Consider the following 72,089-nt stretch of genomic DNA (forward strand, 5'->3'; position numbering starts at 1 on the left):
CACGCTGGGACCCGCTGTGGGCCTCGTGGTGGTGCTGCATTTCGCGCCGTTTCCTTGCTGTGGTCGCCTTACGTATGCCACGGCTCTTGCCGTTTTGGTTCGTTGTCATGGCCCGCCTTCGGGCTTTTTGCACTTTACACTCTTGTACACATGGGTTATGGGCAGTCCGGGGGGGGGGGTTGCGGGTGGTTTTGGGGTGGGGGGGTTGTTTTGGGGGGTTGGGGGTTTTTTTTTATTTATTTATTTTTTTTATTAACACTACATTTGTCTTCCTCATTTGCTCTCGCATCCCCCTCTGGCCGGGGTACCACTGTTACGCTATACATTTTCTGCTGGTTGTGGGGCCGGCTTGTTGTAAGGCTGCTTTTCGTCTTACTGATAATTTGCTTACTGCCTTACTTCCCTGCCGGCGTACTTACGTTTTGTCACATGTCTACACACATTTTTATTATTTTCTTTTGCCCCACGCTGGCCTGTTCTGCCTTGCTGGCCCTACGTTTACGCACTTACATTTACACATTTTATTGGGGGGTTGGGAGGGGGTTGTTTTGGGGGGGGGTTTCTTTTCTTTTTTCACGTTCATGGGACCTTTGGTCGCCTTTGCTCCCGTTTTCTACACCACATGTGTGGTTGCCTCTTTCCTCCTGCGGAGAGAGGGACGGTGGAGAGTGCATTCAGTGATTATTGTCCCCCACACCCCCCTCCCCCTTTATTTTATTTTTATTTTTATTTTATTTTTTTGTTTGTTTGTTTGTTTGTTTGTTTGTTTTTTTTGTGTGTTTTTGCCACTGAGGCACTGGGTGAACTTTCAACTCAACAGCACTTACACTACAGTTGATGACAAATTAAATAAAAATTTAAATTAATCAAATTATTATTATTAAATATATTAATTAAGTAGAACTGAAGTGAGGATGAAGTACACTGTGAGAAATGGCAGGCTAAGGCTTACCAGTCTCACACAGAACAGAACAATCTCTCTGTAACGCTCGGATGCAGCACAGCAGTGTTGCCAAAGCAGTCACAGCGAAAAATGAATGGATCTCTCAGGCAAGCTCTGGTCTTATAAAGCCGCCTTCAGAATAAAAAAAACAGCAGCACAGGCATTGGACCAGACCCTTAGCGTCACGTCACAAGTCTTCGATTCTTCGTGGTTGTGAGTCTTCGTCTTCTCCTACGTTTTGCTGGCACTGTATTCTCTTCGGCATGTCTTCGGAACGAACAAAAAAACGGCCTCTTCGTGCTCGTTTTCATGTTCGCACGAAGACGAATGCGTAAGTCTAATAAATACCAGAGATAGGTTCAGTGCACACAGAGAGATAGCTATATGGAAAAGTACCTCATGTACACAGTTAAATATGGTGGTGGCTCTTCAATGTTTTGGGGCTGTTTGTCTGTCAGAGGACTTGTACATTTTATTAGGATAAATGGCATCATGGACTCTATCAAATATAAACAGATATCGAATGAACACCTGACTGCCTTTGCCAGAAAGGTTCAAATGGGCTGTGGTTGGATCTTCCAGCAGGACAATGATCCAAAACACACAACAAAATCAAAACAAAAATGGTTTATTGACCGCAAAATCAAAGTCCTACCTTGGCCCTCCCAGTCCCCTGACTTGATCTGTGGGGTGAACTGAAGAGGAGAGTCCACCAGCATTGACCTAAAAAACCTAAAAAACGGATCAGGAGAGACTCTTTATGGAGGAGTGGTCTCAGATCCCTTGGCATGTATACTACTACCTCATCAGGCATTAGAGGAGAAGACTCTGACCTGTTATCTTGGCAAAAAGGTGCCAATAAAATATACATTTATAAACCTGTGTTGCAATTGTTTGATATCCATGAGTATTTTTTGAAGAAGCCGCAGCAGGAAAAGTGACAGTGACAGAGAGAGTAGGAAAGCACTAGTAAGTGTGTGAGAGTGATGGGAGTTATGCTGTACAATTCTCATTGTCCAGTGTATAGTGTAGTTATGCTAAACCACCATCAGTGCCTGGCTCAGTATGTAGTGATGGGCATTATGCTCTAAAGTAGATCATAACTCCCATCACTATATACTGAACCAGGCATTACAGTATGTGAATGTATTTAGCACCAGCAGGTTTCATAGGACTGTTACAATCAGTCAGTAAAATTAAAAATCATATAACAAACTGACACAATAGGAGAAGAGGGCTCTGCTCTTGCAAGCTTACAATCTAGTTGACGGTGGTATGGCATAGCTCCTATCACTATATACAACTAGCAATGTCTGTCTCAGTATATAGTGATAGGAGTTATGCTACACCACCGTCAATGTCTGCCTAAGTATATAATGACAACAGTTATCCTGTAACACCACCAATGTCTGCCTTATTATATAGCGATAGCAGTTATGCTGTACCACCATCAATGTCTGCCTCAGTATATAATGATAGCAGTTATGCAGTTTTAAAGTAGGGGTGCCAGATGGGAGTGCAAGACCTCCGTCTCACTGCTCTGTCACAGTGTGCGCAGCTTCACTGCTGAATGCGGGATATGACGTCATATTCTGGTGCTCTGAATCTGTCGCTGGCACCATATGGGAGCAATGAGGCAGAGGCCTCGCACTCCCACCCCCACAGGCCTCCTTTGCGGCAGACTGGACTGCACACTGCTGTTTCTGCATCTCCAGTGCTGGCAGTCCAGTCTGCCACAGAGGAGACGCCCCATGTAGATCAGGGCTCCAGGCTGGCCCCTACCTTACCTATAGCAATCATAGCACTGGCCCTGGGCATGGAAAGTGGCACATGTAGAATCCCTCCATGCATTTGCAACAAAGACCACATGGAAATTTAAAGACACCACTCAGCTGTCATATGCGTTAAAGTCAATGTGATGCCTGGAGTATCCCTTTAATATATGAGTTACCAGATGGCTTTTAGATTTAAACTTAAGTACTTAGATTCATCCATTGCTTAAATTGATGGAATCATCAGCTGTGTGTTCAGAATATACTAAAATCTTTACCGACTATGTAAATATGTTCTGTGTTTTATCACACTAAATGCACCTGGAACGTGTATGTGCATAATATGAACAGTTAGTATGGTGATTTACAAATCCTTGTTGAAGTAGAGTTAAGCAAACAAAACAAACTGATTTACTATGACAGGATACTGTTCCAGTGAAACTGGATCTAGTGACATTCATTGTTTTCATGCCTATGTGCAACATTTGCAAACAAAATGGTGATAGTTCTACTAACTGGATGGGACATTAACAAATAATCCTGCCCCAGGGGAGAAATGCACAGTTAGGAAAGCATACATGGATAAATTCAGGTTGATTTTTTTTTACCGAAAGCTGGGAGGAAAAAAATATCATAAAACTTTGTTATACAAATCAGGATGTATGATTTAGATTAAAATATTGAATATGGTATCCTTATTTTTATCAGTGAGTAATTTACACAAATACAATGATACACAAAAATAAAGGCAAAAATAAACTATTATAGAATATTTTTCTACTTGTGGATGCATTGCTTGGTAGAACTGTAAGCATTTGTGGAATATTTGCTGTGACATGACTTTGAAGGAGCGCTACAGTTTTAACTTATTGACTATGCATTACAAAAGTTCCATCCCAGTGAGCTTCTCCTGTAAAAAGAGCTGAAATGGTCCTCCATATTGCTTTGTTAATATAGAGTGATTTCTTGAAAGCCACTTTACAGATTTGACTATGTATTAGGTAGGGTCAGCTCAGCCCTTCGAGCAAAAGAAGTGCACATAATTTGGTCTTTATGACAAAGCCAAGGCTAAAAAATACAACCAAAGAAAATAAATACATTTAGTACTTATAGTTTACTTTACTGAGTACCAACATTTCTATGTTACTACAACGTCTTATTCCACAAGGGATTCTGGGTAGGCAGATGCAAATAAGGTCAACAATGATCGCCTTTTGCCTCTATATACATGGATCCCTTGAAAGTAATTGCCCGTTGTACAAGACAGCCTTTAGACAAAACTCGGGAAAGAGGTGCAGTAGCCAGATCGCCACACATATTTTTTTGTGGCCATTGTTCCAATTTTAGCGATTTGCCCAAGAATCACAGCAATTTTGCCTTCACAGTTTAAGGCAAAAAAAAGGCATTATCATCTTAAAGAATTCCTTCCTAAACATTCTGCTTTCTCTTGCAATATAAACATGCTGTTTGGGTCGTATTGTTATGTTTTTTGCATCATATTCTAGCAGGTTTAGGTTACCATGGAATTACACACAATGTTGCTCTAGTTGTTACAGGATACAAAGAAACAAAGCAGGACAATGCCCTTCACAATGCAGTTATAATGCTTCTATTCCCCGAAACATAAACCTGTTCCCATTTCTCACACCTGCACTAGAGCATGACCTAATTGCAGTAAATACATAATTTTAAACAATAAAATTGCAGGTGCTTTAGGGAAATGGGAAATAACAAAATGGCATTAACATTAATAATAGGGTAACTACTGTTAGCACTGGTAACTACATAATAGTAGGTTAGTACAGTACTTTTATTTGGTTTAATACAGAGTCACAGAGCAAACTGTAAGATGTTTCCTAGGACTCAACAAAAAGCATATTCTTTCAGGGACTTTTATATTACACATTTTCAAGCTGTGCAAGATAAAATTATGATGATCAAATGTTCCATAAGTTGTGTTATCAGTCGTGTGTTTGGCTAATAAATGAAACATTTATATTTGATTTGGTGATTTAATGGAAAATTCACATATAAACATGTAACCAACTTTACTAGTAAACTAGTAAGCAGGATAAAGATAGAACCTCCATCAGAGGCTACATAGGACCAAGCAAGACACTAAATGATTTCCTTCACTCCATTTCCTGCTTCAAAGCCCAATATTACAGAAATAACTATTGTTTATATCTAGTTCTAGATATTGTTCTGTTCTAAGGGCAAGTGGATCGATTCCCAAGATTAGCATGGAAGTATGAGAATCTGGTCTATGTGCCCTAAAAACACTGCCATGATCTGCTCTAGGTAGAACTGATAACAGCTCACCATTAAATTTTTATCAATTAACATCCTGAAACATTAATATGTCTTCAAATGGGTTTTTCGTTATTAGCCACAAAGCAGACAAAGGTATAAATGGTTTAATCAGGGCTGTTATTTCAGTTGGAGAACTCCAGTGACTAGGCTTCTTTTAGAGACAGATACAGGCATGGGGCACCAAGGGCTATATGGATGATACACCCGAGAGGACCTGGTAGCTTATTTTTTTAAGAAAATCTTCTCTAGATTTAATCAACTTGTTTCTTGTGATCCAAGATAAATGTCCCTGTAACAGTTTTACCCTACAATATTTAACTTTTTAAAATTTAGGTGGCATGTTTTTACCCCATGTCCTCAATACATAGTCTCTGACAAGGACAGCTAACCTTGCAATTCTATTAGTATTTTTGTAGTTCTTGTATATCTCACACCATATCAATACTGTGGTTTTCTAGGATCCTAGCACAGCACTTCTATGCTTAATATATAGGCCCCCAATGATTAACCTAAAATTTGAAATGCTCAAAAACACCTTATTAAGGGAAAGAGAATCTATACATGTCATGTATAACACAGTTTTTATAGGACTACATATTTTTGTTTCTAAAGGGAAATGTCTTGGAACTTCACACAGAAAAAAACCAGTAATTTACTCTGAAACAACTATAAATTATTTAACTTTAAATAAAAACATGTGTTGTATATACAATTCATCTTCCCCATTACATCCCAATTCATAATAATATCATTGCACTGTGGGTTAGGTAAAGAAAGATAGATGACATATATTGCAAGCTTTGACCTAGGTATTAATAAATAATAATAAGGACTAGAGTGTGTTGGCTACTAGTGTCCTGCTCCTCAATGTTACACAAAACAACTGATAAATATAATAGTTCGCTTAATCAAATAATTATGTGCTATGTACTGTGTTTATTGCTATACTCTGGCTCTGGAAATACGGTCTTCCTTCACACTCACATTTTAATCGGGTATTTAACGTACATAAGAAAGCAATTAAAGATTGAGAATTCAATTCATAAATATATATTTTGGGCAGAGGTTCTTATCTGGTGACACATTCTATGTTTATAGAAAGATAAATAGACAGACAGACAGACAGACAGATAGATAGATAGATAGATAGATAGATAGATAGATAGATAGATAGATCTAGTTAAGCAAAGATATGAACCTGGCAATTATGACAGGAAGGAAGGATCAGAGAAGAGTTGGGCATATTGGTTCAACCTGGGCATGTTTGCTATTTAAATGCAACTTAACTGCCAACTTACATTTGGCAGACCCAGGAAAGTCAAACTGAACCAATGTTAGCAGTCAAATTAGAAAGGCTTGACAAAATCCTGTGTCCAGCTGACATAGACAACTTGACTGAAAGGTAAAATGACTAACTTTATAGAAACTCAAAAGCAACTAAACACAACTGAAGTTGAACTTTACACAACTTGATAAACTCATGTGAACCATTTAGTGGTTATTTTCAGTGTAATTTTTTCTACTGTAGAAACTCCAAACCATAATGTGTTCCTCGTCTGGTCTTATATTTGTAATACCCAAATTCCTATCCGATGTGACAACATTGTAATTTCATTTTTCATGAATTAGAAGAGTTACTAATTTAGTTGGCATAGTCAAGCGCCACTATGTGTTTTCAAATTACCTCTGTAACTTGACTGACAACATAAATATTACTGAAAGCTTTTAGAACATCCTAGGCAAAAAGCTTTGCATAGCAACTCGATGCCAGCTGGCAATCACGTTGACTTATGTTTGGTCAAATTTAACTGTGGCCTAAAATTATGATGTCAGTTTTATTTTCATAAATAGGCATCTAAGCGCAAATGCATACGTATATTAAAAAAAAAACAGATAAATCAGATTTAAATAGCTAATGCAAATAAACTCCATAATTCAGCATAGCTACACGACTTACTATAAGCCTATACAATATTTAAGGTCATGTCCACACTGAAAATCTACTCTTAAAAAGTTAATCCACGCATTTACAAACATATATTAACTTGGTTTTTGCAAAATCCTTCAATGCTCTGTCATAAATTACAAAATGTGCACATTATAGCTAAAGAATGCTTTATTCTGAAAAAGTGTGATTTATAAAATAGCTTCCAAGTCACCCAGGTGTTTCAGTCTCAGACACCCAAGTGTTTTAGTCTTAGAGTTATTTCCAATGAACACAATAATTCATAACAGAAGGTAATGCAATCTAGAAACTCTCTCGTGGTCCTTTAGTACACAGCAGTGTCACCACTGTAATTTGCGTGGGAAATTTCAAAGTTAAAGTCCTTTTTTTTTAGTCAGCTAGTAACTGATTGTCACATTTACCTTTTTTGTATCCGAAAATCATCTGGCTGCTGTTTGTTAGTGATCATTTCCATCATATAGTGTGGATATATATTTTCCTGTCGGTGTACTATACTGTAAAGTGATTTTTCGCCTTCTGATTTTGGAGAATTTATAGGATTTACACCTCATATGTTCTTCTTCTCGGAACATGTTTCAGAGTAAGTGGAACTCGCTGAGGAAAACATGTCACAAGGTAACGTTTGGCTGACCTTAAACACACAAACACCTGCATTTGTGTATGCATGAAATGGTTTGGAAATGTGAAATTGTATATAGGCCTCATAGAGGTATTGGCGGTACCAGAGTGCTAAAAGTGGGATATCTCCACCTGTGGTAGTGTTGTCCCAAATCTAAACCTACTACTGATATAGTAATACAATACACACACCTGGTGCAATTCATGTGCTTCTATATAATGCCACAATTGAAATACCAAAATACCAAAATATCCTTAAAATCCAGACACTAAAATGCTGCAAAATTGTAAACCACATGTATTGAGTTAATAAGGGCAGGAAAGAACCAATTGGCCCATCTAGTCATGGGCATCTGCAGAAGGAGGCAAGAGGCAACACTCCCTAGAAATTCCCTGAAAAAGCCACCCTATTTGCCTACGCACCCCCTGGATAGGATTAATAGAACATTCTGAGGAAGCCAATACTTCTTATCTGTGTTCCCTGAAGAGCTGCATGATTATTTCTTTCCTTTATGTTTTATTTCATCTGCTAAGTTGCTGTTTTGGTGATTGGTGTCATCTTGGAGGTGCCTTAATTCTCAGGACCCTGTTGGATTCAACCAGGCTATGAATACTAATTTGTTGCCGCCCCTACCAGTACTCCACCCATATTTACCCACTTGTTGGGTGAGAACAAGTCTACAATAAAAAGATTTTGCTTAAATAATGCTGCCCCTTTCACTCTGAGACACATATATTAGCTTCCACTGGTATATAATAAAAATAAAAAATAAAAAATAATAAAAAAAAATAATATATATATATATATATATATATATATACTTATTGCCAAACAAAATCACAAGCTATAGCTAATTTGAAGAATTTAGTTTTTTAGTTTCCCTTTAATACCAGTACATCTAAGGACACCTTATCCATCAATGGTAGTGGAGTGGGTGGTATAACTGGAGTTCCTTCAGTGGCATGGAGGACCTTGTTCACCTTGCTAAGGGTCGGGTCTATCAGACAGGGCTGAAATGGTTAAACTGGAGAGTTGTCTTTATTCCAAGGCAAAAGGTGCAGGCTTATTTTAGGACACCACAGCTACTAATCTGGAAATTAGATTTTTATCTAGCCACCTGTTCAATATATGAATGAATACTATTTTTTTTAAATTACTACATATTTAACTCCATATTTAATTAAAAGTATATCTATTAAAGTTTTATAGTTCAATCTGAATGTCTGATTGAATGAGTTTTACTTAAATGTTAAATGTGTATTTCAGTACATACAAACTCAATTCATCCTCAAAGTTGGTATGTTAGAAGCAGGAAAAACAGGCAAGCGTAAGGATCTGAGCGACTTTGACAAGTGCCAACTTATGATGGCTAGACGACTGGGTCAGAGCATCTCCAAAACTGCAGCTCTTGTGGGGTGTTCCTGGTCTGCAGTATATATATATATATATATATAGTATATATTCTTCTAGGTTCACTTACACAAAGTCAAGGACTTAGTCATAACCATTAACTAAAACAGAAACAGTAAAAGCATGGTCTCTCTGAGGCAGAACTTTCAAGGCAGACAGGGGTCTCCAAATATTCTGTCCTCATGAAGAAGCACAAAGAAATGGGCAATGTTGAGGACCGTAGACGCAGTGGTCAACCAAGGAAACAGTTCAGCAGATCAAAGACACATAACGCCATAATGTCCAGCAGTAGCATCAGCTATGCATTAGCAGGAAACAATGGGATCCTGGTTCACTCATATACTATCTACAGAAGTCTGGTCAGAAGTTGTCTTCTGGCAGCAGGTGCTCTGGACTGATGGGTCAAATTTTGAAATATTTGGCTGTAGCAAATGGGGTTGGGGATTCACTCAGAATTAACATTCTCCTCAATGCTGAGAACTGCAGGTAGATACTTATCCATCATGCAATACCATCAGGGAGGGCTCTGCCCCAAAAAGAAAGCAAAAGGCATTAGGAGGTATCTTCGATGTAAAGAAGAAAAAGAAGTCCTGGAAATTATGGCATGCTTGCCACAGAGCCCTGATCTCAACATCATTGAGTCTGTCTGGATTACATGAAGAGAAGCAACTGAGGCTGCCTTTATCCACAGAAGAACTGAGGTTAGTTCTCCAGGATCTTTGGAACAACCTACCTGCTGAGTAAAACACTGTGTGCAAGAATTGATGTTGTTTTGAAAGCAAAGGGTGATCAAATATTGATTTGACTTAGATTTTTCTTCTTTTTCACTCACTTTGCATTTTGTTAAATAATGAAACTATAAACTATTAACATGTCTATTTTTTTTAAAGCATTTTCACAGCTGCCTAAAACATTTGCACAGTGCAGTGTAACAATTGTTTAGCTCTCTAAGACACTGTCAAGATTGCAAAGGGTTAATATTTTTTCTTTCAAAAAATATTTTATGGGCAAACTTTCCATCTTATTCTTATATATAAAAGATATTTATATATATTACAAACTCTGATGTCTCTGAGTTCTTTACACAAAACAAGTTATAATCAAACGAATGAAAACCAGTGTGATGTCAGATTCATTGTAAGTACTTGGATGGATATTACACTGATGAGGTGCTTTTAAAAAACTTCTTGATGATGTAAATGGTGGTCTTGGCATGATTCCCAGAGAAATAAAGTTCCCAGCACAAAATAACTCAGATTGGGTCCAACTGGCAGCCTATATATTGTCGAAAGGGGCCTAAATGCAAAAAAAGGATATCAATTATGTTCAATGAGCAAATGGTAGTCTTTCTTTGTAAACGGAAAGATATATTAATCCATGCAATCATTTGTACAGTTTACGCTGCCCACCGGTTAAAAAAAAACTACAATCCATAGTATAATAATCTTTCTCGTCAGCTAGGATATTATTGCTTTAAAGTAGAAGGGAATTTGTTGAGAATCAGTGTTATTCACACTAAATGTCCCTTTTAATAAACAAAATATAAAGTTCTGGATATTATTTATAAATTAGTCCATTAATAAAGACTATATAACAGAAATTCTATTATCATTATTATTATTTTAATGTTCTCAACAACCATTTCATAACATCCGCATTCAGAGAAAAATTTTTCCTCTGTACGTCTACTTTAAAGGAGGATTTCGTTTCACATGTCATACGGGTAAAAAAAACCCACAACCAAAATAATCTTACCAGCAGATAAGAACAGCTCTAGTCTTACTTTTTTCTGCTATAAGGGATAACCTCTGTTCTGACAAGCTACTTAAGTTTAAAACAATATCATTTTGGAGGAAGCCAAATGAAAGACTAACATAAACGAAAACATTTGAACTGAGGGGAAAATGATTTAAAGAGAAGCAGCCACACAATAAAAAAAAGTGTGTGTGTGGCTCATATCAATATTTAAATTACTACGTAAATTACTTTTTTATAGCCAAATGCTAATTTTTTGTTAAAAAATGCAAATTATTATGTATCTTGCATAAATAATTTCATTTCACAAGGTAACTTCTGTCATAGTTTAGAGTCAGATATCTACCTTTTATTGTCTCTGAATTTCAACACAATAATGTATCTGCCAGCTTCATTAAGAATAAAACTTTTAAAAATAAGCTATAGATACCACAAGCTAGACTGGTAGTATAAAAGCTACAAGTCTTTCCAAAAGTGAACTTGAATACCAACTAATTATAGGAAAAGCACAGCAAATTATCTCTTCACTAGAATTAGCTTGAGATAGCTAATTTTAGAGAATAGATCGTTTGCTGTGCTTTTTCTTAGAATGAGCTGGTAGTCAAGTTCACTTTTGGAAAGACTTGTAGCTTTACCCCTAAATCATTGAGGGACCTAAAGCAGACTTGATCCCTTTATTGACATCAAGACAAGATTTTTAAAATCTCAATGAAAGTATGTACATTTCTCTTGCTCTATACCACTTCTGTAAATTGTTATTCGTAAACAGATAAATAATATATATTTTTTAATAATATCAGCATATAATGCTATGTTGATATCAGGTATACATAAAAATGAAATTAAGATAATGTGCTCAGATACCTGATTCCATAAAAAACACACCCCATAAAAATATGGGTCAAATTTAGTCAACGTCAATGCATACAGGGTTACAAAAGGTATTTACGGTATATTATAATTTATGATGTATTTTATTCAACCTTTAAATATTTAACCGGATTAAGGTGCGACGTAAGGAAATGCATGATATCCTTTTAAAATATGATTGTTTTATTTGCATAGCAAAGGCAAGAGCCAAAAATATCAACATACAAAGAACTATTAGATGCAGCAAGTATGTTTCTATGTTTAGACAGTATGTATCCCTGTATAATATAAATGCACTAATTTAAGACAAAACACAGTGCGATAGAGAAAACCAAAACAGAGCATTAAAGATGTGGATTTCCCAGTGTTAACTGATCCGCTATTGACTTTTTTCTGTTTTATGTGAACTTCACACTAGGAAGATATTGTCCTTCTGCGCGTATTATATTACATTGCCTTGCAAACTTTATGATACAATTTTCAAATTTAAAAATGTAAGTTTTCCAAACCACAGAGAACTGCTTCATTATTTTTAGATTATGCAATAAACAAATTTGCAGTTACTATTTCAAATGTTATCCGATTTTTTGGTGTTTTTGTAGGTACGTTATTCTCCAAATTTGGTGTAATTTAATAATGATGTTTTGTGCATGAATCGAACAAGAAAACTATAACTTATATAGGTCTGTTATTCATAAATTAACCTGTCAACTGCATATGGTAGATGCCAGACAACTGGCCAAGCCAATGTCTTGTGTTAGAAAAGGAAGGATTTCCTTGACGAAGAACAGGATATAATGTAATAGCGATCTACGTTTGATTGATCATCATTACAAAATGTTATAACCATATTCCCTTGACTGGATCTGTTATTTTTTATGTCAAGAATTCCATGCCAATGAAATTACATTTTGCAATGTATGAGGGTTTTCATTAACCATTTGAGTGAAGAGTAAGCAAAGAATCAGTTAGCAATAAATGCTTCAACCTGGTGAATAGTTTTCTCTGTAGGTACCTTAAACAACACTGGCTGGGGGAGAATATAGGCTTCCCCAGATGGATTCTTCCTCTCTCCACTGCTTTGTCCACTCTATCCATGCCTGGTTGATTTGATTCTTATTATTATCACATATTTGCGAAGTATATAGAGTACCTACAACACTCATGCTTCAATGAGACATACATCTAGACTCTGGAATTTCAAAGGGTCCACATAATGAAACAGTATACACAAACACAGATTACTTAAAAATTATTAATACTCATACATTTTTTTTTTAAATTCAGTGGGCATGCACTGTTAAAATATTAAATGTCATTTGTACGAAATGTTGGAGTCGCAAATTATTTACATTAGTAAAAAGCTCCATTAGGTCCAGTTCAAAGTTTTTCCTTTCATTTCAGTGTTTGTTCTCGGTACCAAAGTCCATACTGCATTTGTCCTTTCTGTACCTTTCTGTAACCTCACAGTCTGTTGTAACAACAGTTTCTTTAACAAATGCTCAGATTTTCTGGCAGATGTGCAGTCTAGATTTTGAAGAATATGTGGCATCTTTCCATACTTTGCAAGACAACCCTTTAGCGCAGTCACATCGCTGAAATATCTCCAAACCATGGGAGCCTTTCTTTCTTAATTTGGTACAAACTTCTCCTTGGTGTAATACAGGTTTACAAATTTTGGTCCAAAAATGACGTGCGCAGCAGAAGCCTTCGATACAGTCGGTTGATCGGAGGCAGGGGTCTCCTTCATGTCCTACAAGAAAGGTATTAAAGTGTCACATCAATCAGTCTAGTTGGGAGTTTTATATCACTCTACTGCCAAGTCAAGATTAACAGTATTCTTTCACATTATGGTTTAATGAAATGGAAGTAGATTTTATAAACTTGTATAATCAGTGCTGGTGAATGAAGACTCATGACAAATGGTTTTTGCCTTATGATTTTTAGTTTACCTAAAAAGTATAAGCCACCAAGAAGCAATATACAAACATACGCATATTTCTGTAGTATATTAAATTAAGGGGGTGGTAGAAGCATTATTAAACACTCATCTACAGACACCAGAGAAGCCAGAAGGCTTGTTTTTTCCTCAAAAATCACATGGTGCTGCCAACACCACAAGGGATTCCGGGTAGGCGCATGCAAATAAGGTAAACAATGATCACCTTTTGCCTCTATATCCACTTTATACATGGAGCCCTTGAAAGATCACCACCCATGGATGTTTCATCCTTAATGGGACTCGTCAGCATGAGGTTGTGATACTGGCTTAGTACTTGAGGTATATTAAATTAGAAATCATAATACCTAAAGTAGGTATAACAAGCAATTGAATAACAAGCAATTTGATTTATTTTTCTTATTTTTTAGCATATAGTTATAATAATAGCTCACATGAACACATGAAATTTCCCAATAATCTTATGTAAAGGTAAATTTATTCTTGTCTATTTTTGTAGTCTCTCCTAAACAAAACACATCTCATGAAAAATCCCTTATAAGTCCACTATATCTATATCTTGTAGTGTGTATTTCAAATTTATATCAGTGTTTTTACACTAAAACAAGTAAGCAGTTCTCTTTATGTAATTGCAGGTTCCCTACTTTCACCATGAAGTTATGTTGAGTAACATAACCAACATAATTTCATAATTCAAATAACCTGATTAAAAATAATGCTGTGTACATATTTGATGCATACAATGCATTAAATAGATTAGGTAGAATTACACTTTATGATAAGTCAAGTTAATAGATTGAAAAACAGACTAAATTAGTAGTAATAAAAAAGCGATACGCCTATTTTGTTTTATTTGTTAAATCTAAGAAAAAGTAAAACGTAGACAAGTGAATAGCGTACCACATAGGACATTTGGTCCTGTATGTTTAATTTATCATGAGATAATGCTGTTTTTAAGTATTCATATTTCATGTATACATATTTTTATGTATGAAAGTAAAAATAGTAAAAAATAATATCAAACAAATGATTTACCTTTTATATGGGGGAGTTTAGAATGATGCTTTCCGAGATTCTGCCATCCCATATCCTTGTTAGTGACGGGACCATTCTTTTTAGGATTTTTAGGACGTCCTTCTAGTTCTGGTATATGGGCAGTCAAGATTGTCTCAGCAACAGGAATACAAATACCTAGAAAAAAATAAGCAATGCAAACAATAATGTTTTTTGTCCATTGTTAAAATGCAAGTGTAAAAATATACCATCTAAAAATTGCATATCTAAAATCTAGTATCTTGTATCTATAATGTGAGTGTATACAGCATATAGTGTATGTATATATTAGTGTGTGTTAATGTAAGTTGTTAGTGTTTTTGAGCATATGATGTTAGCATGTTTGTCTGTTACTGTATGGCTTTAGAGTGTGTAAGCATATATGTTAGTTACAATCTATTCTAGATTGTAAGATCGTGGAATATGGAATATGATGGTGATATATAAAACAATAAATGATAATAATTCATCAATGTAATATTTATCAATTCATTACTAACTTGATTTACTAATAATTTTACATATTCATTTATCAGCGTATTAAATGGATTAAGGTTTCACTAATGTATCAGTTCTTTATTAAATGGATTATGAATAATAAATATTTTATTTGCTAAATATTTAATGTATTGATCATTACTTTATTAAAAATATTTTCTTTTATTTATTACATTTATTTTGTCAGATAACTTTATTATCTTTAGCTTACTTAAATATGATATATGTAATATTTTATATTAAATGGACTTATAATTTGAACAATTAGAATAGAGAAGGAAGGGGGGGGTATAACCAATACTTTAAATATATGAAGATAAAAATATGACTGAGGAACAACTGTCTCCTGCCTATTTTGGCTGGCTCCTAGATCCAAACTAAATTTGCTTAGTGGTTAAGGTTTAAATCATCAAACCTGGCTGTATGAGCTAGAACCTAGCAAGTTGAGTTAGTGTTGCAAGTTGAGTTAGTGCTGCAACAGGTTTTGAGTTAATACACATTCAGATTTGCATTAAACTTAAAGCAAAAAATAATAATAATAATAATAATGGGAATACTCAGTGCTGCACATGGACATGATTTAAACGAGCAGAATTTAGACAATCAACCCCATAAAGGAAAAAGTTGTAATCTCAACTAAATAAAGGTTATTTTTTATTATCACTGTGTCTTTTGTTTCGAAAAGTTCTACAATTGCTTCTAGGCTGATTTTAGAAGACTTTGCACAACCATTCTTATTAAACACACACACGTGCATTCCATTATTAGAAGCACATGTCAAACAGTAAAACAATTAAATGAAGTAAGACAATATACAATCATTGTTAATATACAAAGAATCTAGTTTAATATTTAAGATTGCAATTGTCATAACAAATATTGGAATGTTGGAATCATTGTGAAACTGATCATTGACTTTTTCTTTATTTCAGGTTTAAAGTGTCTTAACAGACACGATTCCTTTCTATCCAGGAGGGACAATGTTGGGTAGGAAAGCCTGGCAAAGAGGGCATGGGGATATTCCACAACCCCCATGTGCCACTATAATTTGACAATTTTGTGCCACTTTCACAACTTTTACTTGTTTGTTTTACAAGTAACAAATACTTTGGACAGCCTTTACATCATTACTGGATCAATGATGTGCTCCCGTAATGCTATTTGCAGTCAGATTCTGTGTTGAACAGGGCAGAATAGTCTTATCAGAACAATGCGAATGTTTTACATACATGATTGTAGTTCATATGAAAGCACTTTGGCAAAGAAATAAACAGAAGTAATGAGCATACATGTTGTGTCCTTTATCATAAAAATTAAGTAAGCTTGACAAAAACACCTGGATAACGAAACCATACATTAGGCATTTATTATTTTTCAATCGCATTTAGTAACATAACACTTTAACTTTTCTATATATATATATAACTTATATGTGATCATGTCACGTAAAAGTGCAAAAATAAAAAAGGTTGAATCAATGGTTGATTGGGAAAAGATGCTTTGAATCAGTGGTGGGCAAGCCAGTTTCTGTGTAGGAAAAGCCACGACTGGGTTTTTTGTTGAGTTGTGTACAAGCCAGGCAAAACATGACTTGGAATGTCAACTGCATAACACAGCATTTGAATTACAATAAATGAGGAAGTGCTGATGGCTGCACCAAAACTAGATACCAATCACTGTGTTTTTATACAATTCCAGGCGCATTTTTGTCTCTTCGCTTTTTATAGAAGTTATACGTCCTCTCATTATATGAGATTCTGAGAGAGCCAGAGATGAACATAAAGAAGACCTATAAAGAAGACAAATATTCCATTTGTTCTCCATTTAAATCAAATTAACCGATCCTACTTATTTGCCTCTGATGTGAGAAAAGGCAAAATTTTGCATCTCATATAGGAGGACAGTAATCACCACCAGGGAAATGGATAAGACTGAACACATTTGTCCTGTTGAAAAACATTGAATAGCGTTTTGAAATTGTTCCATCGGAAAAACATGTGGAGATGCTTTAGAATGCATGAATTTAATTTTTTAGACTGCATCATATTTTACTTTGTCTATTTAGATTCATAAAGTGTCACTGGAGTCAACTACAGCTATAAACACTTGGTTGTTTACGTCTATAGAAGGAACCTTAGATCCTTGTAATTTAGCATTCTCTCCTTGAACCTCTTGTCTTCCAGTTATACCCAAGCCCCCCCATTTTTTATATTAAGTCAGCTTTGACAATAAGATCTGTATACATATCAGTTATTAATTTATAATTCAATTAATATCTACATGTATGTTAAATTGTGTGTTGAGCTACAAGGAAACAATATATGCATTCACTCCATGAGCCCATGACCGTTTCTATGGGTATACTGTGGGCTTTCCCACATATTTTATTTCTCCCATAATAATGTTTTCCCAGACTGGGTAATTCAAAATTGACTTGGGACTTTAGCCCATTCAGCCACCTTGAAGCATCACTCCTGATGATGACCTAAGGTGGCTGGGCTATGCATTTTAGGACAATCTAGGCTAAAAGAAAGAGATGGAATACAGCTACTGGAAAGGCTTGCATGTTCCTCTAACCAATACTGTCTTGTTCTTCAATCTATCAAAGCTTTCTTTTTGGTAATACCTCCCCTAAAAGACCCAAAGCTTTTTGTGATGCGTGGGGTAGTCTAGTTGGCCCTTTTTGGTTAATGAACTACATAGAGTATGTGTTTGTTTTTTGAGATGGACAATACACTTTACAACACTGGTATTATTATTTTATTGGCGAGGTCCAGCACTATCCATGAGGCCCACACCCCACCAACTAGGAAGTAACACACACTCGCACTCAGTTTTTTAAAATCACTCTGCACGCAGACTGTTTGTATCCCTGCTTGCACGTGGTATGAGATTTTTGTCGTGTCACATAACCCATTATGCTCCTGACTTTGCTCCCAATTTAGACCGGCCCTGTTTAACCACTTCGTGACAAAGGCTGATTTTACTTTTTGTACCCTTCGTGACAATGGCCGTTTTAACATTTCTGCGCTACTCGTGTTTAGTTGTAATTTTCTTCTTTCCCGTTTACTGAACCCACACACATTAGATATTGTTTTTTTCAGGACAAGAAGGGCTTTCTTTAGATGACATTGTTTTGATTGTATCATATTATTTACTATTAAAAAAAGTATAAAATTATGAAAATTTAGAAAAAAATGACTGTTTCTAACTTTTAGTTGAAAAATCTTTTACTCATCTATAAAAGGTAATGAAAAAACCTGCTAAATAGATTCTACTATTTGTCCTGAGTTTAGAAATACCCAATGTTTTTATGTTTTTTTGCTTTTTTCTGCACGTTATGGAGCATTAAGTACAGGTAGCGTTTTGCTATTTCAAAGCCATTTTTTCCAAATCTGGTAATTCTTCCCCCCATGTGCCATTTCGGGTATCTTTGAAGCCGGCCAATACAATTTACCCCATCAAGTCATATATTTTTAAAAACTAGACAGCCCAGGGTATTCCAAATGCTAGTATTTTAACCCTTTCCAAGCACTAATTCTACTGAATTTTGGGGGATCCACTGCCCATGCCCTATTTGGTACATCTTTGAGCCGGGCCATTTCAGTATGCCCAATAAAGCCATATATTTTTGAAAACTAGACACCCCAGGGTATTTCAAATGCTAGTATTTTAACTCTTTCCATGCACCATATCTACCACCAGTCTTTGTCAAACTTTGTGGTAGTCATTTTTTTGCATTTGTTTTTTCACACACATTTTACTTCAGGTATCAATTAAAAAGTTCTCGTATATGTCACTATCACAAAACACCCCAATATGTGTTCAGCAACATCTCATGAGCGCAGTGATACCCCACATGAATGATTTTGCCTGGCTGTTTGGGGGCAAAAGGGCCACATTTGGGGCATGCGCATTTTCAATGTTGAACTTTGGCATTTGGGGATCCACTGCCCATGCCCTATTTGGTACATCTTTGAGCCGGGCCATTTCAGTGTGCCCAACAAAACCATATATTTTTGAAAACTAGACACCATAGGGTATTTTAAATGCTGGTATTTTAACTCTTTGCATGCACACATTTTACCACCAGCATTTTTTCAAAGTTTGCAGTAGTATTTTTGTGTGTGTATTTTTCCCACACACACCTACTTTATGTATGAATTTACAGCTCCTGGTATATGCCGCTGTCACACGACACCCCAATATGTGTTTAGCAACATCTCCTGAGTACAGTGATACCCCACATTCATGGGTTTGTCATTTTGGGGGGAACTAAAAGGCCACATTTGGTACGTGTGCATTTTTTTAATTGGAAATTAGATGTGTGGCCATCCTTCCCCCCGTGTTAATTGGGACATTGTTGAATCCGGCCAATTCAATTTACCCCATCAAATCATACATTTTTTAAAAGTAGACACCCCATGGGCATTTAATATGCCAGTATTTTAACTCTTTCCATGCGAGAATTGTTTTAAACTAATGTGCTAATTTTAGGACTTGCTCACAAAAATATATTTTTTATATATATATTTTAATTTTTTTTTTGCCTTTTTTAAAACATTTTTAACATTTTTTTTCAACTTGAAGGTTCCCCTGATAGTGACATCAGAGGGAAATAATTTTTACATTTTACTGGTTTTTTACTATTTTTTTTTACTATATTTTTAATTTATTTTTTCTAATCACACTGTGATTAGAAAGCTGGGCGCCATTGACTTGCATGGTTGAATGCAGTACCTGTATTCAACCTGCAAGTGGAGCCAGAGTTCTCTAGAGGGTCTGGAGACCGTCTAGCGAACCTTTTCATCTTTATTATTTTTTTTCCCGGGCCGCCGTCATCTTGCTGATGGCGAAGATCACCGGCAGCTGCGGCTGTGACCGCTCTCCGGAGCGGTCACAGTCCATCAAGAGGTAAGTGTTTGGTGTCGCTGGATGCCTCCTGATCGAGGCATTCCAGCGACACCATTTAAGTTTAGGAGGTGATCATTGATCGCCACCTAAACGCTTTTAAAACGAGCGTCCGCCGCCATACATTGTATGGCGGATGTTGACGCCCCGGGGAGGGGCCAGACATGGCCCCTGATTCCGATCATGGCGTTGCTGAATGCCTCGAGGTCGAGGCATTACAGCAACGCCGTTTGGGTAAAAAAATCGATCACGGATCGATTTTTTTTACCCGTTTTATCATTTGTCGTTAACGACATGTTTTTCCGTGACGTGCCCGGACCGGCAATTGTCATCAAGGGGTTAAAGAATTAGCCCCAGTCCCTGAGTCCTCCCCACCCCTGCTTTTCCTTCAACCATCACTACCTAGCCTTTTGCTTCTTCTGTGGATTATGTTACTGGATCTAGCTGTCTAGACTCTTGGGGACGAATAAACAGAGTTAAGGTGCAAGAATGCAAAGGGACTAGAAATCACTTAACTATGTACATAATTGTGAACTAGGAAAAGGGTGCGATCAGGAAAGGGGGGGTTAATGATTATTTTTCAGAAGTGTAAGTAAGCCAATAAGTAACATATTCATATTCAGAACTGTAACATTGCTTTGTAATTTATGATAAACCTGTATACCATGACTGTTATTTTCACTAAAATTTCAAAATAAATCCCAAAGTCTCACCATTGTTACAGTGATTCCCAGGACAACACATTCCATCTCTGTGACAACGTTTCTTCTTTCTTCTACAAAGCACACAGGAAGAAGGAGCCTGGTGAGGACTGTAGCAGTACCTTCCAACTTCACATTCTTTGTCACTAACACAAGGATATGCCTAAAGGAAATTAAAAAAAATAATAATTGTAAAGAAATCAGAAAACATGACTTAGCATATTACACTGCAAACTGCGTCTGTAGAAGAATGATCAAGTTTTTATGTACTCTTATTCCTGTACATGCTAATTCTGGTTAAAAAATAAACAGAAATCGTAACATCCCAGTTTACCGGTATTATTATTAGTATATTATTTATATAGCCTCAATAGTATTTATAGTATTATCAAATCATATAAATCAATCTGTAATTTGTGTACAGGATGAGGTCATTTAGCAACACTGCAATCCTTCTAGCATTTGCAATTGCTTGAAAATATTGATTTTCTGAGGCCTGAAGCTGAATATCTTCATCACATCCAAAAATTAGAGACTGACTTACATGATTGGGTAATTAATCCTTACAAAGTACTCACAAGTTGCAAATGTATTAATTCAGTTTGCTACATTCTGAAGTGACTATGGAATGCTTCACTTGCTCTGTTTTATTTTATGTACAAAGACACACAAATGACACCTGCTTGAAACCAGGTTAAGTTTCATATGTCAAGTGTCATATAGCGTAAACATATGATGCATAAAAACATATTAAATATTTACTTATCAACTGCATTATTGGCCTGTGCTATGTAGAGATGCATCTAATGGCACTGGAAGTTATATTACATTTACTAGACCTGGAATCTGTTTTTGAGCGTATTTGCAAAAAAAAAAAAATATCCCAAAATAATCTTTAAATCTTAAAGTAAATGTCATTAGCGATTTACACACAGTATTTACTGTAATTTCATAACCAGACACCAGATGGTGGCAAATACAAACAAATGAAAAACAGTTTTAGAAGTAGCAAGACATTATTTTAATGTTAATAAACTCAGTGTTCATACCGGTATTTTGTTTGTATTCATGTTTATGTATTTTAAGTACTATATCATGCTCTTACATTAACTTGGCTGGCAATGTTAGGTCTCAGAACTTGGGTACGGCTAGTGTGACAAGTGGGTTCTGCCATTAAACATCCGCGTTTAGTAATCATGTTTTTTCCATTACTTTCTTCTATGATAATGCGATAATACAAATCCTTGATCCTTGAACCAAGCATCGAGTAGATAAATCCTACTAGGCAGCTTGATTTAGAAACAACAACAACACCATATGGTACAGCATTATAAGTCTTAAACCCAAGGAATTGCTTTGTAAATCTCATGCCTTTTTACTGTAATAATTTTACATAAACAATACCAAATTAAAAACAGCAGAATCTTCTTGAAGATGAGCTTTGCCCTAAAACCAAATACCATGAAATTCTATCTTCTGTGAATAGAAAAAAGAAAAAAATAACACAATCTGGGATGTTGCATGTTGATTTTGTATCCCATTTCTAATCTAAAGCAAACGGAGGAAAAAAGGACTGGGATTTCTCCTCCTTGTTTCTCTTTCCTATTACTATCTTAATTGCAAAAATGTTCTGATCTAATTGGAAATACCCTGTCTTGGGTTTTTGGCACAAGTATATAGATCCAGAGGCCTGGAAGCAATAGTATTAAGCTATGAATAATCTAAGCCTTTAAAAAAAGATACTCTAATATGGAAAACAGAATTGCTTTATGTTACATAAATACATTGCATATTGCAACGTACAACCCAAAATGTCACTGAGAGCAATAATTCAAAATGATATGCTTTATTGGGGAGAAGCACAACTGCTGGTATAGAAAAGACACCTTTGCGGAAGTTCTAATACCATGTTATATTTAACTATGAACACAAACTCACATATAGTTACTGTACTACTATGTTTTCCTTTTTAATCCATTTTCTCTGCTTCTATAATAAGGATAGAACACATTTGTATATAGTTGAACAATACTGTGAAAAAATAAATAAGGAAAAAAGGCACCAGGGCCTGCACGGCTCCAAAGGGGCCCCTTTCACAGGCCCCACTTGCATGATGGAGACTCTTGTCAAGTTGTGACCCCCTAGCACCACAAACCCCCTCCCAGGTCGGCCATACCACTAGGCCAGCGCCCACTGTCTCACTGAGTCGGAATGCTGGGAGTGAGTAAGCATAAAAGAACCAAGGAGGATCAAGAGAGAGAGCTGTGACCGGCTAGAGGACTTCCCATCCTGAGTCAACAAAAGAAGAAGTGTGTGTGTGTGTGAGTATGTTAGTGTGTGTAAATATGTTCATGTGTGTGTGAAAGTATGTTTGTGTGTGAAAGTATGTTAGTATGTATGCTAATATGTGTATGCAGAAGTGTGTTAATGTGTGTTAGTGTGTGCAGAATGATGTTAGTGTGTGTAAATAAGAGTGTATGTGTGTGTATAAGTATGCTAGTGGCCAAAATAGTATAGGCAAGTGTAAAAAAAAATATGAAAATAATTAAAGAATGTTAGCATTCTTGTGTATACGTGTGTATTTGTAAATGTGAATTTTGTGAGTATGTATATTTGAATCCATGTGTATATGTATATGTTAGTCTATAAAAGAATGCAAAGGATTAAAGAAAACATTGCAATACAGGGACTGGGAGAAAATACAGGGGTTGGGGGACAACATGAGTAGGGGCTAGGGGGACAATACACAGACTGGTGGGAAATATGGCTATGGACTGGGGGTTATAATACAGGCCTAAGTGAAAAGCATATGACGAGGGGTAGGGGATCTGAAATTATTTCACTCCTCTTGACACAAGTGTACATTTTAGATGTTGAATTAGCTTATCAATTAAACACAAATTATGTGTAAAACACCAAATTGTGCTTTGAATTAATACACAGCCCTTATAACTTTAATAGCATCCTAAAAAAATAGTTTACTTGCAATGCCTAACTCCTTAAGTACTAGATTCCAAATATAATCTGTCTTTGTGTCAGCATTATAAAGAGCATACACATGAAACAGAGGCAAATGGATGAACCAACACAACTGTAGTTCTAATTTTCAACTGAATTTGTCTAGAAAGGCTGGTGTATCTGACAAAAACATCTTGCGTTCAGAAGTCTTGCTATGTGTGAGGTCTGGATTCTGTTCATTAACACATTGTATTTGGGAAATCTACGAATTCTGTCTGTTTTTGCAGGTGCCTTGAGTGGCACTGCTGTTGTTGAAATGATTTATTACATGAGTGGGTGAGATATTCTGAAACCACAATCACCATGTACAGGACAAGGAAGACAGACACTTCCAACTCGGCAAGTATATATAAAAATAAGAACATACTATCACTATCCGTTAATGTGTCTCTATATATATATATGTGTGTATATATATATATATATATATATATATATATATATATATATATATATATATAAGCACTTATAATGATAAGCAGATTTTCATTAAGTATTTGATGGCTACATTACCAAAATATGTCACATTTATGCCTTCTTAACCTACAATAAATACTATGTGTAGAGAAATACTTGGTCTGATTCCATAACCTCCAAACCATTGCATTCCATGTACTCTTGGGATCCAAGAAAACACAAAAGAATAGCGGGCCGGTTTGACTGAGATTAATTTAATTGTATTACAAACAGCAGTCTTGGCCTTTGTTGTAGGCAAACCTCATTTAGTTTGCGCCTTCGTAATGCATAGTCAGTGTGGTGAGAGGTGATTTTTCCATTTTACTAGTACAGCAATAAGTAGTGCAATAAGTTGCACATTTTAAAAGAATACTTTTAGTGCAAAGTAAATATAACAGTGACAGATACGCCTCCACTGAAAGGATCAGTTGAATATACTTTTAAAATTGTGTATATACCAGGCAGTTTCCGGTATATTAGCTGTAACCATTTATGGTTTCAATATGTGCATTGAAGCAGACCATTCACAAATATGAAATTTAAGAAAGTGATCAATCAAAAATCATGCAATCAGTAGGAAAAAGTCAGCTATATACCAGGTTACCCTAAGAACAGTACACTTTAGCTCTGGGACTAGACTTCCGACTGGGCTGTCTTGTCCACAAGCCAAAACTGGCAGGTACTCAGTGCCCAGACACATTGCAGATACCCCTTTTACTAGCATCCTTTCATTGGGAAACGAAGAGGTTTAAAAAGAATAGAGAATGGTGACACCATACAAGCTCTTAGCCTTCAGCAAGAACATAAAGATCAAAAGCAGATCTTGAATTCCTTTATTATGACATAAAGAACTTGGAATAATTTATAAACTAGGTCCTTCAGCAGAGCTTTGCCTAAGGCCACACTGGCATCTGAAACAGCCTGAAAACAATCTTAAAGCTCAAGGTCAATCCCAGAGAGCTCCTGCTCCAAAACATACCTAGTGCAAAGTGTTACAGCTGTCAGCTACAAAAAATAGTTATACTTAGTCTTTATTGAGCCGATCAAAGTAGTAACCTATGGCTTGATTTAGCAGAAAGTAGTATTTTATTAGATGGGCTCTATATTCCAGATATCATCTGGGGTGTCATGGGGCAAGGAAGTGGAGCTAATAAGCCCAATATTCGTTTGAATTTGCCCTGCTGGCACATTTTATTTGTTTACTTTTTTATCCCACACTTCAAGCACTTGCCATAAGGTAACAGAAAAGGTAAGGTTGTATAATGTTAATTAGATTTGTCAATATCAAAAGCTAATAGAATGAAAACGCCATCAGCATAAATAAAAAAATTAAAATAAATATTAAATATATGTTATTTCTCCTGCTCAGTGTATATTGAAATGTAAAAATATACAGTATATATATATGAAAGTCAGTAATGACTGAAACGTCGACTTGACTTTGAATAAAATGAAATTGTCTATTTAAAGACCTGGAGTGCTGACCATCTTTTTGAAAGTGTTTTACATGGAAACTGCTGGTTACTAGCACCGGGCTTGGAATATTTGGAATGGTGTGCAATGGACTCTGTGAGTAAATATATATATATATATATATATATATATTTATATAATATAATATATGTTGTCTGGAAACTACTAGTGCATTCTTTTGTTAATTTGGAAAAAAAAAAAACCCTGAACCTTAGAATTCAATTTGTAATTTCATAATATAATCCTGGGTGTGACTGTGCATTCCAAAATGCCAAAAGCACTAACTTGCGAATAGAAACAAAAATATTTTTGTAAGCCTTCAAAAACGAAAACTGTCTGACCTCTACAGCACCCTTCTTTCTTATGCCACGACCCACTCATACGTTCAAAAAACCACACTCTTGGGATGGATCCCATTTGGATAGTTAGCCTCTGTCAGAGGGCAGTCGAATAAAAATAAACATATAAACTCAAATAAACTATTTCAAGAATCATCGACTGGAACACAAGATTTTGATTACAATAGTTAGATGCTTTAAATAACTGATAATAGGTGACATTGACAAATATTTGCTATTTTTTCCTATAGATGTGTCTATAGACACACAAATACCACAGTGGAATGCTCATGCTTGCAAACTTCCCTGAATGGTTTACAAGGAATTGCACACACAACACAGGAATATCCAACAAAAATATGTGGCACAAATATTGGCACCCTTTTAGTCAATACTTTGTGCTACCTCCCTTAGCCAAGATAACAGCTTCTCCTATAATGCCTGATGAGGTTGGAGAATACATGACAAGGGATCTGAGACCATGCCTTCATACAGAATCTCTCCAGATCCTTCAAATTTTGAGGTCAACGCTGGTGGACTCTCCTCTTCATTTCACCCCACAGGCTTCCTATGAGATTCAAGTCAGGGAACTGGAATGCCCGTGGTAGGACATTATTTTTTATTTTTTTTTAAGCTTTCTGGCAAAGGCAGTGAGGTGTTCATTTAATATCTGTTGATATTCAATTTTCTTCTAACTTCTGCAATTCTACAGCTGTGATCTTTGGAGATATTTTGGCCACTCAAAACATTCTTTTCTCAGTGCGCTAAGACCATATAGATACACATCTTCTTCCAGGTTGATTCTTTATATTTACTAATGACGGGAAGTTCTTAAATATTGCCCTGATGGTGGGAATGGGCATTTTCAATTTTTACAGACACTTTTCATTTTGTGATGCTTAACAACCTTTTGCACCACATCACAGTTATATTTCTTGTCCTTACACACTGTGATGAATTAATGAGAATCTGGCCTTTGTGTTACCTAATATTTATACCCCTGTGAAATATGAAATCATGCTTCAACAAGTTCCTGTTCCTAGTCACCCAGGTGTACTAAAAATATAAAATATCAATGGGAATATACTTCAAATATTTTTCTCATATGAATTCATAGGGATATCAATAATTGTGCCAATCATATATTTAACATTATATAAACCTGTGTTGTGTTTGCAATTGTTTGATATCCATGATAGTAGAGTATTTTTGTGTATTTTTTGAAGAAAAGATTAAAATATTGAATTGTGTTAAAAAATACATTGTGGCTTGTGCATACCTTCCTTAGTTACAAAGTCACATGACAATTTTTGGTAAAGCCACACCCATCAAAACAAAAGTTTCCCTCATTGGCCCTTTAAAATTTTGGGCTGTACGGTCATTTATACAAAATCTCATTTGTCATAACTGGTCATAAATACACGTTCCAAATGCATCGGAGGCACAGTGGTCAGATTTTATTAATTTTATTAACCACAAAAATTCACACCTATTCTAAATGCTGACTACTCAAAATTAGCATTAAATCCAGTGCAGAAGCATGTTTTTTTCCTCCAGTTGAACTAACATTAGAAACGTACAGTAGACATCTGGGGATGTCTGAACTTGCATGTGTACCTTCCAAAAGTCCCTTGATGCTTACAAATTTCAAGTAAAAATCTGCTGATCTGGAAAAAGATTTGTGGGAAGCAAGAATTTTGTTGTTTTATATTTTTTACAGTGTAGGAACTGAATTCCGTCTAACTGGCACATGGACTGACTCTACATTATATGCCAGATTATGTAGACTAAACAGGAGGCTCATACAATTAGACATTTTCTATTTTTCATCATTACTTTACAAATATTGTTCCCTGGGTTGTGAGACCTGTATATAATCTTGTTAAAGATACATCCAAAGGTATGATCAGTAAACAAAATATAACTGGCAGATTTCAAACACGTATAGCTTTAATTTTTAGAAAATTACAGTAATTTTTGTTATCATGCTATATCTTTTTATACACTATATTATGTGTATATTATGGTAATCATAAATTATGGTATTTAGCTAATGATGATCACTAGAATTGATTTTAGTATTATGAAATGCATCAATTTAATTTTTAATTTTAAGTATTTTATGTTTAGTATGAAAAAAACAAATAATGTGTTATTTTTCATCCTGTAAAATATTAAACATATAAAGTCTGCATCTTTATATTGTAAATATAAAGCTAATTTTGTTAAAAGATTTGCTCTATCAATGAATCTACCAGGTGGATCGCATAGTAGTTTTAATAAATCTCTAAAACTGCAACTTTTAGATACAACTACTTTATCTTCCTCCGCCACCAACGCCTCAGCAAAATTATTTACGGTTGGCAGCTGCAGACCAACCAAAACGCACAGGAGCAGTGGAAATGGCGCTACTAAAGGTAAAGGGCAATCTTCAAAGTAAAGACAAGGCGCAGGTTTTAACCCCAAAGGAAATTAAAGCAAACCGATATTAAACATGCTGTGAAATTCAAAGAGAAAGGAAATTAGGAAGAGAAGAGAAGGATAATAAGATTTAACTTCCATAAGACTGACATCACTAGAGAAACCTACCAAAGCAAATATGTTTCATATATATGTAGCTAGCAAAGCAATAATCAGAAAGTTGTCACACATAAGACAGCAAAGCAGCCATCAACGTGGACATCATACGCTGAAAAAGAAAAAAAAAACCATATAGAATAAAATGTATAGAAATATGTTGTATATTGATGGACTTTTTTTTCCTAGCTTCATAGCATCAGATGATATACAAAGCTTTCTGAATATGAATGAATTCAAGAGTTTGCCTAACTCAACCGTGACACTTTATCTGTTAAAGGACAGGCTTATTTAAAAAGTGCATATTTTGAATTATAATAATTAATTTTTTTTAAAAAACGTACTTCCAAGAAAACCAACATATTTATCCTTTGGTCTGCAATCTCGTGCAGAGAAGATATCAACTAACAGACATTCACAGGAACATTTAAGTTAAAACTATTTCTTGCCTCCCCCTCCCAATTATACTTCTCTGTGTGGCTTGTTTACGTGTCTTCTCATTCACCTTTTGGTGTGCATTCTGGAAATGTTGTTCCAAAACAGTTTATACATAGACGCAATTGCGGTTTTCTGCATTTTTTTTCCAATTTGCGTGTCTACAACGTCTTTCTTAAATCTTCCCACTGCCCCATATAATTCTGGAGCAAGCATAAGACTGTATAGCATGATGCGTTTTAATAGCTGACTCTGCATGTTCCAGCCAGGCATCTTAACACAACCTAAATAAGCTAAATGCAAGTCAGAGAAGAGAAGTTATTTGAGGAATCTTTACATACGGTACATATATATATATATATATATATATATATATATAAATAAAATGTAATGATAATAATGTAATTAGAAACATACTGAATCTTGAAAGCATAATGACATGCTTATACTTGTTATTACTGGCTGACTTATTTATGTAAGTATTCCTAGAAATTAGTTCTTAGAGGTCACCACAATCTTGGAGATGGCATAGTGGTCTGAACAATGTGTCTTTGCTAGCCAGCTAAGTCCTTTCTAGGAAATAGGATTGGAGATGCTTCTAAAAACGTGATGGCATGGAAGCAGAAGTGTTAAAACTAATAAAAAATTATAATTTATGTTGATAAAGAGCTTATTCACATACATTATAAATAAGTCATGTGAGATGAAGCTATCTCCATTCTACAATCGGTAGTTTAAAGCTCGTACTGACAGCATCTCCCTGCGGGTTGAACTGTGTGGTGAATCCTTTACTTTGCTTAAAACCACAATAACAACCTATAACAAGTCCGGCCACAATGCAGTTTTCTTTTGTCAGTTGTGTTTTGCCAGGAATAGATCATTTTGGTAAGAGGACGCCTGAGTGTACAAAAGTCCTGTAAACAGACTTCGTTGCTTTGTATTACAGTGTAGCATTATATTAAAACTACCTTGCAAATCATTTTTTTTTTTATTTGAGTTTTGTAAAAAGTTTTGACAACTAACCCTTTAAGTGATGCCCTGTCATACCATTTCGGTAGGTGTTATTTATATATGTAAAATGCATATTAATTGTACGGGTGTTTTGTTTTCCATTTAAGGGTGATGTTAGATGGCAGGATTAAGTGAAACAATATTTTAATAAATATTGAAGAGGAGGAAGGGTTCTAAAATCCATAAATTTAAAATAAATATATTATTCCAATTATTTTGGTTGAGCTTTAGATTTGTACATTTTTCTTTTCCATTGAGTAGAGGCTGAAGCTTTATTCTTAAAAAAAAGAATAAAGGTGATATTTACGAAACAGCGGCTGTTTGGGAAGAATTATTGATTCATATTTATTAAAGGAAAGATTCCCAAAGGACCCCTGGAAATACCTTCTGCAGACACTTAACAAACTGACAAAGGACTCTTTGCTTTCACAGCTTGTTGCATAAATAAATTTGGTTCGAAATTACCTATAATTTATGCTGTAACGGTGCTGCTAGGGAATTGTTCACAAATTGTTACCTGCAATATAAATATCACTCTATTAAATATCATAACACTTTAGAAAAAAATAAAAATGTCACAATGGGCCGTAAAAGTGAATTCACCTAGAAAAGCTTTTAAAAACTATCATCTAAAGGGGAAACATCTGACATCCCGAAAGCATATGTGACTGTAAACCTTTTTTTCCATGTTGGTGTAACAGGTATCACCTCTGGGTAAAGACTCCATCCTCACTTGGTATAAATTTATATGAATTATCCTTATAAAAGGAGCAATCCAGCCAGAGCATTTTACTGCGTTCAAATGGGTACACACATTTTATTTAGTCATTGCAGTTCTTTTGTTGTATTTAACTTCTCCCGCTGATGCCACTACTGAAAACAGGGAGCATGCCACAATATGTTTCTTGCACATGGCCTAGCAGAACTCCTAGTCCATGGGAGCAGCAGAAGTCACGTGATTGGATCATGTGCCAGAAGTTTACGTTCGAATGAACCCAATTTCATATACTTGCCTACCTCCTCGGGTATGCAGACCTTCCCGTTTTACAATTGAGTTAATTGCATCATGCCCTACAATAAAATCCCAGCTACCATTCGGCAGTGACTGTTCCATCAGCCAGATTTTTCTGAACTTGCGTGTAACTTAACTGTGTTTGATTCCCTGCTTTCTGATCCAGCTTGACTTCTGACTTTGTTTGTTATCCACTTGCCCCAACCTCAGCCTGTTGATGGCTTTTAGTCCTTTGGCACCGTGTCCTTGGATCCTTTGTTGGTCGGTACTATTGGCTGGAGATCTTGACTGAGGAAAATGATCTTTTGTCTGAGATATCCAGAAACTCGTCATTGTAAGCCCACTTTAGTGCGTGTGACCGCTGTGATTATGGCATCTGATTGTATCTGAAGGCAACCAGGGGAGAACCCAAATGAGACACCCCACGTGTATTTTATCCTAGACATCAATTTTCTAGACAACTAAAATCTATTTTCTTAAAAAAGAAAAACAGCTGTTTAGTTCTGTAAGGCTGGACTAGCCATGAACATATGAAAGCTAACAAATGGAACAAAAAAAAATTCAGGAAATTCTCATGATTAGCAATTGTTTGTTTTAGAATTTACTGGTTAATTTTATTAAATTTTCTGAAAAAGACAATTAGATTTTCTCCAAAGTGCACATTCATACAATGTACTGTACTATAACTTGTCAATCAAAGCAGGTTACACAATTCCATTTGTCTGCCAAACCTTTGATTCCAGTAATTATGTAAAAAATATTTTACTAATGATTAAATCCATATAATTTTGTAATCCTGGACCTTTTTAACTACTTATTAAGTATTCTTTTGATCAAGGGCTCGATCCTCCTCAGCTGAAAGCAATATTTTCGATGTGTTCAGTAAGTTAGGCTTAATCCTGAATGCTTGGCACAACATCAGTCTGGGTACACTTTCCTTGTAGCCTTTCGAGTAAATATTTTACACATGAATGCTATGGGTTTCCACATAATGGTCACCATGCATGTTAGTGGGTGGCCCAGCTGTCATTCCCTAAATTACTCTTTCTAGTAATGAGTAAAAGAGTAAAGTCATGTTTTATCATTTATTGTAGAAGTAAAATATATATTACTGAATTATCTGATCCTCATCAATGAGGTGTCTCCATAAACATGAAAGCAAACATGGGGACAGCTCAGAAAAAGAAAACAAGTCCAGCATTTCTCTAGTCTCTAATCAAAAATGTATTCTCTGCCCGTTATTATGTAAGACGCGGATGCTATTAAAAAAACCATGTTAAACAAATGTTATGTCAATAGCTGGAGGGAAATATATTGCATTACCAAAAACTGTCTTGTCAGATCAAATCAGACCCAAGAAATATTGTTAGCAATCATATATTATGTAATGCATTACCCTTTATTTAAGCAATGTATACACAGTCTTCCTCGTGGAAACGTATACCTAAAATTCTAATTTGAGTTGTATTTTCTGAGGTGGGATAGTACAACTGCATGAACTAAACCTTTCCTTGAATTTTGTATTCACAAGGGGCTAACATAAATTATATTTTCAGAGATTAACTGGACATTTACAATCAATGGGAGATTGGAAGTGTGTGTATGTTGGTGTTGTGTGGTCAAGGGAGTTTGGGTTACCACTTCAACCAAACCTCCTTGACCACACAAGATCCACAAAAGGATAATGATATATCTAATATATTATAATCACCACTTTGGTGATACACTTTTCTACTCACTGAATTCTGTAATGATTATATTTATAATGTTAACCTTACAAACCACTCATATTTTCTCATTATTATGTCTGCCATGTAATGTTGCGGATAAAAAAAACAACTTTTATGACAGGATGCGATCAGAAACACTTAAAGATAGAAAACGGCTGCAACTCTAGTGTATGGGAATGAAATCAGCGCAGGCTTTGTCCCTTGGTATCCTATATTTATAATACTTTCCCATGCAGTCCACGTCAGCCCCACCATGTAGATTACCTAGGTAGATCTCTTAGAGCTGAGCGGTGGTTCTGTCAATATCTCTCATAGATTTGAAAGCAAGTGAGTGTAGGGGTTTTCCTAGGAAACTACAAAGCCTAGAGGAAAATTCTTTAGCATCGGTGTATCATCAAAATATCACGCCTTCAGATTTTCTTCCAGTGAAAAGTCATACTTCCCATGTCTCCTGTTTTATGCGACACGGTCTTGCTACTCCTCCAACATATTCCACTGCCCACATTTTCAGGCAGTGGGGATCATGGACCAGTTAGGAAGATTGGAAGGCCTACCCTGATTTGAGCAGAAAAATCAATCGAGGTCTGTGCTTTTGCAGAATAAACCTCAATCCCAGCTCATATGTGGCCACCTTACAACATAATAAAACAGAGTAGGATGATATAATATCATATCTTGGCATTCTGCTTCAACAAGGCCATAAGGTAGGTGGATGGTCCTGTTCTGGCCCTGCCTCCAACCCAACCCAAATAATCCTACCACCGTGATTATTTCCAGGGTAAACAGCAACATATTCTAACAGGAGTATAAATTCAATTATCTTCAGCCAATGAAAGCTATTTCAATTTTTATAAATATACCCCATTCATTATATAGCAATGCACACATAATTCAATATGGGTTAATCAAGGGTTCTAGCAAGGGTCAATGTTCAATTGTATGTGGTATTGCACAAACTAATATATACTAACCAAATGTACATGTAATCAAATAAAGAAGCCTAATACCAGTTTAGATTAAATTAGCAGGGTCCTTGAGTTAAACATTAATGAGTACAAAATATATACTATTAAGGATAATAGCAAAAAAAATCCAGTGGAAAATGTGATCGTTTAGAAACCAGCTAGATCTGATTTAGATGACGTTTTGCTGGTGCTTCTGTTTTCTCTCATGCAGTCATTATTCTTTTGTCTTAGAGAAAATTATACACTCCTTTCATGTGAAGCCATATCACATTTTCATGCTGATGGCACCAAAATTTCTACTCATAAATCTTAACTTTCTGACCTTAAAACAGCTGTAATCAAGGTTTAACTTACTCGCTCAGCAGTTTAAAACAGACGTATTTTACGTATAGACTAAACACAGAGACTGTGCTTTAGCAAAACAAAAAAAAAAACTGCTTGTGCTTTGCAAATGAGAAATAATAGGGGATACAAGTACCAATGGGGAAAAAATCCCAAGATTATCTGGCACTCAATTAGAAAAAAACTAATGTTTCTAAAAAAGCGAATAGACATGGTAACTGATCCCAAGTTCCATGGCAATGAAACAAACATATCTTAAAGTGATACATGCTGGGGTTTATTCACTAAATTTGGAGTTTTCATGAGAAGTTGGTGGTTCAACTCATCTACTTTACTATGAATTATGTACAGAGCATATTTCACTGGCTATACTGGAAGCACTGCTCCCTGGGGCTAAAAGTTAGTATCTTTACTGTCTAGATTTCTAGCATTGTTGGGTCACACGCATATACATCTCAAGTTCTGCCCGTTACCACTTCCCTGCCCACTCTGCTCCCATCAAAGTCTATGTTGGGCTAGTATCACCGATTCAGCTTCTTGGTAAGAAATATAGCCATGGAAAATTACATAGGAGGAAAACATCCACAATCCATTCAATGCAGAAACACTTAAAAATGTTATTTGCATATGAGTACGATATTTCCCAATAAACTTAATTTCAAAGTTAAGCCTTTTTGATGAAGTGGACTTTAAACCGTAATGCGTTCAAGCAGGAAAGGCCTTCTACTTCAGATCTGCATGCTCTTTAACCTAGCATCACAAAAAACCGCAGCTATCAAACCACTTCAAAGAGAGATTGGTGAATTCCTTTCCGAAATCTAATACACGCTTGTCCTTCCAACACAAACAGCGTGACTTTGTTGAATTATTGGTTCTTATCACTTCGAACAGAAGCAGATTTTATTTCTATATTCATTTGTCTCGAAATTTACGGTATTCTAAACACACAGACTATAAAGAGATAGCTTTTTGGCTCATAAACAGGCCTAGATTTACCAAGTGGTGAGATGAACCTTTTTCGAGTCCTTTTCCAAAACTTAATTGTGTAACACCTTTGCAGAGAATGTCTGTGTTTTCCCATTTATGAAGAATGAAATCTGAGTTATCTTTTTTTAGGTAGCTTAAGTATCTTTGTCTGAAGCTCAAAAGTCTCTGTAGTATAATCTGTGTGGGAATATATTTGCATTCATATCCATGCATGCAGGGACATTTACAAAATACAAAATAAGCTAAGAATTGCATGTTAGCTCCATCTGATCTAGTAAGGTCTTTTTGTTTTCATACATTGTTTAACATCTGTAATAACTGTGTTCCTTCAGTGCCAACCACATTGAGGATACTTTGTTAGCAGCCAATTAGAAACAGGAATTCAATATAACCCCCAGTCAATAAGAAATTAACAAATTTCCAAACTGAAAGACAAACTAGTAGCTGGAACGGAGAGAATTAATGCAGTTACAGGAACGGCCGGAAGAAGGGTTGACAAGGCTGTTGGAAGTAATTGGTTGGTGTCTATTGGTATACTTAAGTGTCATCCACGAAGCCAGCGCTTGCCTACTCCTTATTCTGAGTATGTCCTATAAAATACAGGTGATGATTACAAATATTTCTTGTTCTTAGTATCAATAAATGATTAACTGTTATATTAAAAGCTTTTAAACCACTGTGTTCCAGTTCAATGAAATCACCTAATTGCTCTACTCTACGCTACAAAGTGAACAAACAAATGTATTTTTCTTGCACCAATCTGCATGCAGCTCACTTCTACATTTACAATGTTGATCAGTTTTAACATTCATTTTTTTTCATAATTGCAGTGAAATAAAAGTAGCCCACATTTCTTTCCAAGATACAAAATCTTTAGAAGTACAATATGGTCTCTATTTGTAAACATTATGAGGCCTGTTTTCAGTGTGATTTCAGCTAGGATTGGCTGCAGTATGAAAGTCAAAACAGGCTCTCAAGATACAACAAAGCTGAAAGCAGAACAATGGAGAAATGATATTGGCATTAGGAAGAAGGTTTATATTTAAACATGCAGCCTTTTACCTAAAAACAAAGACTTTCAGAAATAATGAGAACATCAAAAACATTGAGAAGCATTTGCGGAATAGGAAAAGAGAGAGAGGGACTCAAATATGGAGAGGGGAATCAAAAATGGAAAGAGGCAGGTGAAAGGAGAGATGTTGAATGTGACGAGAGAGTTATTGAATGTGGAGGTAGGAAAAGAAAGTTGAATACAGAATACAGAATACAGAAGACAAGACGAGAAAGAAAGGAATTATAGAAAGAATTAGAGGGGATAGTATGGAGATTGTGAATTTTAATGTGAAAATGCAGCCCATAATTATACAGTATAATCCGCGAAAATTACAATTTGATGGCTCTCTATGAACTTTTAAAACAGATTTAGAATGTTACCATTAGATATAGTTACCACTATCTAAGCCTGAACATAATAACCCAGAGGCACTTTTTTTGGGGGGGGGGACATTTAATTAAGAACATATTACCCCATAGGTACTTTTTTTTGGGGGGGAGACATTTTCTTAATTGTAGCGAAATAAAATTTCATTTTTTTCAAAAATGTTAATAATAAAGCCAACTTTTAAAATGAATTTTACAGTGTCCTTTTAAATAAAATGTTAAGGGAGGCTTTAACCAGGTGCTTAAGATTTTTATTCTTCATGGGAAACGTATACCAAAGGAAGGGAATAATTTAACATACCATCAGAAATGGCTGCACTTATTTTTAGAGAAGTATTCACTCTGAAAATCGTGCAAAAAATCTAATTAATAAAAACACAAAAAGAGGTAACATAATGCGATGCCTCAGCTGAAGCTTTGCGTACTTCGGAAATGGAATGCCTTTTGTACATAGTTGCGTGTAGATTTTTTTTTTTTATTCACTGCTTAATAAGCTTTCCATATCGCTTCAAAGAAAAGAAGATGTGTTAGCTTTAGTACAGAAACAAAATATGCCTGAAATTACGAAGTCAAAACAAGACATCTCTGCATTTTACCATAATTGCATCATTTTCAATATTATTATAAGTATTTAAAGGGCTCACCTTGTAATTATGTAACTTTATGTTTGAAGGTCTATTTTTCATGTTTAAAGCAATTTAAGTATACTTTGTCATACTAAATCAGTATATGTCTATTTATATTAAAATCCTTGAGTATTAAACCACTGCTGTAATTGGGTCATACTGCAGGACTACGCTGCTAAACACTTGGGCAGTCCGCATGTGCCCTTAATTAGGGAACAGAAAAAAATTACCTTAAGGACTGCTAAATTGATATATGACATGGGGCAAACTGGGGTGTAAAGGGTAAGGATGGCTACCTACACCCATTTTAGGTACTGACAGATTAATTTAGAAAATATCTCATATTTTGCTCACCAATGATTTTTTTGTGCAATTTGTGAAAATATCATCCATCCATTTCTTTTGTTTATAATAATGTTATATCTAGTTTACACAAGCATTCTATAACCAAGCTCCAAAAATATAAAACCCTACAAGTACTAATCATTTTTATAATTTTATAATTTTCTCTGAAGCTTCCATTGCATAAAAACAGGCCCAGAAACCCCTACGTTTTTTATCGGTTTCACTGTGTAATTATGTCACTTGAATGCAAATGCAAAACTGAATGCGATATTATATAGGTTAAGTGTATAGGTTAAGTGGAAAACATGAAGAAAAAAAGATTGTATTGTTCAGATAAAAAGTATAGTTAACGAATTAACAAGTGCACAACCAAAATATGCATACAAACTAAGCCAAATCAAATCACCAAGATTGCTTGACTAGTTGACACATTATGCCACCTATATACAAATGTTAATTTGAAAAAGGACACAGTTGAATTCTAATAATATGAAAAAATAAAACTTTTAGGCAATGCTAGGACATATGGAAAATAATAAAAGTTGAATATGGCAATATAAGGAAGTAAAAAATCCATTAGTGTTGGCAGACTTACTCTATGCTATCATGCTTAGTTGTAGACTATCTATTTCTCTGTTTCTATTGTTCATAATCTTTTAGATTCTTATTATAAAGGGTTAATACAGGTCCTTTTTTATTTTTCTTTATACGTATGGTTTCATTTATGTTTTGCTGTCCACACCCTTTCCTGAGATGAGATGGTGGGTAAAGAAAAGTGAATCAACGTGACTTCAATGTGGTACATAATATCCTCCTCCCATTCACATCTGAAGGTCGATTTGTGAATGCAAGGAAATTACACTTGCCCTGGTCAGTCAACCTTATACACACAGAGACACAAAAAAAAAACATTTTAAAGGATCTCATATACCGAAAGAGTAATTGGGAGAATATCTATTGCTCCTATCACAAGCCAATTTTTTGCAATACGTGTAAATACGTATTTATTTTTTATCATAGATAAAATAATATCAGCGACCCTTTCCTTTTGTTTTAAAAAAATTATGTTAGATCCATAAAACTAAGCAGAACATGTCAATGTACAAAGGCAGTACAGAGAACATGTAATATTGTATTTCCCTTTTTTCTTTTTAATGCCACTTTCTTCTCTTATCTCCAGGGTTTAGTTGACCTTAAAATAACAATAGTGTTGATCATCCTAAAAGATACTCAAAATATACAAACATAAGACAACGTCACAGCTATAAAGATTTCAATACTGATTGGAAAACACAAACACAATTCATATTTTTAAGAATATCAAAAATTTGAATTCAAAAAAACTATTTTTCTCATTTATTTATAATTCATTCTAAATATTAAGAAAACTGTTGGAGGAATAAACATGGGACATAAACTGTAGAAGAAATGCTGTGTTAGTCGTTAAGAAGAAAGTAACATTAACAAGAATAATAATAAATGTTATCTTAAACAATAAAAACTAAGAATTTGCCTTTTTTTTTTAAGTAATGGTGACCAATGCCAGGCTTCCCTTGTAAGGCTCTATGTATTTTTGTCGGTTCCAATCCGCTACAAACATCAAGAAAATAAGGAAAACAGATGTTTCTATTTAATATAAACTCTGTTTTTCTTCCTCCACATACATTCCTTGTTTTACGTAAGAATATTTAACATAACACAGAGTAAAATTAAATAATGACTGGCGATTCTTTCATGGAAACGGACTACTAATGCAGATTAGCTTGACAGGAAGTTGAAAGATGAGAGCCTTAGCTTAAGATAGCAATATACTTTTCACCTCACCATTTTTCATTTGACTGGGGTTAATGTTTCATGCATTATAGTCTTTTCCGAGCACCTGCATTACACATGTTTACAGATGTGAACGCCCATCTCTGTGATTCGCGGTGATGAAAAACCACAGAAGGAAACATTAACTCTACTGTGGGTTATGTATTGGTGAAGTATTATAAATGAAGTTATTGCCAACAGTTCATAAAAGACAACTGCATAGTTGCATTTATTGACAGACAATCTTTCATTAATTAAACAAATGTATCACTTTTTAAATGTTTCACTACATGTTCATAGACACTAGCCCACCCTACTGCCATTTGATCTTTCTGTGCTCCTAATCATGCCACCACTATACTAGGAATCATTAAGCAGCTATCATTATTATTATTTATTATTTTATATAGCACCATCAAATTCCATAGCGCTGCGCAATGGGTTGGACAGGACATAACAAGTAGTATGTAACATAACAATTTGACTTAGAGACAACAGGTGAGGGACAACAGGTCCCTGCTCAAACGAGCTTACATCATTGTATGTGTTTAACGAAGCATGCCATAATACAAGCCTACTCCTATCAGCATTCTCCCCAGAAAGCTGGGATAATCTGTGTGATTTTTAATTCATTGTGAATTGCTGCCTTTTTCTAACCATATACAAGTACACTGATAATTGATAGGCCATAGGTCACCTGACACACCTAAAAGTCTTCTAGAAGTCTTCAGCTTTGGTTTTGTATCTATGACTAAGGGCCGCAATCTGTCCGGGGTTCATCTAGACAGTCCTGAAATAAAAGGTAAGCCTTGGATCACAGGTTTAATTCTTTATGTCCTGAGAAACGCAGGGCCACAATACTGACCATGTCCGCAGATATTACTTTTTTAAAATGTGCAATATGTATTTTTCCGTTTCTTTGATGCAGCTGTTCAGAGTTCAAATGTCTTCGCTCTCAGACAGTTAAATGGCTTTTTTATATGTCTGTACCTTCTGTCTCTTTGCCTGTATCTTTTCTCAATTTACTTTTTTCTTCCCTTCTTTCCCTGTCCTCAGTTTTCTGTCCTCTTGGCTTTTCTCTTTTCTTCTTTCTACTCTCCTTTCATTCTCTTCTCTCCTTCCTCCCTTTAATATCCTGCCCTTTGCCCTTCCTCCCCCCTCTCTTCGCTGACTTTTCTCCTCTATCCTTTTTCTCCCTTACTTTTTTCCTTTTTTTTGGCCTTCACCCATCCCTCTCCTGTCTCTGCTCTGTCCTCACTCTCTTTTTTTCTTCATTCACCTCTGTTTTCCTCCTTGTTTTTTCTTCTTTTTCTTGACCCTTTTTTCTTAATATTTTCTCTACTACCCTTTTCTTCTCTGCTTTCCTCTTTATCTCATGTCCTTTATCTTTTCTTCCCTTTCTCTCTTTTCCCTCCCTTCTCTATGATGTTCTTTTCTCCTTTTTCACTCTCTCTTGTCTCTCCCCTCTTTTTTTCTTCTCCCTTCTCAGAGTCTCATTAATTACCTTGTAGTCATGTTATGCAAGAAGACAACAGTGACTAAAAATACTTACTACAGCAGAAGAAAATATTTTATTAACTTTGTGGTTTTATTTATCTAAAACGGATGAGCTGGAACTGCAATGACAAAACTGCTTAATTTCCTTGGCTTCACATTAAAGAACATTATATTAATATTTTTTTATCCAGGTCGAATAGTGCCTTTCAATTATATAAATGTCCTTTAATATTTAAATGAGGTCTATGAATACATTCATTGCTGGTATGGGAGAATACTTCCTGTTCCAGAGTAAAAATAAGAAAAGTTAATTTGTACAGTGAATTAGCGTTTCAATTATCTTTGCAAAAATCATCAGCTCCTTTTCCCTTATAAAGCCAATATTTGGACCCGCTGGTTAAATGACATTCTTAGTTTAGTCTTTGTATTTTCTTTTGACTAATTAATCAGCAAGGATCCTTCTACTTTGTTAGCCACAGCTGAGCAACTCAATGTCACAATGACATTAAAATAGAGATGTGAGGTATTCGGGGACACTTGGATGCCATGCATGTTTTGAAACCTTACTGCAGAAGAGAAAAACACATGCAGAACAGATTACCAAACCATGGATCATGATTCCAATTTATTAGCATTTCAGTTTTAAAATGAAAAACATTTTTTGTAACATTAAGTGATGTGCAGCCTCTTAACTTCTGTTTAATCAAGTTTGGCTTTCAGAGGTTCTTTTATGATCAGTCTAACCTACAATTTCACCCAGGTAAAATTGGCTTCACACTACACATTGCCTCATTCACCCTTCATGAAGTTTTAGCTATTAGGTTTGGAGGGCTATCGGGCAACATATTAATGACTTAAGACAACTCACTTGCACATGAAGCTCATCTGAAAACTATATTCTCCAAGCCACACAATGATCATGCCAGCCTGAAATGTAGGTCAGCTGTTTTCAATGGTCTCCAATTCCTAAGTTGTTATCATTTGTTGTCCAAACCTAAACTCATATGAGGTAAAATTCTGCAATAAACAATCTATAAACTTAAAATTCAGCCTGTCCAGCATAACACTAGACATTTCCATACCATGTAAACCCTACCTCAATGATATATAGTCTCATGTAAAAGTGTGAAAAGAAACACATATACTGTAGTAGATACACTCCCAAATATCTAAGAGGAACATTAACCTACATTATTTTAGAAATGGTTGGATAATTTATTGTACAGCTGACTAGTTATGAGTTGGTCAAGAGCAATTGAGGCCAAAAAAAGATGAAAATGTCAACAGTGGTAGCTCACACTTCCTAGTACATGCATAGCAGAGAAAGGAAGGAAGCAGATTGGATTTGTAATCCCTCTCATGCAGAGGAGATGAAAAGAAGCAGGTTTTCCAGCTCTAAAACGGAATGTAAACAGCTGTGGTGGAGAGAATAAAGCACATTTCCCAAACTACTTCACACACCGACCTGTCCTGAATGGAAACACGATGGGAACTGCAAGGGAATGTTACCCTTTGAGGAGTAATACTGTGGTGAGGACCGAAGGGAGCAGAAAATATGCAAAACAAATTTCCCTCTATTGTCTGAGTATAAACTTTGAACATAATCTTGTCCAGGGAATATTTTAACACAACAGCTGACACGATGTTATTTCCTGTAAAGAAATCTCACCAATGATATAGTAGAAGCATTAAGCAACATTCTCCTATTCTCCAGATATTTCGCCAAGTCTTAGAAAAGCAGACCATTTTCTCCCCATAATAAAGAGTCAGACAGAGATTAACAAAAATCAGAACAATATTGCTGGAATTCCTATAAAAATGTCATTTTATTGGTTTGACTTCCTGCTGCCTGTTTGCCTTCCAATCATGTGTTCCATATTGCCCAAAGCTGGGCATTTGTGCTGCCAAAGCAGGGCAAGAGAGGCAGCTGCCCCTGGGGGGGCCACAAGGTGAGGGGCACACTTGAAAGGTCTGTTGGCAATATCCTTATGCCTGCTTCTGCTTCCAGAAGCAGATGTGAAATCAGCAAGGGGCAGGACCTCTAATCCTGCTCCAGGAGCCAAGAGCTCTGATTACTAACCTGTGCCACAAATTACATAACATTTTTCATGTCTTATTTAAAATCTTATTTTATATAACAGATACGTGTAAATTGTTTAAAGAGACAACATCACTGGTTGCCAACTAGCAGTTTTAAGGCAAACAGTATTGCACATACGATCACTGCAGTCTCAAACTGGTGACTCTGGGGTAATTCACTATTCATGGTCTCCTTCCCCTGCCACCCACAATGCCTTTAATTTTTGCAAATCCCTCAAAACATGACCTTATTGATTTGGCTTCTATGTGGGGGATGATGCCAGTTTATGAAGTTTGGCATTTTTTTAAATTAATAAAAAAAACAGGTGTTTTGTGGTCCTTGCATAACAAGGGCTTGTAAGCAATGTCTGGATGCATGCAATCCTAACTATTATTAGGCTATAAACATTGTCTTTGTATTCAATGATTGCTTTACTGTGTATACAATCATAGCCTTGAGCAGGTGGGGTCTGTAGGATGGTATCCTAAGAACACATTTAGTCTCCTGCTGATTTTGGTAAACTTCCAGTAATGTGGAAAAAGCAGATACTTTTAGGGACGATTCTTGGAATCTAAGAATGAGCAGGTGTTGGAGTCATCAAAATGTTCATTTTTGCTGGCAACCAGACAAAGGCATGACTCAAATTATTACACTATTACATTTTACACTATTAATTCATCCTTAACCATTAACAGAATTCGATCCTGTTAAACCCCAGCACTAAAACCCACCCTTTATATCATCAGCAGGAAAATACATATTTTTAATTGTTTTTTATATTTTATTAGTTAATATTTATATTTCTTTATATTTTGCTTTCATTTTGCTTTGGGATTTTTCTAAAGTTATAAAGGTTTCATTTGGTTTCAGAACATTAAAAAAGTGTATGAGTATAAGCATGTTATTTTTTTAACTAGCTCTTCAGCATACCCCTCCTAATTTCAAAAAATAATATTAATATTGAATGGTTCGAAATCTCTTGATTATAACTGTTTAGAACTAAAGAGAAACTTGATGCATGATTCACTACTTGTTTTAGCAGCTTCCTGAGGGAGAATGGGCAATAACCAATCAAGCTCTTTAAAGAAGCTGGAATTTGTTGGGACACCTTTCATTTCCCCTAATGAAGCTACGAACAAGTTGGGGTTATGGTGCTACCCAACAACTCTAATATGTATTTCGTGTTAAGAATTTCTAGCCCCAAAGGGGGGCTTTCAAAGGGGGGTGAGTGGGTTGAACTTGGACATGGACTGGACTAGATGAAATGCTTCTCACCAGGGGAGGGCTGGCAGCCTAAGGCCCGGGGGGCAAGTCTAGTCAAGTGGCCCATTGCGCCACCAAAGCGGCTGCGAGCGACATTGAAAGTGGCCGCCGTGCGGCAGTCACTCCACCGGCGCCGCCCAATAGCCGTGCCTCAGCTCTTTATCCCACCCCTTTTAAGACGTGGGACGAAGAGCTGAGGAATGGCCATTGGGCCTGACTGCCGCACGACGCAAGGGCGTACCTAGAGTATTTGGCAGCTGTGGCAGATCCTGTATGTGGCACCCCCCCACACACACACTTTAAAACTGCATAGTTTCTATGGTTAGGCAAACATTGACAGGGGTACAGCAAAATTGTTATCATTATATACTTAGGGATTACGCTGTACCACCGTCAATGTGTGCCTATACTTTGAGCCAGACACTGACAATACTGCAGTACAACCCCTATCACTATATACTAAGCCAAACATTGATGTGGTGTAGGCCTAACACTTTAGTGACTGGCTTAGTACATAGTAGGGATGCACCGAAATGAAAATTCTGGACCGAAACTGAAAATTCTGCATTCATTTGGCCAAAACCGAAAAAAAAATGTTTTTTTAAAATACTTTATTAAAAGTAACACACCAAAATTAGACAAAAAAAAAAATCAATAACAATATTAATATATATATATACATATATATACATATATATATTTAACAGCAATCACAATCCTATCATGCCCAGGTTCTAGCATGTACTGGCTGGCTTAGCATGATAGGCGTGTGATTGCTGTTTGCAATCATATATATCTATTAATACTGTTATTGAATTTTTCTGTCCAATTTTGGTATGTAATTTACTTTTAATCAAAGTGTTGTTAACACACCACAGTTGGACAAAAAAAAAATCGATAACAGCAATCACACTCCTATCATGCCTAGACAGCCTCCCTATGCCATGCTATCTCCCCACACTTCCATGCAATCTCAAACCCTCATTCACAAACATTCATCATAAACTATAGCATAACACCCATCACTCTCACACACTTACTAATATTTTCCTACCTTTCCTCTGGCACTGTCACTTTTCCTCCTCCTCTTCATTCTTCCTCTTCTTCTCCCTCTTCTGTGTCCTGTCCTTCCGGTGTGCGGAAGACGGTGGGCGTGGCTTCAGTGTTGTGCGCCGGGATTTGACATCAAGTCCCGACGCACAGCCACAGTTGCCGCACTCATCGTTTTTGGAGGCGTGCCGGCACCCCTCAGTGAGCGGCACTCCAGGCGGACCGCCCCCCGCCAGGTACGCTACAGGCACGGCGGACAGTCCCGGTGGCAGCCGCTTAGTTTTTAACTTTGCGGCTGCCATGAATGTTCGTCTGCCGGCCACCCGGCCAGCCCGCCGGCCCGGATTCAGGGCGACCCGGCCCAGCACGCCCCTGCTTCTCACAAAGACAAAACTTAGAGGCCCAGTGATAAGCTCTGATTTACAAAGCATCTGGGAACTTTGGAGTGTCCCCACATATGCTGATGATATAATACATGTGATATTTAAAAGTGAGCTGAGCCACAGCGAGGTACACCTTCTTGTAATTCATAGAATTAAGGCTCATCTAGGAGAATCAGAGATCCACATATCTTTGAAATGGCCATATGTCTTTTATAGCCATTATACCATGTGGGTAAGCACAACATATATAATAGTACATGGAATAGGCAGAGTCACTTTATGTGAAATTTGGATTCTGGGTACATGCTGACACATATTGTTACGTTTACAGTAAGACAAATATGACTGCTGTAGTGCACCAGGGATTAAACATAATTGGTCAGTGGCTTGCAAATAGATATGTAGCAAAAATATAATAGCTATAGTGTTACAAAACATTCTAGAGTAGTCTGTTTTTTGTATGATTTTAATACACGGACCACCACAACATCTTAACTAAGTTAATTATTTTACACAGATGTTCTGAATCTGTCAAAGTGCCAGTTTTAAGAGAAGTATTGTTTTTGGTTTATCTATACATTCCAGCTTAAAATTTGAAAAGCTGCTACCTCAGTTATAAAAAATAAAAGATAAGTATTCCTAATATTTTTTTTAATAAATTCAGAAAAAGACATTTAGAATGTGCTATTCCAAAGCCAGTGTGAATCCATCAGGTATAAAAACTTTCAATTCTCCCTTGGGTTGTAAGAGCAGATACAATGCAACTGTCTTCTACATGGGAATTTACATTACGCAGTATTTTTAAGTTATTTTGTGCCCCCTTGTGGAGTTAAATTGAACTTCAACCACTGCATACTTTCCATTTAATGTATGATGGACACTGAATCAATGCAAATGCCAAAATGGGAAAGAGACACACACAATACTTAGATGAACCAAACTGTTCCAAATGGGTTAAAAAAGTTGCATTATAAGACTGAGCAAGTTAATTAATTTGCAATTTATTTATGCATCAGTCCTTCCGGAAATGGGTACTGTAGTGTAACTCCACAGTAAGATGTGTTACTCTGACTGGAAAAAAATCAAATAACTTTAAAGGAATAGTTATATAATTTGCAGTGATATATATATATATATATATATATATATATATACTATCCAAAGTAACCCTGCCCACTTTCCCAGAGTACAAGACAGGTGCTAAAACATCAAGTATCTGTATGATACCCACTAAAAATGAATGAACCCTAAATAAACAATCCTTAAATCCATATATATATATATATATATATATATATATATATATATATATATATATATATATATGTCCTTGTTTTTGAAAGAAAAGCACATTTTGTCCATTAAAACAACATCAGGTAGATCAGAAATACTGTGTAGACATTGTTAATATTGTAAGTGACTGTTGTAGCTGGAAATGGCTGTTTTCTAATAAAATATCTTCATATGCGTATAGAGGCCTTTTATCACTCCCATCACTCATGTGTTCCAATGGCATTTTGTATTCGCTAACCAAAGTTTAAGTTTAAAAGGCTCATTGACCATTAGAAACCCTTTTGCAATTGTGTTAAAAAAAGTACTTTTACTACTTTTAAATGGTGGTGTACATACATACATTTCAATGATCAGACATGATTTCTAAATGAAAACACAATCAAAGATATATATATATAGATATATATATATATTTTGCCATGCATTCAATATTGAAAAATTATGGAATCTAGTTTTGGTTGCCTACCAAAACACTATAATCTTCTTTTTACTTAAATGTAGATCTTTGTATTTTGTATTATGATACATTTATAATTTTATTATCACAGTATATTATGCATATGTATTCTATCAAGCAGCAGACTTGCCCAATTACACGTTAAACAAGAACTCCAAAGAAAAAGACAACAAAAGACTTTATGACAAACTATTTTGTCCATGATATAATTGTGTTTCCTTCTGGGAAAACCATACATATAAAGAATGGAATGAGGTATTAATTATCTATACCTAAAACCCTGTTTTCATCTTATTATCCAAATAACTCATGTAATTTATTTGTGTAAAATACAAAAATATCTTGGGTTACATTTAGAATCACAGTTTTTGAGCGTGAATATTGTTTTTTGGGAAAAAAATCTTATATATTTATATAAAAATACTAACTACATATTATGAAAACCTTTGTTGCGGGAGAAGTTTGCAGGGAACTTTAATTCATGCTTAATATTTGTAAAGCTCTGCATACGATGACACCATATAAATCACTGCATAATAATCATACAAAGGAATTGTAATCAAACAAGTTTTGTGATTAAGGGCCAGGGCAAGACACAGAAAAGCACAGTCCCAGTTAGACATTGTAGTGAAGATAATGGACGGGGAATACGGTAGTTAAAACCTGGGTATGACCAAACACTGCTCTCCTACCCAGAAATCCAGGACACTCTCTGGAACCCTTGGAAAGTGGTGATTCACTTGCAGACCCATGTATGTCTTCTCACGTCAACACACTTATGAATCATGTTTTAATGCATAGACCCAACTATCACTGTTTGACATTCAATTACCTTTGTGGAAGATATAGGAAACAACGTTTTCTGCAAATGGATAAGAATACACATTACAAGGCTTTTTGGGCCTATTTACTGCCCTCCCAGCCCTGTAAATGATGAGAGTGAACGATTAGGTGTTTCATGATCCCACACCTACTCCTGCATAACACTATGCAGGCTGTATTTCACTGGCGCTAACAACTTAACAAATCTTGCTTTGTAGAATGACGGATAAATCTGCATGGCACAGGCATAAAGCTATCCTGATTACAAGAATATGGACCAAATGCGATTTCAGGTTTTAACATCAGGAAGAAATAATCAGACTAGGTGGGCTAATGATATATAACTGCTATCAGATTCTAGGTTTCTATGTTGTCACAGAATCTGCTGTCCAGATCCCTTACTGTTATCTACTAAATTCTACATGTTGTTTCATTGCATAGTATATTATTAACAGAAAAGGGGTTTTTTTAGCAAATATTTTACATCAGCTGAGTAAATATAAAGAACTGAAAACAGGTCTGGTATATTATCAATCTAAGGAGTACCCTATGTTGTTAAGTTTTAGATGTGTTGATGGTATATTAAAATGACCTTGTCTTATATAATTAAGTTCACCTTTTATTCAGACCTCAGATCCATGGCACCACCGCACAATGGACTAAGCCTAGAGGCTTGTCACTCACTCTCAATCACAATCTCTCACACTCACTCTCTCATGCTCTCTAACACTCCCTCATGCGCTTTCACATTCTCTCACGCTTTAATCCCCTCTCTCACACTCTCATTTACTCTCTCACACACTCTCTCAATGTGTCTCTGTCTCCTTTTCTGCAGCTCAGCTTCTTCTCTTGCCTCTTCTTGTTCTTCTGTCTTTATTCATACATGCTTCTCCCCTGTATCAGCTCCACTATCCAGGTACTTCTGCAAAAGAGCGGAGCCTCCATGCATACACTCTCACGATTGGAGGAATGAGGGAGAGGCTGCCCCTGTGGTGCCTACCATGGCTCCGCTCTTCTGCAGAAGTACTCCAAGAGGCCAGAATATTGTAGACAGGCTCACGGAAAAAGAGAGGTGCACAATTGCTTCTATTTCTCTGCTAACCCAGAGACCGGGGCACAGAGACGCTCATGGGAAAACATGTGAGAATACGAGAAAGAGTGAGTGTTAGAGTGAGTGTCCTTTCTTTTTTTCTTTTTTCATTAGTATCCAAATTTTGGGGGTGGTCATACACATTTACTAATTTGATATTAACAGGGTAACTGGTTGTCAAGAAAGTAACATTCATAAAACCATTGTGTACAGATTTTCCTGACTATCTTTATCCACAACACATTAGCCATTTTCCCTGGTAATGAATCAATGGTGCATGTCTAACATCCCCCATGTAATGTCCCCTTGGCTTCCTAACAGATGTGAGATTGTTACACAATTTCGTTTTTATGATCTTATGAGCAATTGAGGGGATAATAAATCACAGATAAGTTCAGCTGCACACGTCAAACAGGTGTTCGTAGTTTCCTTAAAATCTGTGTGTCGACAATTGCAGTACAGTTGGTTTTAAAAAAATAATAATAAAAGGAACACATCTTAATAAAGGTCTCTATCAGCCATATTAATAGACCATTAGAAACAGCCGTGTAAATTTACTAAGTCAACATTCCATGGATGTCAACCACTACAACCAGCACATTTCACATTTATGCCATATATTTACCGATATGTAAAATAAAGAAAAATGCAGTACACTGACATCTTGAGGTTCACTAAATTCAGGGAACAAAAAAGTTTCCAGAAAAAAATTGTGAATTATGTGTGCAATGGCTTGCACTTCTGACTGAATCAGTGGAAATATAAGAACAATTTTCGATTTAACTGAGCAGTGTATAACATGTGGTTTTGCTTTCTGCTTCTTATTACAGTGCTGTGATCTACAATGTCAATGTAGAATAAAATATATTATTTAAAAAAAAATAAGAATAAGAATCATTTTTATCTCTAGGCTTTCTAACCATATTCACGATTTACTAGTGATATGTGGATATCTTAAAATGTATTTAATATAAATTTAAACAAACATATATGATTTGTTTAGAAAACAATTATGGTGATACAGGAATCTATATTATCCCACAACCGCTGAAGAGGCCCCTTAGACCAACAGTCTTTATGGGGTAACGCCACCTCTGATCTAGGCCAAGTAGCATATGAACACAAAGTGTTGCTGATATGGCCACCTTGCAGGTTAGTTGTTTAATGTTGCTCGCTTAATATATATATAAAAAAATGATATATATATAAATATATATTTTTCTCAAGAGGCATTAAGGCTATCCTTTTTTCCAAGGTCTAGAGCTTGAATGATTGAACACTAAACTCTTGCATATGTATTGTTATCTCACTTAAGGTGTTGAAATATAATATGTATGTTTTTTTTCTTAGCGTATTCCCGTCTTCATTTTTAATGAGGCACAAGGAAATATTAAATCCCTTGCGGCGTTGTATTTCTACCTTTCCTTGTGACAATATGCTATGCTTTATCTGTTCGCTAAATGTAGTTTGCCTCTCAGTAGCCTCTGGATGCCAAATCAAGGTCTTCCATTGAAGAATGTGTAACGCGCTTGAGTGTCTAACGACCTGAGGATAAGAAAGTATTCAAGGTGCTAATAATGTCTACCTGTGAGAAATCCATCCCTTTGCCCTTGCATCAACTGACAAAATCATGTTTTAGACCTGAACACCTCTGAGATTTCCTTTTTTCCAACGGCTTCTTTTTTCCTGTTAGCCCTGAAGAAACAATACCTGATCCTGATAGTTTTAAATGTCACTTTACTGTTTGCTTCTGGGGAATGAACGTGTGCTTTTAGCTAGACACTGCCTTCTTGTGGGATTATACCCCAACTATAGTGACATTTGAAAAACTATTTTACCAGAAATAATATAAACAGGTATAATGGATAGAAATAAAAAAATGATGTTTTCTTAATGGAAGTTTCTTTGAAGCCTCAACACTGAGAATATAGAATGATCTTCAGAATTTGATATGCAAGTGACTTAGTGAAAGGACAAAATATGTACAACAATTGACTGATTTTATTATGCAAAAACGAATGGATATGCCAAAAACAATGGAAATTATAGACTGAAAACATTATTTAGGTTCATATAATCCATTTGATGACAAAGGATGTAAATGGAGGTCTATAAAAAAAAAAACCAAGTATTTTTTTTTTTCCAGATGCAGTATTTCACAGAAATGAAAGAACTAAACAAACAAAAAAAAATCCTGCTGTAAATAACAGAAAATATGTATTTTAAATTTGAACAAACAGGAGGTGTACATTTAAGATAAATATATCCGAGGACGGCATTTAACGTTCTCCAAAATCCTGATTAACACAGGATGTTTTTTTTAATATAACCATACCCATCTGTCAGAGATTTTTGGATTAGATTGTGTTTTAGTATTCTTAAATCTGTTTTATACAATTAAGACCACGGCTGTACTTTAAATAAAAAACAAATTTAGGAATAATACACAAACATATAAAAGTACAATTTAAAATAAATTGTTCTCCAAAAAACAATCAGTTTTCTTGTGTTGTATAAATCACAAACAGCCTTATAGCAATTGCATAGAGCCCCTGAGTATGGGACTTTTATCATTGGTTTATAGTTAATTAGTAGTATTCAGTACTAGCACATGATTTTCAAATAACTGGCTGACATATTAGATTTATTATTATTTTCTAAAAAAAAAATAATTATTGAACCTCTATCCACCAAAAATGGGAAAAAAAACGTTATTAACAAGTTTGACCATGTCATCAATAGAGTGCATTATACAGCGGGCATTATATAGCGGACATTATATAGTGGACATTATATAGCGACAAATTACAGTTTTGGCTACCAAAAGTTTTTTAAGCAACATAAAGCCTCCTTAAATGAACAGCCATTATACTGTATATAAATAAATATATATAAATGGCTGGAAGTTGGTAAGTGGTGTTAAATTTCAAATTAATATTCAAAGATACATGGAACTAATTATTTTGATCCATTTGTCTTGATGACATTAAAAACCAGTCTAATTCTTTTTTGCTATCTTTTGATTTATTTTAAAACTTTGCTTCTGTTCCTTAAGACACATGCTTGTAATTAGTGTTCATTTATTCAGAAAAATAAGAAATGTTAACCTTAAATTGCCATATCAGGTATCCTGTTGAATAGAGCTGTTTCAGTTAAAATTGTAATGTTCTTTTTTATGAGATATTGTATTAGTCACTTATCTTCTGATGTCCATTACAAGTTAGCTCACTCTGGAAAAAGTACATGGACCCGGTTAATAGGAACCAGATGTTTTTTGTGATAAGACGGGGTGCTGGAAATATCTGTCTGGAGTTCTGATGGCATATATTCTCCTGCACATATTTTTAAAGGATAGAATTTGGGCTAGGACATGTGTTACAAGTCTAATATAAACATTATTCAATTGGGGTAAATAGGCCTGGCTAAGATGACGCATTAAAAGTTATTTTATATTCTGTCCGATTAATTTGGCAGGTTTCATGGCTACATTGCATCCCTTCCACCACTAGCCTTTTTACAACTCAATGGGTTAAGTACCAAAGTGGTCTATGCCTTGTTAGGCCATTCAATACCTGGTTGCCAGATGGGACGGGTTTAAAGCTTTTGCTAGCTTTAATGTGAGGTCTATAAATTCAAGACAACCCCGCCAAATGTAAAGGTTGCGTAGTACAATTCACAGTTGCCAGTGTATATGTATTGTTTGATTTATTTGTTTCATGTGGGGTTTTTTATGTATTCATCCTTCCTTGTACAAACTATGTACACTGCCATGCACACATCTTGATATGTTAATTCTAGTACATAGGCTGCAAGCTTCTATGGATGTAGCTCTTCATGTTATGTATTTTATCATACATTTAGACTTCGTATAGGATGCAAAATGAGAAAAAAAGTGAATAATGACAGATGTAACTAATATGAATAGTACATAAGCCCATGATTGATCATTTTATTCAGCTATGTTAATTTCTCTAAATACATGGTGCATTCTACATTGTATGAATAAAAACAACATGGAATTTAGTAGGCAATCACAATAGCCTCCTTTCTGCCTTTTACTGTTTTAGCTGTTCTTCATTACTGCAACATTATCCCTATACATTACTGTCCTTGTCTTCCCTATTCTTAGCTTCTTCTTCATTGCATATCTGTACTACAGCTTTTAAAATCCCTTAATATGAATAAATGGACAACATTCCCCTTTGGATTTGAAAGTGCATGCAGAAGACCACATGGGTGTTTGAAATGTCTTCCAAAACCACACCAACACTGTGACCAGCAGTGTTCACAATACAGTCATCTAACTCTGGAACTGTCTAAATCATTCTGCAGGTGGGGATCTTTGTGGATTTAAGAAAATAGCCTTTGCCCTAAAGGACTTCTTCACTCACTTATTCCCAATGCTACTTTTTCACAAATGCAACTTGCAAACAATGACATTTATTGTTAAATAATCTACAATTTGTTACTTAGTGCTATATTTCTCCCTCCCACTAAGGGAAGCTATGAAAATCCTTTCAGCATAATGTCCTTTAAACATGATATCATAAGAGAAGTTACAGGCAAGGAATGTCCTGTTAACCAAAGTAATGATATCCATGCTGAGAGATTTCTCAGAGACTCAGAGAAAGTGAAATGTAAGAATCCCATAACATTCACGGGTTCGCCACGTGTGTGAGGATTATGTATGCTGGTATTAGTAAATACAAGTATAATATATTCAACTGGTTGCCTGGATATGGACCTCTGGGATATGTAATTCATGACTAGGTGAACGTCGTACAGCTTTCCCAGTTGACATAATGCTTTCCTCAATCTAGACTCTAGTAGGTATAAATCTAGATCATTTAACTGATCTCCCTAGAAGCAAGTGAAGTTTAGTGCCTAGGTGTGATAAGACACACTGCTTTTTAGTTTGAGATAATACTCCACTTTCAATGCTATCCTAGAAAGTAAAACAGTCAAAGATGAAGACTCATCACACATATATATGATCCATCTAATGACATATTAGCTGCAGAGCCCTGCACCATTGAATTAGTTATTCATCTTTTTATATGCAATGCTGGTGCTGCGTGAATTAGAGACAGTGTGTTACCCTGCCTGAATTAGAGACAGTGTCTTACCCTGTCTGAATTAGGGACAGTCTCTTACATTAACATATAACGACCATAAAACACAACACACAGCATGTTGCTCTACAATAAAAAGGTACTAGGTACAAAAAATGCTGAAGACCATCATCATCATCCACACTACCTAAGTAAAAATAATCATTGTGGCTTGTGTGCTGACCACAAACCTTACTTACTTTACACCAGTACTCTACCAGCAAAGTATGAGTTTGATTTCCGCCTAAATGAGATATGATCAAAGCATACTATGTGCATCAATCACTATCTCCTGGATGATTTTGTGTTTTATGTTAAGCAGCATGTTGAGCACCTCACCCATAAATTGATATATATTATAAATCTGCCCAGATTGCATATATTTATATATCAACCTACCTGTCCAAGTTGTTTGCCTTTCTTGTGAGGCATGCCATGCTGGAAGATTGCAGACCTGTTGGTTGCCAGGGCTGGGGTATGACCCACCAGAATAGACTTGATGGAGTTGGCCTTGGATCTTGAGATGTCTAACTGGGAGCTCTCCACCAAAAGCACAGTAGCTAGTAGGGGTAGCAGACAGCTGCATTCCCAGTTCCACAACAGCAAAAGCATGTTCATCTTCCACTGATCAGGCTACAAGAGAGAGTAAAGCGCAGGTATCTTCAACCTCCCCAACAGTCCACACGTTAGAAAAAAATGCACTTCTTCTTTAGTTCACATCCAATAACCTTAAAAAGTTATTGGGCAGCATGTACATGCTTATCAGTCGGAGCGCTTGATTTCATATGGTTGTTTGCAAACAATAAATGTCCAGCAAGATGTCAGAGAACAATCATCTTGAATAACTTTCAGATCAAGCTCGAACTTGCAGTGTCTTCCCCCTTGAGATGCTAAAAATGAAGATGAGTTGTATGAAAAGTTCAATCCCAGCACGGCATGCCCTTTGAGTCTTCAGCATCCAAGCTGTGCTGAAAGGAGGATCCAGGTGAGTATACTAGGGATTAAGATGCCCCTGCTGCTGATCAGCATCAGGGTCCATGCAGAGAGAGAGGGAGAAGCAGCTGCCTTGCCCTGCAGAGAGCACTGAGCCAGCTCTTGTTACAGCAGCCTACACGTAGCTATGTGAGACTTCTCTGCAACCCACATGCATACACCCCATGTGATTCTGCCTCTCCCTGGCTTCCCCCGTTCCCTTTACTCTTTTATGATCTCAGCTCCATTCTTTTTATAGGTTTCCACAATGGGTTTTATTCCTCCCGCCCACATTCAGGAGTGACAAAGGATGAAACTGATCCCGAACACGTCCTGCAGTTGCTGTAAGTTAGAAAAGGGAAATCTTGTCTTCTTCAGTATCGTATCCATGGGGGTAAATAAATAGTATGCATTACTGCCTTATATAAAAAGTACATTCAAAGGAGACTGCTACACAACCAGGCTTCTATGAAACAGATAAAAAAGGCTTTGTGCCACTCTGATCAGCACTCACAGGGTTAATTCCTTTTGCTTCTCCAGGAGATCTTCCCAGCTGGGTATCATTCTATACATCAGCCCCCTATGCACCTATGTATGGTATGGATTTCCCCTGGAGGGAATTGGGAATAGTGGCCCAATATCCTGTATAAGCATTTTCTTAAACTCAATAACAAAATGCTGTACCATATGGGACACACTGCAGTATTGAATATATACTATATGGACTACAACGCCCATCATCCCGGCCAATCATTTTTGTAGGCTTAAGGTGACTGCTACAGCTAACAGACTGAAGGTGGTCCAGCCTGTTCCCCTTCAACATTATTTCTTAGAGCGTTATGGGGAATATAATGTACCATATGTTTATCAAATCAGTGCAGATCCGAATAAACATATGGACAGGATCCCAGCTCCCCATAGAATCGTAATTGACTGCAGGTATGCATGCATTTATTTGCTCTCTGATTTCTGAATTCTTTGGGAGTAATGAACGTATGTTTTACATGAACAAGTGATACATTTAAAAACACAGGAGCTTACTGGGCTGCATTTGGACATTAAGAAGTGCTTCTGGGGCTTGTGCGACAAAGCAAGGATTGCTAGATGTTAGGTGTATACATAATGTATATCTATAGGCATATATAAATCATGATTAAATTGGGACATCATTGAAACTTCTCCAGCTTCTGTTTCTAACAACCTAAGCTAAACGTTTATTAAACGTATACATTTGGTGTATTTAAGGACCCCAGTTTATTTTTAAAAAGTCAGCATTCATATATGCATTTCAGCCTCCAAAAGAGGGGTTTTTTTTTGGTTTATACAATTACATTGATTTTTGCAGTTTGCTATTTTTCTGACACAATCAGATTTTACCGGTATCAATGAGTCCCTGGTATCTGGAACTTTTTTTTTTTTTCTATATTTTACAGTGACCAAAACTTAATAAACTTATTTAAAAGTATTTACAAATTAAAATAACTAATATCTGTAAACTGAAGACCCTTTAAATGTTTATTCCTTGTGGAAAATAGGATCTGCATGATTATTCTTCACCATTATGTTATATCTCATCTATTGCTAAGTTGCTGTTAATTGGTCCTGGTTGGGAGAGGAGATAATTAATTATATAGCGCTGGTCCTGCCACAGGCTGACATGGATCTCAGCTTGCAAAAGATTAACTCCAAAGCAGTTGAGAAATGAAAAGCACAATCTATAGGTAATAATTATTGAATTTTATTATACTAAAGCTATTATAGTGACTATTCCAATTTAACTTTATTGGCGTTTATAGATCATAATAATCGATCACTAACATCCTTAAAAATAAGCTTATAAGAACTGTTATTAAAAAAAAAGTAATTACATATTTATTTCAAGTACTATCGGTTTAGTTTCTTCAATATTTAAGAGAGTTTTATGTCATCAACATTTACAGAACCAAGTGTTTCTTTCCTAAATAAATTAAATGGTGCTATGCTATGTTAATGTGTTAACAGAGGAAATATGAAACATACTGGGATCACAGCTTCACTCTAAAAAAAATAATCATTCCATTACATGGTGTTTGAAAACTACAGCTAGAAAGCTATTATCCCCTTAATACCAAAAGGGGCAATAGAAAAAATAAATTCTACTATTCTCAGTTTTATATGTTATAAAAAATAAACGTATGTCTGTAATTAAATCAAACAGCCTGCATTTGTGAAAGGTGGGGGGGGGGCAGTAGGTTGCTGCTTACCCTTGTGATAGTATAATAACTTTGTAATGCTTAAGAAAATGCGTAGACTTACACCAGGGGTAAGTATAACCAACAGTAATGAAGGAAGAAAAAATAAATATAGTCCAGATGTAATAAAATTGATTTTCAATACAGAATTCCTTTAACTTATGTTTATGACTTCAGGTTGTAGTTGACCTGACGCGTTTCACCCGCGGCTTCCTCAGAGGTAATAGACAGAAAGAATAATCTTATTAAAAATCATTGCTGAGTGGAAGAATTGGGGGTCCCTCTATAAATGGAGGAAAGAATCCACTGAAAGTCTGATATAGCAAATTATTGTTCTTGCTCAAATAATGAAAACACTTATGAGATCCAGTCCAGAGCTTCTAAACACTGCTGTGTGCGATTTATTTATTAAATTGTAATTCACAGGTACCCGGAGCTGTCCATCTTCTGGGCTTTGCAAAGTGGCTAGGCTGTCACTATCGACAGTTGGTATTAGGGGAAGAAATACATGAACTTTCAGAAAGTCTGTTTATTAATTTTGTGGTTCTCCACTTTTATGGAACAATATCTCTGTTTCAAAGACATATGTAAGTATTTTGACATCATAATGAGCAACATATTTACTTATCAAGTATTTTCCATTATTACAGTCTGTCTGAAGGATGAATTAAGGTGTAAATGGAAAAATGTAATAAAGTATATGGGAACAGCGTGACAGTTGTTTGAGTCCCCCATCCTTTTTCGTGGGAAAGAACAGAAACACATATGTTGAAAACTCCGATAGCACTATGTATATTCCCAGTATTGCTGTAAGATGGGATGGGCAACCTTTGCTCTCCAGCTGCTACAATTGTCTCAGATAACTCCCATTACACTTTTCCATCTTTTAAATTGCAGAGGAATATCGGATCTTAAGTCTAGTAGCAACTAGCGTCTATTAGCACTTGATTTTTACAGTTAGACAATACTCTTCAAAACACATCAAAAATTTGAAAAATGTACTCATGTCATATAACTATATATAACTAACTAAATAAAAAACACTAATAATGGGCTTTTTTTTTTACTAGGGAAACAAATACCCCTGTATACTCACAAATTAGCTTTAGCAGAACATGTCCAAAATGTTAAATGGGTGCCAGATGCATAGAAAAAAAATTTGCAATGGTGAGAAAATCTAAGCACATCAAAAAAATGTTGGCTACACAGTATGGTCACAGAAGAATTATTAAGTCACTTTACTGGACAAACGCCTTGGCAAATCTTATTGTGCCTGGATAGTCTACATTTATTGTTGGAATGTATTTAGAATATATTGTGAGAATTAATGAGTTTCTAAGTATCATTTCTGAGATGATATATTAAGTTATAGTGTTTAGAAGGTTCAACGTGCAAGAATTCTTGCTGCTTTGGGGCAACATTGGATTTCTTACAGCTATACCTTCTTACCAGAAAGCAAAAAAATGTAAGAATTAAAAATTAAAACTCACTCAGTCCCACCTCAACCGCCGCCAGGTCTAAGCTCTCTAAACGATCATTCATAGCTATGAGCAATATGTTATGGACATTTTAACCAATATGAAATATTGAAGTGCACATTAAATCATTCAGTGGAAATAATACAAAAGAAAATGAAATGCTTGTGTTTGGCAACCATGTATCAAACTGATAATAAATTTATATATAAACCATTTTATACCAATATCCTATAAAAGGGATATTTTGCCACTTGCCTAAGCCTTTCTCTACACAAAGGACATCTCAGTGCTTGCAGGTACCAGAAGGTACCAGTTGATAGTTCTTCAACTGGAGGGAAAATTAACAAATATTGAAGATTGTTCGCTCTTTGCAGCAAACGTGATGCAACGGATGACTCTGAAATCAGGACTATTTAAATAAAACTGCATATACCAGGTACCTTTTGTCAATGAGCATAGATGTTTTGGAGATGCTTAGTTTCAAACCTAACTTGACTGAGGAATCATCAGCTTCGTGGGCCCGGATTTCCAATACCATAAACCCCAACCAAATAAACACACGGACACACTGTTTGGATAAAAATTAGCCACAGATATTAATATGTATGGGAAACAAAACCACAATAAAGTAACTGCCAGAATTGCCACCAAAAGTAATCCATTGCATACATTCCCCCATTGTTTTCCAACCATCCCCCTGACAATGACACCTCTTTCCAATACATATAACAACACTATTAACCCCACCAACAAAACGGGAAAGAGCACACCGGGGCGCACCTTTCCACACCAGGTTCTGAGCCGCAGACCAACGCGAAACCACCAACCCCCATCTAACACTGACCAGCTTCACCACTCTGACGAGAAGAACCTTGGTCACGCTACTAATAACAGGGAGGAAGGGTGGGTAGGGAGATTCAGGTAAGAAAAACTGATTAGAAGTGACAGTTACAAAATAGAGGGACCTATTTATAAAGGACCTTCCAAAGTCCCTTAACCTATGTCCTTTAACCCTAAGCCCATCTCCTCACCCAGTAAAGGCCCCTTCACTTAGCTGCGCTGTTCCATGGGCTACACTATAGAAGCTGAGGTGGCAGTCTGTTACAGAGCCAACATTATCATAGCAAATCCTTGTCCTGAATTTCCCTTCCTTAGTATTTACATTTGGTGAGTTATTGGCTCTTATATATTGCTTATTATAATATGTAAGTAAACATACATATTATATTATACATTTGTATTATTTGAGCCTGAGACTAGCTTAGCGCACCGACATTTTTTCTTCTTGTTGGCTCCTCATCAGTCTGGTTGCAGCTTGCTGTCCAGGGGTTAAATGGGAGGAGGTTTAATTGCACCTCCCCCAACACATTAATAAGGTTTTGGTAGCAGTATAAACTGCTTTGTGTGCCCACTATGTAAGACGTGAGAGTAGGATCTCACCCTATTGTGAGTGTGCCTTGACGTGGCGGGTGAGCTTAATTATGCTTTGGCCAATTCATATAACCAAAACCTACCATTTATATTATGTTTATATATTTGTTGCCAACTTTATTAGGGTGAGAAGCGCAGACAGTATTTTGTTTTAAGTAAACATAGGATGGTAGAAATCTAGAACTCTAGCTTCTATGAACATAAAAATTGACACAGACTTCTGTATGGGATAAGATTTTAGCAACTTATTGATGCTCAAAAATCAGATTTTTACATATAACATATTTGGCATTGTACGTATAACAAAATTGAACAAAATTCCATATGCAGGAAATTGGTTTGAGTTATTTTCTCCGGTGCCGCCATTATTTCACACAAAGCCAGAGCAGTTTAATGCAGTGGATATAATGGCATTAAGGGTTAACAAAAATACTGTCTGTTTACCCTGTGGTATGTAGAAGAAGGTGCTGTATGTGAGTGAATGCTTGAGTAAAAATCCTTCAAGTAGACAGAAAATAATGATACTCTTTTCATCACTAGAATTTTAGTTCCTTTGTGATTATTGGTGCAATATGTGAATTAAAATGTTTCAGTTGACAGTCTCAGCTTATTTGGAAACGTCTGCGCCTTAATTGCAGGATCTTTGCCTACAAAGGTACGTTAGAATGCAATTTATGCTCTGGTTCAACATATATTCCGTTACTTTAAACAAGAGACTTGGGGTTAGTGGTGCGAGAGGAAGGGAGAGTGTGTTTATGTTGTTACAGTGAATTTGTATGTTTATATGTGTGTGTGTGTTTAATATTGCATCCAGGTACCACTCTATGCTCATTACTGGTAAAACTAGAGAATCAGACGCTTAGATGTAATGTAAGTAAGTTTTACTTTACTGATAGGGTGGTAGATAGGTGGAACAGCCTTCCAACTAAAGTGGTAGGTGTTAATATAGTGAGGGGATTTAAACATGCCCAGCACTTCCTCATATCTTGAACCTCTCTATTTCAGCTGTGACTATTCCATCTTGCTTTAAGCAAAAACCTGTACCATCTATCTTCAAGAAACTCCTCCACAACTCCAAGACCACAACCCTATCTTGTTTAAGCATTTTGCTCATAAACAATTTGTTTATTAACCCCTTAAGGACAATGGGCGGTCCCAAAACCCACTGAAAACAATGCATTTTGAGCCCGTACATGTATGGGCTTTGTCATTAAGGGGTTAATAATATACTGTTTGTCCCTTCTCACCGCTTTACGGTCAACTTTACTGGAGCAGGACTCTCAAACATGACTTGCTTGCTTCCAATGATTCTCAGAGCTGCTTCTCCTCTGGTTGATTACCTTCCCTTCATTTTACTCTGACATTTCCATTAAATAAAGGCTGAAACTCATAGGATTAGTTTATTAATATAGAAATAACACATGCTAAAGGATCACTGATGCTTTGTAATCTTCGCCTGTAATATAAATGGTGCTTGTGGCATAAGGATAGCTCTTCACTGGAAACACCAGTTAACATAAATTTAAATGGCATAGTCCTGCTGTCTTTATTTTTCTTAATGTTTTTAACCTGTATTCTAAGTGCATATTTTTCTTTGGGTTTTTTGTGCAATTATTATGTGGGCTATGACATTAACAATAAGAAATGACTGTGGCATTCCCAGAACTTGGACTACCTTAACGTTGGGATGTTACATTGAAGTCGGTTGAAATGTAACACTGAGAATTTGCCAAAAACCTGTTAGTTCTGATTTATGCTCCAATGCGTTAGATTGTTCTATTAGTATCTATAGTCCCTGGTTAATCTTAGGGCTTTCCAGAGACCAGTGGGAGTATTTCCTATTAGCAAAAACAGAAACATTTACTTATACGGGGCAGAGGCTGTGAATCCTCTCCTCTCTTCCACGGCGGACACTAACAGTGGCGCTAACAGGGCGTGGAGCTGTAGGGATATTGTGATGGGACTGACTGAGATTTATTATGTGTGACTTTCAGTCAGCGGAGCAGGATGCAGGCACTGATCGCTGGGTCGAGACACACACACACACGTGTTTTTGGGTGGTACCCTAAGTAAGAGCAAACATTATTACTGCTTTTGATCTAGGATCACAGAGGTGCTAAAATTGTAAGAGGATTTAGAATGTGTTCATGCTGGGCTGATCAACAGTGTGCTTTATTTCCATTTTTGCTGTGCTGTGTGGAACATATTTTTTATCTTTTATCTGCCAGATTTTTCAGATGATCAAAATGACTACATAAACTCTTCTGTAAATCGCATATTCTTTTAGACTGAATTGAATAAAATAAGAGTTGAACAGTTAGCTAGTTATTAAATCTACAATGGACTGTGTCTTGGCCTGGATTATATGACCAAATATTGTAGGTAATGATTTTGAACATGCGTTATTATAGTTTCCTTTAAAAAGGTGATTGATGCAGCAACTCATTCTGGACAAGGTTGATTCGACCTACTGCAGCAATCCACCAACCAGGGAGACAGACCCTGCGAGCGCTTTATTATGTATTCTTGAAAAATGAAGCTGCTCTCCTTCTCCAAGAAGCAGCCAATCAGTGGGAAATAAATGTGCTTCCCACGCATGTGCATGGGGGTCCAAACCCCTCTGCGCATTGTTCGCCAGAATGCGAGCCTAGTACTAGTGCTGCCTGGTACAAGAAACAAAACATGACAATATGAATAAACAGAATAGTATACAAAAAGTAACACAGAAAAAAAATGTCTGGCCATCCAGCCTTAGTGGCTTAATATCAAGAGCCACGGTAGTTTAAACCAGCAACCCTGTGTATGGTAGAAATTCAACTTTATGCCACTAGGTGGCTTTTGGACACATAGTGGACAAAATACAGCCCTATTGTTGAACTACATTAACACAAAGGTTGACTGAGCATTGTGTGATATTTAGTCCCACAACATCTAGAGGGTTGTTTCTCAGGCCTAGTTTGATGGAAGCTTAGTGCTGCAACTAACCTAGTAGTGTAGATCCTTCTGAATGGTCTAACAAATACAGATGTGGCGAAACAATTTTCCTAGCATGCCATTCTGGTATGGATCATATGGTGTTTTCTTATTTTTATATACATTTCATTAAGAAAACCTCAACTGGAGAAAACAAGCAATACTTTTGGGTTGTTTTACAGCATTTCCTGTCAAACTTTGTTATAACATTTGCGATGTATAAACCGCTTTGAATTGAGTTCAAATGCATTCTCCCACAATAAAAGAACAGCATCAAATTGTTTGTTTTCCACAGCAATACCATCTCGATAAAAAATTTACTGATTTACAATACTATTATATGGTGATGCTCTATGTTCTTTCATTGCGGTAAACTGGATGTTATACGTACATTCCTGTTTGTTTTTTTTTTAAATCAGTGAAAATTAGATGGGTAATAAAAAGCCGTTTAAACGACCAAATTCACGTTTAATCGAGTGAAAGCTTTATGGATTATATGTAGGATCATTTAAATGTAGGAAATATTTATCAAATAGTTGTTCCCCTTACAACTGTTTAGCCTGAATCATATGCATCAGCTATAACTAGAAGGGGTTAATATTTTTTAACTCTACTGTCCTGTAAAACCGCTAGTAATGTCTCTTCAATACTAATAATATATAATATATATAGTAAGGAATAACAAAATAACCATATATGTTAACTAAAAAGGAAAGTAAAACTAAATCAGTTTTGAACATAATGGTTAATATGAGGTTAATTGTGTGACATTGATTCTGACTTTAATCTTAGACCTTTTTGGCAGGGCCTATAGCATGCTTGTGTGTTTCTTGATGTATATCCTTTAGGGTTATCCCGTTAGTCACATATACTGGCTTGGCATATGTGATTGAGTTGACTATATATGGCTTCCAATCCATACATACTACAGTTATTTAGTCACATTGGTCCATCCTTTTCCAGATGATTTGTTTCAAAGCTTCCCCTTGCTCCCTCCCCCACCAAAAAAGGACAATTTGAAGGTATATTTGTAAATTATTGCATTTTGTCATAAAGCGCTCCCTATTTCTTTCAAAGAGGTGTTTTTGCTTCATTGTAATGAAAACAATATTTGAAACTACAGTTGCAAAAAGGCTTGTGGCAGAAAATGTTAACCTTTTCACTACCAAACAGACCTGGAAAACATTATTAGATCCTCTGGCACTGAAAGGGCTAAGCCAACTTGGACCAGTAACAAAATGTTAATGCTTTGCAGAACAAAAGCATTCTGAGATGTCATTGTTACACCGCAATCACAGTATCAACTCACTTCCAGATGTTAATGCTCATTAGTGATAACAGTATTTGTCTGGGTTTTCTTTTGAAAACTATATCTATTGAGAATGGCATTGGGGTGAATAACTATATGAGAAGGACTTTTACAAATGGATCGCCATGTAGTCATATGCTGGGATTTGATTAAGGGTCTGACTTCTCACTGTCGGTTTCTTTCTAGTTGAGACACAAGGTCTAAATCACTTATCTTCTTATTTAGGCATCCAACATTTCTCTTTAGCTGACAGTGTTCACCGCTTCCTCTCATTTTAAGGCATTGAGGGCTGAACCCTAATTGTTCTTTGTCTCATTTTGGTTTTGTCCCTATGTGTTTGGTGCATAAACTAGAAATAAGCTATGTTAGTAATGCAAAGAGTGGTACCTAGGGGTCAGCTGACCAGGGTTTAGCAGACGACCAGGAGGCAAATTTTTATTGCAATGGGGGTTCTGTTTTTTAAAAAAAACCTTTCAGTTCTCAGTGTTTATTGTTGACCAGCTAGCTAGGCTAGACCCCCTGCTTGACCACAGTGTCTCCAATACCGCAGGGTCACATATTGCATGTTATCCCACAGTAGCAAAGGCACTGGTGTGTGTGTGTGTGTGTATAAATAAAGATATTAGTGCATATACGTATGTTGTAATTTGTGTATGTTGGAAGGGGCACGGGTGCCTTGGAATTAAGCAAGATAAATGATAATGCTCATCATTTTGGTCCAGGAGTAGTTTACATTTTTTTTTGTCCTCTCTCTCAAGTATAGTAACATAATTCTTGTGTTTGGATTATTTTGAGCTGTTTCACAATCTAGGAAGGCAAAATAGGATCATTATGATGTAAAATGAAATGGCCTCATGGACTGTCTCTTCAAATCCCAATACATTAAGCATTCTGCAACAATATTTTGCCTTGGTAAAGGCCTACCTAGTAAAACTAAAGATTATCTTGATTTTACCTACTTGCATGAGTTTATCTTGAAGAAATGGTTCAGTAAGACATTAGTGGGGAACTAGTTCTGCAGGAGCAGAAACACACATGCTGTTCTTTAAAAAACTGACATTGCAGTTTAGTATCAGAAGCACCTGAAAATCTTTGCTAGAGGAAGAGGTATCTGTAGGTTCCTAAGAGGGCCAAGTCCAGATAAAACTTCATGGGGACTAAAATGACTCCTGGAGGCTGCATTATGATAGAATTCTGTATTGATGTTTAGTCCAGAGAACTGAAGAACCATTGACGTTTGTGATGCAAAAGGGTAAATACCCTAAATTGTTTGTTATTAAATTCTCATTAGCATGTTGGAATTCCATGCTATTTCTGACTCTTAAAGGGGGTCAGCTGTTTTCCCAAATCCTACATATATTTTAAAGCTCCTTGCCAAAATGCCAATAATCCATAATCTTTCAAATGTAGAGGCTTTGAAACTCCTCAATGTGAAAATATGGCTATAATCACAGGTTTGTAATGTAATTAAGAGCAAACGGTTTGCCACTGATTCCTTGCCCAGTATTACATAGGCCCCCTTTGCAGATACCTGCTATTTTATTGTTAGATTTGAGCACAGCATGGGCTAAAACTGCATGAAACCTTAATACCAAAGAATAGGAGCTCTATACATGTTATTGAAGTAGAACAATGTTTCAACATTCAGAAGGAAATGCAATTTCTTATACTTTGCCATACTTACCAGTTATTAATTTCATTTCAACTAAGTAATTATTTTGCCCGCTTGCAAAATTGTGTACACCTTCCATACAAACTATATAAAATATACAAAACAGTATTTGTGGATGATTTGTCATCATACTTCATGGCTGGTACAGCTAAAACCATCATAAAGTGAAGTGGAAAGTGATTCTCTACATTAGAGAGGCACAGCCTTCCATTCTGTTTCACCATTTAAATAACCCAAGGTGCCTTCCGTTTTTAAAAGGTGGCTATGTTGGGTGGGGATACACCAGTGTTGGACTTTAGGAAGTCCCATAGAGCTGTACTGGCTGAACCCCCTGATGGCAGTGCCCACACTCACAGCATTGGTAAATGTTGGAGACAAAATTCTTGATAACTTACATTGTATTTACTTGATAATGTCTAGTTATTTTGCCCTTACTGCTGTAATCTACAACAGGAATGGGTGTTACTGTGTCTAAATGAATGCTCAATTCATTATGATAAGGATGTAGAAAACAATGGTTGTATTTTATATACTGGATTTACCTTTTTTCAAATGTGCAGTATTGTTAACAAATAATAAAGTGGCAAATGGCCAGATGGGCCCTGTCCTGGATAAAAAAAAATACTCTTATCACCCAGTACACTAAAAAAAACACATAGAACACTATTTTTTTGCATGTTTAAACATACCGTTCTTAAACCCACATGCATTTCCTATAACTGTTGATGTCGTTCCATGTTTGTATGTGTCCGTCTTAGCAACCAGTATTCACAGGGTCCTTTTTCAATTTTTCCTTTTTTTTTTCACTCAACACATACAACTTCCTTTCTCTAATCTCCTAGACAAATGCAGATCTGTAGTAGATGTTTAATTGCACCTTCCATGATTCATGACCATTACTAAGAGTAATGAGATTAGTAAGTTTAAAACAGCTGGAAATCTGCCATGGCCATATCCAGGAACGTCCCAGAATTGGCTACCCAAAGCACTTTTGGGAAGTGGTTTTGTGAAGGAGCAGGCTAGCTCCACACAGCTCCAGGCAGGAATAAGAGAATGTAAGAAAATAGCCCCAAAAGGAATCTACAACAGGAATGGGTTGTATTGATTGCAGGGGCAACATGACTGAGGTAACGCCAGACAGCCCCCCCCCCATCTGGAAAGATTATGCGAATAGGGCATTAAGGGGCTGTGAGATGGTTGCCCCTTGGAGGGGCAGGATGCTGGGGGCCAGAAGGGTATATTAGGGACCCTCTCAGGGGGCAGCCCCCTGTTATTGTGTGCTGTATGGGACAACGCCCCACCCTCCCATGCCCCTTTAGATTAGATTTGTATGTTCGGCAGTTAGTTATGCTGGAATGGTGCAAGGGTTAACCACCCACAGAGGTGGTTAGACTTGTGGTGCGCAAGCCTTCCGGTTAAGTGCAGGACTACTGATGTGCCAGGTGAGCTATAGGATTGAATTTGGATAGCAATCCATTCCATTTCTAGTCCAATATCTATCTATCTATCATATATTTATAAAAGAAAAACAAACACACAATGCTAGCTTCCCCAAAATCATACCTTAAAATCTCAAGTATAAAACACAATTTGTACTGGGGGTAAAATAGGTATTCCCTTTTTGAAGACTTCTAAAAAAATGTATTACTCAAGACTTTATGGTATATAGATCACACCATTTTCCATTATCTTACGCTGGATTCTACTCAGAAGTGACCTTGGTCATCCACACACACCTTCTCAACAACTCTCCTGTGAAGTCTTTCAACTCTTGTATCTAGTTCACTAATTCTACCAAAAAATGTGCATTTTTTTTCAATACAACTAGCCTGCTTTGTTTACAAGCAAAGTGATTTTTGAAAAGCCCAAATAGAGAACGGTTTATCATATTACTCCACACTTAGATAGTTATCAGTTAAATATTAAAAACACTTCAGCAATATTGTTTCTGTAAAATGTGTTTTATATGCTAGTATTTGCCACCACCTATTGTTCGATAACCAGACTGCACCTGGTTTACACTAAATGTTCTAATAAAACTGTGTACAACTCCAGGTTATTATAACAAGCGAGTAACTAAAAGCCAGGAGCCGTGAATAAGTGAATATTTCACAAAATAACAGTGTGCAAAAATGTTTTAGAAGATGCTGAAATGTACATTAAATTTTAATAACTATGTATTCATACAGTTGTCACAACTGGAGTAAAATGTTATAATAATAATAATATAACATACTCAGCTGTCAGTAGTTTGACTTCCTCGTGCTGCATAATGATCGCAGAAGCTGATCTGAACAAAGTTTTCATGTACATTTCAGCATCTTCTAAAATAATTTTGCATGCTGCTATTTTGTTTTGGGTAACTTTATTGCTTATAATATTATATTGCTGCTGAAAAAGCCGGTATTGTAGCATTATTTCCCTAATAAGATTACTGAGAGCGTTTTTTCCCCCCAAATTTTGTATACAGTTCCAGGTTATAGCACAGACCATAACAGAACAAAAAGCAATGACTACAGTAACATAAAAAAGAAATAAGATAATTTAACTCTTATTCAAGGCCAGCCATGAGATAAGTGTGTAGGGTTCAGTTCAGGAATTTTTACTGCCTAGGAGGACCTGTACAGTACAAATGCTGGAGGCATATGCTCATGCTTCCTTGTATCCTTGGTGGGGGAAACTAAAGATTATTAGCTTCACTTACCTTCCCGTGACACTCCTTTCATCCTAACACCTGGTTCATATTAAAGTAACAGGAGGTTCTGGGTCTAGTAAAATGGCATAGAGGAAAAGATACCGCATGGTATAAGCATAACTTGTAACAATTTGATAGAAGGTCCAGATGGACTTGGCAGTTCCAGTAATATCTGTCATATAGGTCTCTCAGACCAGTTTTACTGGTTTGCGGGTAATCTGGGATTTGAAATCCAGGCCCCCTTGTCGATGTTCTGATGATTACTGGTCAGCGCAATAGTCATGTCATCTAAAAGTTGCATAAGGGGTAAATAGATTCATTAGCAACTAATCATGAAGACTACAGCAGTACACAATGATACGAATATCTATTTCTGTTAATGCCATAGCTTAGCATAGTAATTAGTATGTTTAAATATATTTCCTTTTTTTTTGATGGAATACTGATCTTATTTGGGTTTTCCTCAAACTGATAAACTGGTCTATCTGTTAGGTTAAAATCCAATATGCAAACTCAACTACGAACTTAAAACGTATTGATTTTAGAGAAAACATGATGCCTGCTCATGAAGACTGTAGGAATTATGGGTGATGTTATTGGCTAGTACTTTCTCAGCAAATCACAGCAGGTTAAGGTACCACCTGATCACAGAATACTCAAGGGAGTGGTTTTCATGATACAGGGAGTTATTTGACTTGGAATTCTACTAACTGTTAAAATAGGTCATCTCCTGTGGATCGGTTATGGTTTTTGTGATGATTTTACTACGATAGTATTATGTCCCTGAGTATACATTACTTTTGTAACCATTGAGATGCTCCTGCTGATTGCTGTTATTTTTAAAGAGAATTGAATTGTTTTGTATTTTGTGTATACAAGCCAATGATCAATGTGTTAGCAACTTGTCAAATAACTAACTTGTACAAAATACTTTTCCGGGAAATGAAATAAATAGCAAAGCAAGACTTCCCTTGTATTGTCGAATAATTTAATCAAGTAGCGGCATGTGTAGGTCTTTCCGAACAGCTGTTTTCTGAACACTGTTCGACTGCCGTTAGTTAATAATCCCATGTGTCTGCTATACACCCACAAAGCAACTCTAGGAACATGATGATTTAATGGGTATAGATCAGACACAGCCAGGAACAAAGCGCAGTTTCCTGTTTGTCTTGAGTCCACATTAACAGTTCTGTTAAGTGTATCCAACTGTAACATTATGCTTTACTGAAAGAGCTTCAACAGCAAACATAGCCACAAGATGGATGGTTCTTTGGTTTTTTTTCCAGTTTGAACCTATTGGAAATTAACCAGAAATCACAACACCAAAACACTAAACAAAGCTTATGTGCCTCCATAATAACCCTCTCACACTAAAACCCCTAATTGAACGGTGAATTTGACATATGTTGCGTTTAACTCTTATTTATTAAGCGTTTGATTCCCAAGTGGTGTGGGTCTTGTAGATGCAGCATCAGCTGTAAGGAGAAATCATTTATGTGGTGTCTGACATCAGCTAATATTTGCTTAAGAGTCATTGGCTGGAGTGCCATGTTTTTAAATAAATGTTGCAGTCCTTAAATCGGCATTGTGATTTATTGGTAGTGTGATGGAACCAGTAACTGTTATACGATAGTTGCATACAACTATGGTCTCTATCATTATACCCCAATATATAAATGTTAATTTTGGACTGCTTAGACTATATGAAAATTTTAGTTTGACTCAATATTTTTTGCTAGACCTTTACTAAAATAAAGTAAATGATGACACATGCATAACACACAGTATAGCAGTTCTTTTGCTGTAATAATTGTGGCACCTCAGCTAAAAAAAATAGTTTAGAACCATTAAAATTCCCAATTATCCAAGGGTGTGTAATGTCAAGTGCTCTGAAATGTCCCAAGCTAGCAAGAAAAACTGTATTGCTTTAAAACCCATTTTTATTACAAGTGCCCTCCTTACCTCTTGGTTCGGTACGCTAAATTGTTATGTTATTGTCAGGAAACCGGGTCCATACAGACGACTGTAAAGACCCAGAGCGCCCAAAAATAGTGTTCAGGAGTTACGGTGCAGGAGCAGAGTTGGACAGGGCCTGGTGCAGGGCGACCGCACTCCCCCGGGTGTTGAGCACCTAGGGTTGTGCAGCCACATACCAGCGCCCTGACATAGCAGCGGATGTAGTCCAGAACAGAGCAGAACGAAACTTGGCTGGATGTGGAAATCCGAACAAAACTTGGATCTGACAAAGCATCAAAACTTGGAGCACCCTGGAGCAGGCATGACACGTAGCATTGGAATCATGTGCAGGATGCTGCAGGCTGGGAGTATGGAAGCTAAGCAGATTATATAACGGAAACATAAGCAAGCAACGGTGACAGAGCAAGGAACATAACCAGACAAGACATGCATGATACAGGGTACAACAAAGGAGAGGGAACAAGGCAAGGAACACAGGGGAAGGAGTGAGGAGCCGGAATCCTCGGACACTTCTCCTTTAAGCAAGGATAGGACATCTTAACTGGGACATGGGGAGAGGAGAGAGTAACCGAAATCCTCAGATGATTCAGGGAAGGAGGGCAAAGGTACATAAGAGACAAACATGAAACAGGAACTAGCCTAGGACTATGTGATAACAATTGGAGATTCCATCACATCATATGGCCATAGTATGCTTAGCCCACCACTACGCCAAAGTACTCCAATGACGGTGGGTCCTAATGCTAAGCCCTGCATACAAAAGTACTGATAAACTAAACATTGAATCCAAACACAGAACCGAGAAGGACAGACCTTTAGACTGCAGACTGAGACAAACAGAACAAACGGGTGGGACACACCTTATAAAGGAAACAGGAGCTGAAGCAAAGAGCAGACTGGAATCAATGAATCAGAGGTTCAGGACAGCATACGGAAATCCAGGAGTGGACCACAGAAAAACATGGGA

The 72,089-nt window shown here is 36.2% G+C and overlaps 1 protein-coding gene across 2 annotated transcripts; it reads right to left on the reverse strand.

Annotated features, from left to right (window-relative positions):
• Positions 1-13,150: 13,150 nt before the first annotated feature.
• LOC149289314 (dickkopf-related protein 2-like) lies at positions 13,151-55,002 on the reverse strand. 2 transcript variants are annotated; one of them, XM_089490795.1, is made up of 7 exons: positions 54,780-54,996; positions 50,979-50,989; positions 34,314-34,321; positions 31,297-31,312; positions 20,784-20,934; positions 14,644-14,799; positions 13,151-13,401 (listed from the first exon to the last, which is right to left on the reverse strand). In XM_089490795.1, the coding sequence occupies exons 1-7, from the start codon at positions 54,994-54,996 to the stop codon at positions 13,151-13,153; spliced, it is 810 nt and encodes a 269-aa protein (XP_089346921.1). The 2 variants fall into 2 exon arrangements, with proteins under 2 accessions (XP_089346921.1, XP_089346922.1); XM_089490796.1 differs by lacking the exons at positions 31,297-31,312; positions 34,314-34,321; positions 50,979-50,989 and having other exon boundaries at positions 54,784-55,002.
• Between the last annotated feature and the right edge of the window lie 17,087 nt (positions 55,003-72,089).

Source organism: Sceloporus occidentalis, unplaced genomic scaffold, assembly GCF_023333645.1.
Source record: "Sceloporus occidentalis isolate IW3139 unplaced genomic scaffold, rSceOcc1.0.p SCAF_46, whole genome shotgun sequence".
In the NCBI taxonomy this organism is placed as follows: Eukaryota; Metazoa; Chordata; class Lepidosauria; order Squamata; family Phrynosomatidae; genus Sceloporus; species Sceloporus occidentalis.

Bases quoted from the DNA above. Each gene is read 5' to 3' on its own strand.
- LOC149289314 (XM_089490795.1), bottom strand. From the start codon at position 54,996: ATGCTTTTGCTGTTGTGGAACTGGGAATGCAGCTGTCTGCTACCCCTA. The intron at 14,800-20,783 runs GTGAGACTTTGG...ATTTTTTTCTAG, and splicing joins TGGGAATCACTGTAACAATG to GTATTTGTATTCCTGTTGCT. The intron at 13,402-14,643 runs GTAAATCATTTG...CCTTTCTTGTAG, and splicing joins TAAACTCCCCCATATAAAAG to GACATGAAGGAGACCCCTGC.